The 72,089-nt window shown below is 45.8% G+C and overlaps 2 protein-coding genes across 2 annotated transcripts; both read left to right on the forward strand.

Annotated features, from left to right (window-relative positions):
- Window positions 1-14,846: 14,846 nt before the first annotated feature.
- Window positions 14,847-20,468, forward strand: LOC143350680 (uncharacterized). The gene is made up of 2 exons (XM_076782702.1): window positions 14,847-16,229; window positions 16,806-20,468. The coding sequence occupies exons 1-2, from the start codon at window positions 14,847-14,849 to the stop codon at window positions 20,466-20,468; spliced, it is 5,046 nt and encodes a 1,681-aa protein (XP_076638817.1).
- A 4,848-nt stretch (window positions 20,469-25,316) lies between these two features.
- Window positions 25,317-30,938, forward strand: LOC143350681 (uncharacterized). Its single transcript, XM_076782703.1, has 3 exons — window positions 25,317-25,971; window positions 26,311-26,699; window positions 27,276-30,938. The coding sequence occupies exons 1-3, from the start codon at window positions 25,317-25,319 to the stop codon at window positions 30,936-30,938; spliced, it is 4,707 nt and encodes a 1,568-aa protein (XP_076638818.1).
- The last annotated feature ends 41,151 nt before the right edge of the window (window positions 30,939-72,089 follow it).

The following is a 72,089-nucleotide window of genomic DNA, read 5'->3' on the forward strand; positions in this document are numbered from 1 at the left end:
TATTTCTCATACTTAATGGCTAGATCCTGGGCTATTTCTGGATTGGATCTCGTAGTAATGTGGTACCACACTGAAACAGTCGATAAAACCAGGTTTCTATCAATATTTTTGAGGATAACGCAAGTTAGGTCTGGGATAGGTCTGGGATTTGCCCACATCAGGCTCATACTTTCGCGTTTTTCACATACTTGTTGAACAGATCCTGGGTTTTTTCCGGTTTGGGTCACGTAGTACTGTGGTACCACACTGAAACAGTCGATTAAACCTGGTTTCGATCAATATTTTTGGGGATAACGCATGTTAGGTCTAGGTTAGGCCGGGGATTTTCACTCATCAGACTCATACTTTCGCATTCTTCACATACTTGTTGAACGTATCCTGGGTTTTCTCTGGTTTGGTTCACGTAGTAATGTGGTACCACACTGAAACATTCAATTAAACCTGGTCTTGATAAATATTTTAGAGGATAACGCATGTTAGGTTTGGTTTAGGTCTAGGATTTGCCCTCATCAGGCTCATACTTTCGCATATTTCTCATACTTCATGGCTAGATCCTGGGCTGTTTCTGGATTGTATCACGTAGTAATGTGGTACCACGCTGAAACAGTCAATTAAACCTGATTTCGATCATTATTTTAGAGGATAACGCACGTTAGGTCTGGGATATGTCTGGGATTCGCCCTCATCAGGCTCATACTTTCACATATTTCTCATACTTCATGGCTAGATCCTGGGCTTTTTCTGGATTGCATCACGTAGTAATGTGGTACCACACTGAAGCAGTCAATTAAACCTGGTTTCGATCAATATTTTAGAGGACAATGCAAGTTAGGTCTGGGATAGGTCTGGGATTTGCCCACATCAGGGTCATACTTTCGCATTTTTCACATACTTGTTGAACAGATCCTGGGTTTTTTCTGGTTTGGATCGCGCAGTAATGTGGTACCACACTGAAACAGCCCACTAAACCTGGTTTCGATCAATATTTTAGAGGATAACGAAAGTTATGTCTAGGTTAGGCCTGGGGTTTGCCCTCATCAGACTCATGCTTTCGCATTTTTCACATACTTGTTGAACAGATCCTGGGTTTATTCTGGTATGGATCACGTAGTAATGTGGGACCACACTGAAACATTCAGTTAAACCTGGTCTTGATAAATATTTTAGAGGATAACGCATGTTAGGTCTGGGTTAGGTCTACGATTTGCTCTCGTCAGGCTCATACTTTCGCATATATCTCATACCTCATGGCTAGATCCTGGGCTATTTCTGGATTGGATCACGTAGTAATGTGGTACCACACTGAAGCAGTCAATTAAACCTGGTTTCGATCAATATTTTAGAGGACAATGCAAGTTAGGTCTGGGATAGGTCTGGGATTTGCCCACATCAAGGTCATACTTTCGCATTTTTCACATACTTGTTGAACAGATCCTAGGTTTTTTTCTGGTACAGATCACGTAGTAGTGTGGTACCACACTGAAACAGCCCATTAAACCTGGTTTCGATCAATATTTTTGAGGATAACGCAAGTTAGGTCTGTGATAGATCTGGGATTCGCCCTCACCAGGCTCATACTTTCGCGTTATTCACATACTTGTTGAACTGATCCTGGGTTTTTTCTGGTTTGGATCACGTAGTAATGTTGTACCACACGGAAGCAGTCCATTATACCTGGTTTGGATCAATATTTTAGAGGATAACGCATGTTAGGTTTGGGTTAGGTCTAGGATTTGCCCTCGTCAGGCTCATACTTTCGCATATTTCTCATACTTCATGGCTAGATCCTGGGCTGTTTCAGGATTGTATCACGTAGTAATGTGGTACCACGCTGAAACAGTCTATTAAACCTGGTTTCGATCAATATTTTTGAGGATAACGCATGTTAGGTCTAGGTTAGGCCGAGGATTTTCACTCATCAGACTCATACTTTCGCATTCTTCAGATACTTGTTCAACGGATCCTGGGTTTTTTCTGGTATGGTTCACGTAGTAATGTGGTACCACACTGAAACAATCAATTAAACCTGGTTTCGATCAATATTTTAGAGGTCAATGCAAGTTAGGTCTGGGATAGGTCTGGGATTTGCCCACATCAGGGTCATACTTTCGCATTTTTCACATACTTGTTGAACAGATCCTGGGTTTTTTCTGGTTTGGATCGGGCAGTAATGTTGTACCACACGGAAGCAGTCCATTAAACCTGGTTTGGATAAATATTTTAGATGATGACGCATGTTAGGTCTGGGTTAGGTCTAGGATTTGCCCTCATCAGGCTCATACTTTCGCATATTTCTCATACTTCATGGCTAGATCCTGGGCTATTTCTGGATTGGATCACGTAGTAATGTGGTACCACACTGAAACAGTCAATTAAACCTGGTTTCGATCAATATTTTAGAGGTCAATGCAAGTTAGGTCTGGGATAGGTCTGGGATTTGCCCACATCAGGGTCATACTTTCGCATTTTTCACATACTTGTTGAACAGATCCTGGGTTTTTTCTGGTTTGGATCGGGCAGTAATGTGGTACCACACTGAAACAGCCCACTAAACCTGGTTTCGATCAATATTTTAGAGGATACCGAAAGTTATGTCTAGGTTACGCCTGGGATTTGCTCTCATCCGACTCGTGCTTTCGCATTTTTCACATACTTGTTGAACAGATCCTGGGTTTTTTCTGGTATGGATCACATAGTAATGTGGTGCCACACTGAAACATTCAGTTAAACCTTGTCTTGATAACTATTTTTGAGGATAACGCATGTTAGGTCTGGGTTAGGTCTAGGATTTGCCCTCGTCAGGCTCATACTTTCGCATATTTCTCATACTTCATGGCTAGATCCTGGGCTGTTTCTGGATTGTATCACGTAGTAATGTGGTACCACGCTGAAACAGTCAATTAAACCTGGTTTCGATCAATATTTTTGAGGATAACGCATGTTAGGTCTAGGTAAGGCCTGGGATTTTCACTCATCAGACTCATACTTTCGCATTCTTCACATACTTGTTGAACGGATCCTGTGTTTTTTCTGGTTTGGATCGCATAGTAATGTGGTACCACACTGAAACAGTCGATTAAACCAGGTTTCGATCAATATTTTTGAGGATAACGCATGTTAGGTCTGGGTTAGGCCTGGGATTTTCACTCATCAGACTCATTCTTTCGCATTCTTCACATACTTGTTGAACGGATCCTGGGTTTTTTCTGGTTTGTATCACGTAGTAAGGTGGTACCACGCTGAAACAGTCTACTAAACCTGGTTTCGATCAATATTTTTGAGGATAACGCATGCTAGGTCTAGGTTAGGCCGAGGATTTTCATTCATCAGACTCATACTTTCGCATACTTCAGATACTTGTTGAACGGATCCTGGGTTTTTTCTGGTATGGTTCACGTAGTAATGTGGTACCACACTGAAACAATCAATTAAACCAGGTCTTGATAAATATTTTAGATGATAACGCATGTTAGGTCTGGGATAGGTCTGGGATTTGCCCTCATCAGACTCATACTTTCGCACACTTCACATACTCGTTGAACAGATCCTGGGTTATTTTCTGGTTTGGATCACGTAGCAATGTGGTACCACACTGAAACAGTCGATTAAACCAGGTTTCGATCAATATTTTTGAGAATAACGCATGTTAGGTCTAGGTTAGGCCTGAGATTTTCACTCATCAGACTCATACTTTCGCATTCTTCATATACTTGTTGAACAGATCCTGGGTTTTTCTGGTTTGGATCACGTAGTAATGTGGGACCACACTGAAACAATCAATTAAACCTGGTATTGATAAATATTTTAGAGGATAACGCATGTTAGGTCTGGGTTAGGTCTAGGATTTGCCCTCATCAGGCTCATACTTTCGCATATTTCTCATACTTCATGGCTGGGTCCTGGGCTATTTCTGGATTGGATCACGTAGTAATGTGGTACCACACTGAAACAGTCAATTAAACCTGGTTTTGATCAATATTTTAGAGAACAATTCATGTTAGGTCTAGGTTAGGTCTGGGATTTGCTCTCATCAGGGTCATACTTCCGCAGTTTTAACATACATGTTGACCTGATCGAGGGTTTTTTCTGCTTTGGATCACGTAGTAAAGTGGTACCACACTGAAACAGTCCATTAAACCTGGTTTGGATCAATATTTTAGAGGATAACGCATGTTAGGTCTAGGTTAGCCCTGGGATTTTCACTCATCAGACTCATACTTTCGCATTCTTCACATACTTGTTGAACAGATCCTGGGTTTTTTATGGTTTGGTTGACGTAGTAATGTGGTACCACACTGAAACATTCAATTAAACCTGGTCTTGATAAATATTTTAGAGGATAACGAAAGTTATGTCTAGGTTACGCCTGGGATTTGCTCTCATCCGACTCGTGCTTTCGCATTTTTCACATACTTGTTGAACAGATCCAGGGTTTTTTCTGGTATGGATCACGTAGTAATGTGGTACCACACTGAAACATTCAGTTAAAACTGGTCTTGATAACTATTTTTGAGGATAACGCATGTTAGGCCTGGGTTAGGTCTAGGATTTGCCCTCATCGGGCTCATACTTTCGCATATTTCTTATACTTCATGGATAGATCCTGGGCTATTTTCTGGTTTGGATCACATAGTGATGTGGTACCACACTGAAACAGTCGATTAAACCAGGTTTCGATCAATATTCTTGAGGATAACGCATGTTAGGTCTAGGTAAGGCCTGGGATTTTCACTCATCAGACTCATTTTTTCGCATTCTTCACATACCTGTTGAACGGATCCTGGGTTTTTTCTGGTTTGGATCACGTAGTAATGTGGGACCACACTGAAACAATCAATTAAACCTGATCGTGATAAATATTTTAGAGGATAACGCATGTTAGGTCTGGGTTAGGTCTAGGATTTGCACTCGTCAGGTTCATACTTTCGCATATTTCTCAAACTTGATGGCTAAATCCTGGGCTTTTTCTGGATTGCATCACGTAGTAATGAAGTACAACACTGAGACAGTCAATTAAACCTGGTTTCCATCAATATCTTAGAGGACAACGCAAGTTAGGTCTGGGATAGGTCTGGGATTTGCCCTCATCAGACTCATACGTTTCGTTTTTCACATACTTGTTGAACGGATCCTGGGTTTTTTCTGGTTTGGATCACGTAGTAATGTGGTACCACACTGAAACATTCAAATAAACCTGGTCTTGATAAATATTTTAGAGGATAACGCATGTCAGGTTTGGGTTAGGTCTAGGATTTGCCCACATCAGGCTCATTCTTTCGCATATTTCTCATACTTCATGGCTAGATCCTGGGCTGTTTCTGGATTGTATCACGTAGTAATGTGGTACCTCGCTGAAGCAGTCAATTAAACCTTGTTTCGATCAATATTTTAGAGGATAACGCAAGTTAGGTCTGGGGTAGGTCTGGGATTTGCCCTCATCAGACACATGCTTTCGCATTTTTCACATACTTGTTGAACAGATCCTGGGTTTTTTCTGGTTTGGTTCACGTAGTAATGTGGTACCACACTGAAACATTCAACTAAACCTGGTCTTGATAAATATTTTAGAGGATAACGCATGTTAGGTTTGGGTTAGGTCTAGGATTTGCCCACATCAGGCTCATACTTTCGCATATTTCTCATACTACATGGCTAGATCCTGGGCTGTTTCTGGATTGTATCACGTAGTAATGTGGTACCACGCTGAAACAGTCAATTAAACCTGATTTCGATCAATGTTTTAGAGGATAACGCAAGTTAGGTCTGGGATAGGTCTGGGATTCGCCCTCATCAGGCTCATACTTTCGCAGTTTTAACATACTTCATGGCTAGATCCTGGGCTGTTTCTGGATTGTATCACGTATTAATGTGGTACCACGCTGAAACAGTCAATTACACCTTGTTTCGATCAATATTTTAGAGGATAACGCAAGGTAGGTCTGGGTTAGGTCTGGGATTTGCCCTCATCAGACTCATGCTTTCGAATTTTTCACATACTTGTTGAACAGATCCTGGGTTTTTTCTGGTATGGATCACGTAGTAATGTGGTACCATACTGAAACATTCAGTTAAACCTGGTCTTGATAAATATTTTTGAGGATAACGCATGTTAGGTCTGGGTTAGGTCTAGGATTTGCCCTCATCAGGCTCATACTTTCGCATATTTCTCATACCTCATGGCTAGATCCTGGGCTATTTCTGGATTGGATCACGTAGTAATGTGGTACCACACTGAAACAGTCAATTAAACCTGGTTTCGATCAATATTTTAGAGGATAACGTAAGTTAGGTCTGGTATAGGTCTGGGATTTGCCCTCATCAGGCTCATACTTTCGCGATTTTCACATACTTGTTGAACAGATCCTGGGTTTTTTCTGGTTTGGATCACGTAGTAGCGTGGTACCACACTGAAACAGTCCATTAAACCTGGTTTGGATCAATATTTTAGAGGATAACGCATGTTAGGTCCGGGATAGGTCTGGGATTTGCCCTCATCAGGCTCATACTTTCGCGTTTTTCACATACTTGTTGAACAGATCCTGGGTTTTTTCCGGTTTGGGTCACGTAGTAGTGTGGTACCGCACTGAAACAGTCGATTAAACCTGGTTTCGATCAATATTTTTGAGGATAACGCATGTTAGGTCTAGGTTAGGCCAGGGATTTTCACTCAGCAGACACATACTTTCGCATTCTTCACATACTTGTTGAACGGATCCTGGGTTTTTACTGGTTTGGATCACGTAGTAATGTGGTACCACACTGAAACATTCAATTAAACCTTGTCTTGATAAATATTTTAGAGGATAACGCATGTTAGGTCTGGGTTGGGTCTAGGATTTGCCCTCATCAGGCTCATACTTTCGCGTTTTTCACATACTTGTTAAACAGATCCTCGGTTTTTTCAGGTTTGGATCACGTAGTAGTGTGGTACCACACTGAAACAGTCCATTAAACCTGGTTTGGATCAATATTTTAGAGGATAACGCTTGTTAGGTCTGGGATAGGCCTGGGATTTGCCCTCATCAGGCTCATACTTTCGCGTTTTTCACATACCTGTTGAACAGATCCTGGGTTTTTTCTGGTTTGGATCACGTAGTAGTGTGGTACCACACTGAAACAGTCCATTAAGCCTGGTTTGGATCAATATTTTAGAGGATAACGCATGTTAGGTCTGGGTTAGGTCTAGGATTTGCCCTCGTCAGGCTCATACTTTCGCATATTTCTCATCCTTAATGGCTAGATGCTGGGCTATTTCTGGATTGGATCTCGTAGTAATGTTGTACCACACTGAAACAGTCGATTAAACCAGGTTTCTATCAATATTTTTGAGGATAACGCAAGTTAGGTCTGGGATAGGTCTGGGATTTGCCCTCATCAGGCTCATACTTTCGCGTTTTTCACATACTTGTTGAACAGATCCTGGGTTTTTTCCGGTTTGGGTCACGTAGTACTGTGGTACCACACTGAAACAGTCGATTAAACCTGGTTTCGATCAATATTTTTGAGGATAACGCATGTTAGGTCTAGGTTAGGCCGGGGATTTTCACTCATCAGACTCATACTTTCGCATTCTTCACATACTTGTTGAACGTATCCTGGGTTTTCTCTGGCTTGGTTCACGTAGTAATGTGGTACCACACTGAAACATTCAATTAAACCTGGTCTTGATAAATATTTTAGAGGATAACGCATGTTAGGTTTGGTTTAGGTCTAGGATTTGCCCTCATCAGGCTCATACTTTCGCATATTTCTCATACTTCATGGCTAGATCCTGGGCTGTTTCTGTATTGTATCACGTAGTAATGAAGTACAACACTGAAACAGTCAATTAAACCTGGTTTCCATCAATATCTTAGAGGACAACGCAAGTTAGGTCTGGGATAGGTCTGGGATTTGCCCTCATGAAACTCATGCTTTCGCATTTTTCACATACTTGTTGAACAGATCCTGGGTTTTTTCTGGTGTGGATCACGTAGTAATGTGGTACCATACTGAAACATTCAGTTAAACCAGGTCTTGATAAATATTTTTGAGGATAACGCATGTTAGGTCTGGGTTAGGTCTAGGATTTGCCCTCATCAGGCTCATACTTTCGCATATTTCTTATACTTCATGGATAGATCCTGGGCTATTTTCTGGTTTGGATCGCATAGTAATGTGGTACCACACTGAACCAGTCGATTAAACCAGGTTTCGATCAATATTTTTGAGGATAACGCATGTTAGGTCTAGGTTAGGCCTGGGATTTTCACTCATCAGACTCATTCTTTCGCATTCTTCACATACTTGTTGAACGGGTCTTGGGTTATTTCTGGTTTGGATCACGTAGTAATGTGGGACCACACGGAAACAATCAATTAAACCTGGTCTTGATAAATATTTTAGAGGATAACGCATGTTAGGTCTGGGTTCGGCCTGGGATTTGCCCTCATCAGGGTCATACTTTCGCAGTTCTAACATACATGTTGACCTGATCGAGGGTTTTTTCTGCTTTGGATCACGTAGTAAAGTGGTACCACACTGAAACTGTCCACTAAACCTGGTTTGGATCAATATTTTAGAGGATAATGCATGTTAGGTCTAGGTTAGCCCTGAGATTTTCACTCTTCAGACTCATACTTTCGCATTCTTCACATACTTGTTGAACGGATCCTGGGTTTTTTCTGGTTTGGATCAGGTAGTAATGTGGGACCACACTGAAACAGTCAATTAAACCTGGTTTCGATCAATATTTTAGAGGATAACGCAAGTTAGGTCTGGGATAGGTCTGGGATTCGCCCTCACCAGGCTCATACTTTCGCGTTATTCACATACTTGTTGAACTGATCCTGGGTTTTTTCTGGTTTGGATCACGTAGTAATGTTGTACCACACGGAAGCAGTCCATTAAACCTGGTTTGGATCAATATTTTAGAGGATAACGCATGTTAGGTTTGGGTTAGGTCTAGGATTTGCCCACATCAGGCTCATACTTTCGCATATTTCTCATACTTCATGGCTAGATCCTGGGCTGTTTCTGGATTGTATCACGTAGTAATGTGGTACCACACTGAAACAGTCGATTAAACCAGGTTTCGATCAATATTTTTGAGGATAACGCATGTTAGGTCTAGGTTAGGCCTGGGATTTTCACTCATCAGACTCATTCTTTCGCAATCTTCACATACTTGTTGAACGGATCCTGGGTTTTTCTGGTTTGTATCACGTAGTAATGTGGTACCACGCTGAAACAGTCTACTAAACCTGGTTTCGATCAATATTTTTGAGGATAACGCATGTTAGGACTAGGTTAGGCCGAGGATTTTCACTCATCAGACTCATACTTTCGCATTCTTCAGATACTTGTTGAACGGATCCTGGGTTTTTTCTGGTATGGATCACGTAGTAATGTGGGACCACACTGAAACATTCAGTTAAACCTGGTCTTGATAAATATTTTAGAGGATAACGCATGTTAGGTCTGGGTTAGGTCTAGGATTTGCCCTCATCAGGCTCATACTTTCGCATATTTCTTATACTTCATGGATAGATCCTGGGCTATTTTCTGGTTTGGATCACATAGTAATGTGGTACCACACTGAAACAGTCGATTAAACCAGGTTTCGATCAATATTCTTGAGGATAACGCATGTTAGGTCTAGGTAAGGCCTGGGATTTTCACTCATCAGACTCATTTTTTCGCATTCTTCACATACCTGTTGAACGGATCCTGGGTTTTTTCTGGTTTGGATCACGTAATAATGTGGGACCACACTGAAACATTCAGTTAAACCTGGTCTTGATAAATATTTTAGAGGTTAACGCATGTTAGGTTAGGGTTAGGTCTAGGATTTGCTCTCGTCAGGCTCATACTTTCGCATATTTCTCATACCTCATGGCTAGATCCTGGGCTATTTCTGGATTGGATCACGTAGTAATGTGGTACCACACTGAAACAGTCAATTAAACCTGGTTTCGATCAATATTTTAGAGGATAACGTAAGTTAGGTCTGGTATAGGTCTGGGATTTGCCTTCATCAGGCTCATACTTTCGCGATTTTCACATACTTGTTGAACAGATCCTGGGTTTTTTTCTGGTTTGGATCACGTAGTAGTGTGGTACCACACTGAAACTATCCATTAAACCTTGTTTCGATCAATATTTTTGAGGATAACGCATGTTAGGTCTAGGTTAGGCCGAGGATTTTCACTCATCAGACTCATACTTCCGCATTCTTCACATACTTCTTGAACGGATCCTGGGTTTTTTCTGGTTTCGATCACGTAGTAATGTGGTACCACTCTGAAACAGTCGATTAAACCTGGTTTCGATTAATATTTTAGAGGATAACACATATTAGGTCTAGGTTAGGTCTAGGATTTGCCCTTATCAGGGTCATACTTTCGTATTGTTCACATACTTCTTGAGCAGATCCTGGGTTTTTTCTGGTTTCGATAACGGAGTAATGTGGTACCACACTGAAACAGTCGATTAAACCTGGTTTCGATCAATATTATTGAGGATAACGCATGTTAGGTCTAGGATAGGCCTGGGATTTGCCCTCATCAGTCTCATACTTTCGCATTCTTCACATACTTGTTGGACAGATCCTGGGTTTTTTCTGGTTTGGATCAGGTAGTAATGTGGGACCACACTGAAACAGTCCACTAAACCTGGTTTCGATCAATATTTTAGAGGATAACGAAAGTTATGTCTAGGTTACGCCTGGGATTTGCTCTCATCCGACTCGTGCTTTCGCATTTTTCACATACTTGTTGAACAGATCCTGGGTTTTTTCTGGTATGGATCACGTCGTAATGTGGTACCACACTGGAACATTCAGTTAACCCTGGTCTTGATAAATATTTTTGAGGATAACGCAAGTTAGGTCTGGGATAGGTCTGGGATTTGGCCTCATCAGGCTCATACTTTCGCGTTTTTCACATACTTGTTGAACAGATCCTGGGTTTTTTCTGGTTTGGATAACGTAGTAGTGTGGTACCACACTGAAACAGTCCATTAAACCTGGTTTGGATCAATATTTTACAGGATAACGCATGTTAGGTCTGGGATAGGTCTGGGATTTGCCCTCATCAGACTCATACTTTCGCACACTTCACATACTCGTTGAACAGATCCTGGGTTATTTTCTGGTTTGGATCACGTAGCAATGTGGTACCTCACTGAAACAGTCGATTAAACCAGGTTTCGATCAATATTTTTGAGGATAACGCATGTTAGGTCTAGGTTAGGCCTGAGATTTTCACTCATCAGACTCATACTTTCGCATTCTTCACATACTTGTTGAACAGATCCTGGGTTTTTCTGGTTTGGATCGCGTAGTAATGTGGGACCACACTGAAACAATCATTTAAACCTGGTATTGATAAATATTTTACAGGATAACGCATGTAAGGTCTGGGTTGGGTCTAGGATTTGCCCTCATCAGGCTCATACTTTCGCATATTTCTCATACTTCATGGCTGGGTCCTGGGCTATTTCTGGATTGGATCACGTAGTAATGTGGTACCACACTGAAACAGTCAATTAAACCTGGTTTTGATCAATATTTTAGAGAACAATTCATGTTAAGTCTAGGTTAGGTCTGGGATTTGCTCTCATCAGGGTCATACTTCCGCAGTTTTAACATACATGTTGACCTGATCGAGGGTTTTTTCTGCTTTGGATCACGTAGTAAAGTGGTACCACACTGAAACAGTCCATTAAACCTGGTTTGGATCAATATTTTAGAGGATAACGCATGTTAGGTCTAGGTTAGCCCTGGGATTTTCACTCATCAGACTCATACTTTCGCATTCTTCACATACTTGTTGAACAGATCCTGGGTTTTTTATGGTTTGGTTCACGTAGTAATGTGGTACCACACTGAAATTGTCAATTAAACCTGGTTTTGATCAATATTTTAGAGAATAATTCATGTTTCGTCTAGGTTAGGTCTGCGATTTGCTCTCATCAGGCTCATTCTATCGTATATTTCTCATACTTGATGGCTAGATCTTGGGCTTTTTCTGGATTGCATCACGTAGTAATGAAGTACAACACTGAAACAGTCAATTAAACCTGGTTTCCATCAATATCTTAGAGGTCAATGCAAGTTAGGTCTGGGATAGGTCTGGGATTTGCCCACATCAGGGTCATACTTTCGCATTTTTCACATACTTGTTGAACAGATCCTGTGTTTTTTCTGGTATGGATCACGTAGTAATGTGGTACCACACTGAAACAGTCCACTAAACCTGGTTTCGATCAATATTTTAGAGGATAACGAAAGTTATGTCTAGGTTACGCCTGGGATTTGCTCTCATCCGACTCGTGCTTTCGCATTTTTCACATACTTGTTGAACAGATCCTGGGTTTTTTCTGGTATGGATCACGTCGTAATGTGGTACCACACTGGAACATTCAGTTAACCCTGGTCTTGATAATTATTTTTGAGGATAACGCAAGTTAGGTCTGGGATAGGTCTGGGATTTGGCCTCATCAGGCTCATACTTTCGCATTCTTCACATACTTGTTGAACAGATCCTGGGTTTTTCTGGTTTGGATCACGTAGTAATGTGGGACCACACTGAAACAATCATTTAAACCTGGTATTGATAAATATTTTAGAGGATAACGCATGTAAGGTCTGGGTTAGGTCTAGGATTTGCCCTCATCAGGCTCATACTTTCGCATATTTCTCATACTTCATGGCTGGGTCCTGGGCTATTTCTGGATTGGATCACGTAGTAATGTGGTACCACACTGAAACAGTCAATTAAACCTGGTTTTGATCAATATTTTAGAGAACAATTCATGTTAAGTCTAGGTTAGGTCTGGGATTTGCTCTCATCAGGGTCATACTTCCGCAGTTTTAACATACATGTTGACCTGATCGAGGGTTTTTTCTGCTTTGGATCACGTAGTAAAGTGGTACCACACTGAAACAGTCAATTAAACCTGGTTTCCATCAATATCTTAGAGGACAACGCAAGTTAGGTCTGGGATAGGTCTGGGATTTGCCCTCATCAGGCTCATACTTTCGCGTTTTTCACATACTTGTTGAACAGATCCTGGGTTTTTTCTGGTTTGGATCACGTAGTAGTGTGGTACCACACTGAAACAGTCCATTAAACCTGGTTTGGATCAATATTTTAGAGGATAGCGCAAGTTAGGTCTGGGATAGGTCTGGGATTTGCCCTCATCAGACTCATGCTTTCGCATTTTTCACATGCTTGTTGAACAGATCCTGGGTTTTTTCTGGTATGGATCACGTAGTAATGTGGTACCATACTGAAACATTCAGTTAAACCTGGTCTTGATAAATATTTTTGAGGATAACGAATGTTAGGTCTGGGTTAGGTCTAGGATTTGCCCTCATCAGGCTCATACCTTCGCATATTTCTTATACTTCATGGATAGATCCTGGGCTATTTTCTGGTTTGGATCGCATAGTAATGTGGTACCACACTGAAACAGTCGATTAAACCAGGTTTCGATAAATATTTTTGAGGATAACGCATGTTAGGTCTAGGTTAGGCCTGGGATTTTCACTCATCAGACTCATTCTTTCGCATTCTTCACATACTTGTTGGACGGATCTTGGGTTTTTTCTGGTTTGGATCACGTAGTAATGTGGGACCACACTGAAACAATCAATTAAACCTGGTCTTGATAAATGTTTTAGAGGATAACGCATGTTAGGTCTGGGTTAGGTCTAGGATTTGCCCTCATCAGGCTCATACTTTCGCATATTTCTCATACTTCATGGCTAGATCCTGGGCTATTTCTGGATTGGATCACGTAGTAATGTGGTACCACACTGAAGCAGTCAATTAAACCTGGTTTCGATCAATATTTTAGAGGACAATGCAAGTCAGGTCTGGGATAGGTCTGGGATTTGCCCACATCAGGGTCATACTTTCGCATTTTTCACATACTTTGTTGACAACACAATTAATAAGTTTTTAGGTTTAATTGTTTAACACGTCTGCTGGTTTGATCACTAATATAAGTACAAATTTCGTTTTCGTTTCATTTACAATTTTCGTGGTGGTTTGGAGTGGGGAAATAGGTAGATAAGCGCGGTGATTACGAGAAGGACGGGAACAGTCGCGATTCGGTCGGGAAGCGGCATAGCGATTTGTTTGTTGATTAATTTTGGCACGTTCCCTGGCTGTTCGGGCGTGTATCGGCATCTCTAATTTGGCATATTATAATTCCCAAAGCTCGTGCTCCGATGTCGACTACTGCGTCATTGTTCCCTGGCTGGACGGTACAATGTCGCGTAGACGATTGTTGAGCGTTCCTCGCAACTGGTGCCTTGCGAGGTCGAGTGCATGGGTGAACTCGATGGCAAGAGTTCCGGATTTGGTTTTGGCATTAATCGGTGGTCACTATGACAATATGGTAAAACTTTCAAATCGCTAATGGGACGGCATTCGGGGTCGGCACGCTGATCGACTTTCGAATACCTAAGAGATATAAGGAACAAGAAATTGTAAAATTCCTGAATAAATCTATGACATACAAAGTATTGCCTGTTTTGTCTGTACTCCCATCTGATCCCTGCTCCCTTTCGCCCGTGGGTCGATGGTAAACAATGGTCCTTCGAGCCGGATATGAGCCAGCGATCTGTGGGCGATGGGGGCCGGGACGTTTGGGGTAACTGCGGTGATAATTGGTGTATGTTTCGGAGAATGCTTGAAGGCTGTGGAAGATCCAATGTTCTAGCATTGTATCATTTATCGTGGTTTATTTCGTGTTTTCTGCAACACATATCGAGTGCTACTATGTCATCGACGAAACGCTCGAAATCGAGTCGACCAGGGGGAAGCAGAGGACGTCCACTTACAACCAGGACTGGAATGGCTATACGATCGGGACGGCCTGCCTGTCACCCACTGCGTGGGAAACGTGCTATTGTGGAGCAACCAGACGAGGAAGCAGGTCTACGAGATTCTGCCGTGCTAGCATCGCAGCCAAATCCAGCAGGTGGCACCGTGCACTCGGTGGCCTCGCAAGCCGCTTCAACTTCATCGTCGCTTCGAAAGAGGCGATTGGAAATTCAAGCGGCGGAACAGCGTGCGAAGGTTCGTCGAAAGTTGCTCGAAGAAAAGGAAAAGGTTGAACTGGAATTGATTGACGAGAGGTTAGAGTTAGAGATAGCTCAACTGGAGGAAGGGACAAATGGTGGAAGTAGTGATCGAAGTTCCTTAGTACCACGTCCAGACGCAAACCAGGGATGTAGTCAAGACAACAACACTAATCGCTCGATACGCGCCTGGCTCGAGAAGTCATCGGCTCACGTATCTAATTTCACCGATAACCATCGAGAGACGTCAGTTAACAATTACACGCGACAAATAGGCGGCCAAGCAGATCAAGCGGAACGAAATGCGACAGCCGCATCCAGCCATTATCAACGCGCGGTAGACAGTGTTCCGAACATGCAGAGGAATGAAACTTCTGGAATTTCAAAACTGACAGATGTTTTGAGCCGCACAATTGAGGCCATCCAGGGTAGATCAGCAACGGGAGATTCATCGCGACAATTATTAAACCGTTTAACATCTAAGGGGGAGCTACCGATATTTAATGGAGACACTGTGGAATGGGCAAGATTTAAACGTGTGTTCGATTTGACGACGCAGAAGGGAGGATATTCCGAAGAAGAAAACGTTTCGCGGTTGTATGCGTGTCTGCGTGGTCCGGCACGCGATGCAGTAGCGTCTCTTATGGTGACGGCAAGCGACGTACGTCAAATAATGGAGACCCTAGAACTAAGGTTCGGTAACCCCGACGTCGTAGCTACAAAGATTGTCGAAGACATAAAGAATCTTCCCCGTATTGGCGGTATAGGTGGAAACCTGGTGACGTTTGCTACCACAGTTAAGAACTGCGTAGCGGCTTTGCAAGCAGTTAATCACATTGGTTATCTGCAGAGTCCCGACTTGAATTCGGAGATACTGCGAAAATTACCAATGAACATGATTTACCAATATAATAGGTTCTTGAATGAGAATAATGAAGGAAATGAGCCTAAATTAGTTGTACTTGCAAAATTCCTATTTTTTGAAGCTGAGATTGCTTGCAAAGCTGGGACTAGTAACTTAATAACTCCTAACGTTCGGTACCCACGAGAAGGAAAACTGTACATACGCGATAAGACTAAACGCACTGCAGAATCTAAAGCAACCGTTTTAACAGCAACAACGGATAGTTCAAAGATACTTTCGCCCAACAGGAAAGTAATTAGTCGTTGCAATTACTGTTTAACGGAAAATCATATGGTTACCGGTTGCCGACGATTTAGTAGCTTAGCTGTACCCCAACGATGGGAATGGGCGCGACAGAAAGGAGTATGTTTCCGATGCCTGGTAGGAAGACATCGTAGTATTCGTTGCGGAGCTAAAGGGTGCGGATTTGCGACGTGTAAACGGGCCCATCATAAACTTCTACACGCAAATGGGCGTTCAACGAGTACCACAGTGGTGAGGAATAATTTACCGCTATCTCCGGTACCTGGAAGCTCGGAGTCGGTAGAAGTTACTGCAAATACTTGACAGACGAGCTGTAAGGGAATCCTCTTGAAAGTAGTGCCAGTAGTAATCACCGGAGCACGCGGGGATTTACAGACATATGCCCTCTTGGATGAAGGATCCACAATAACTTTAGTTGACGCATCGGCAGCGAATAAAATCGGGTCAGCAGGTAGACCAACTTTTTTACAGTTAAGAGGAGTAGGGGGAATGGGAACCGTTTCGATGAAAAGTAAAAGCGTCGATTTTGATATTAGAGGCAAAAACAGTGTAAAGACCTTTCAGATAGTAGCTAGAACAATACGGAGTTTATCACTGCCCTCTCAGACATTACACGTGAGCGAAGTAAAGAAGCATCGACACTTAAAAGATTTAAACATCGAAGGTTATTCTAACGTGACCCCGGAAATTTTGATAGGTCAAGATCATTGGGATTTGATTACATCACTTGAAGTAAGGGAGTCGGGGAGACAAGCACCAGTAGCATCATACACAAATCTTGGGTGGACGATACATGGGCATTTGCCATGCGGTGCAAACGAAGAAAACGAATTAACTATGCTGCAGTTAACTGAAATGAGAGAACGAAATAATAATCACTTCCGTGACAGTCGGCTAAACGAGCTGGTCAAACACCATTTTAATATAGAATCCCTAGGCGTTAGTGAAAAACCGAGGAATAACGTGTTAATCGTGCGAGCGGAGAAAATATTAAAGAAAACAACGCGAAGGGTAAATGATCGATGGGAAACAGGATTGTTATGGAGGTCTGATGCGATTGAGTTTCCGAATAATAAGCAATACGCAGTGACTCGACTTAAAAGCCTGGAGCGTAAGATGGATAAAGATCCTAAATTTGCGGCACAATATTGTGAACAAATTCAACATTTTCTAGATTGTGGTTACGCGTCTAAAGTAATTCTACCTGTAGTAAACGATACGCGAGTATGGTACCTACCGCATTTTGGAGTAAGAAATGTAAATAAACCAGAAAAATTACGCGTTGTGTTCGATGCCGCGGCAGTATACCATGGGACATGTTTGAACGATGCACTGCTGCCGGGACCAGACATGCTTAATTCGCTGTTAGGATCATTACTTCGATTTCGACAGAAACGTATTGCCTTTACCGCGGACATCAAGGAAATGTTCCTTCAAATAAAAATACGTCCGGAAGACCAGTTCGCACAACATTTTCTATGGCGTGGGATGGACAGAGCCAAGGAACCAGACGTATATGTAATGACTTTCCTGATATTCGGCGCGACATCTTCACCTTGCTCAGCTCAGTTTGTCAAGAACGTTAATGCAAAAGAATTGGAACTGGAATACCCTAAAGCAGCGGAAGCCATAATGAAATATCACTACATGGACGACTACATCGATGGTGCTGACACTATTGAAGAAGCCGTTAAACTTATTCGCGAAGTTACTGAAATTCATCGCAGAGGTGGTTTCGACATACGAAATTGGACATGCAATAGCCGAATGGTATTAGACAGTCTGCCCAGCGAGAAACGGTCACGTTTGAAAGTAAATCTCGCGTTTGATCAACATCCGACGGAAAGGGTGTTAGGCATTAAATGGAATCCTGACGAAGATAGGCTATCCTTCAACTTGAGTCTGAAACGAATTCAGCGGGAAATATTAACTGGAGAACAGAAACCCACCAAACGACAAATGTTAAGCGTGATTATGTCCGTGTTCGACCCCTACGGATTTCTTAGTCCCTTTACTATTAGAAGTAAAATTCTACTGCAGAACAGCTGGCGTAGCACTATCGCATGGGACGAAGTGTTGAAGGATACTGAATACGTAGAATGGAAGAGATGGATCCAAGATCTGCAACATATAAAACACTTCTCCATACCCCGTTGCTACTTGCAGCGAAATGCGACTATTTGTGCTACAGAGCTTCATGTATTTTGTGACGCCAGTGAAAAGGCGTATGCAGGAGTGGCCTACTGGCGCGACGTATACGAAGATGGAATAACAACCGTCACATTTATTTTGGGCAAATGTCGTGTTTCCCCATTGAAACCCATTTCTATCCCGCGTCTAGAACTACAAGCCGCATTGCTTGCCAGTCGCATAGCTCGTACCGTACAACAAGAACATAGCAGGAAAATAACCAAAAGAGTTTTTTGGACGGACTCGTGCACAGTGTTAAGTTGGTTGCGGTCGGATTACCGAACGTACAAAGCGTTTGTGGCTCATCGTTTGGGTGAAATAGATGACCTAACTAGTCAGAACGAATGGCAATGGATTCCCTCAAAGGAGAATCCAGCCGACGACGCAACGCGCGAAAACGGTCCAATGCCCTTAGAGAAATCCAGATGGATTTCGGGACCAGAATTTTTGCGCAATAATGAACGTTTTTGGCATGCCCAACCAAGAACCACCGTGCCAGGTCCTAGAGAAGAACTTAGGCCGGAGTTTGTAGGAGCAAATGTGGACTTTGGAAGATTGGAGCTACCTCAAATTGAGCGATTTTCTTCATGGTTTCGGTTAATCCGCAGCACAGCTTGGCTACTAGTTTTCAGTGAATGTTGCTTAGCTAAGAAGAAGGTCCCATTAACTAATGTACATGTACAGTGGGCAGTGAGAAAATGGTCGGCCCAGTGTCAGCGAGATAGTTTTTCAGAAGAATTGCATACATTAAACCATGGAGGAGTAATAAGCTGTAAAAGCCGACTACATCAATTAACACCATTTTTGGATGAAGTCGGACTCATTCGGCTCGGTGGGCGAATATCGGCAGCCGAAGGGGTACCGCACACTATGAAAGAACCAGTAATATTGGATGGAGGTCACCGATATACACGCCTTCTGATATTACACTATCATCAAAAGGCAAATCATGGCAGTACGGAGACGGTGGTCAACGAATTGAGGCAATCGTTTTGGATTTTAAGATTACGACCAACTGTAAAAACTGTTGCAAGTCGATGCCAAGTATGTCGTATGAATAAGAAAACACCGCAAATACCTCGGATGGCAGATCTGCCAAGCGTGCGAATAGATCATCATGTAAGACCATTCACCAATTGTGGAATTGATTATTTTGGTCCTATGGAAGTCACGGTAGGTAGGAGGCGCGAGAAACGATGGGGCGTATTATTTACTTGTTTGAATATCCGAGCTATCCATATTGAAATAGCATCCACTTTGACAACGGATGCTACGATTATGGCTCTTTCGCGTATGGCCGCTCGGCGTGGGTTCCCGACTATAATATATTCAGACAATGGTACCAACTTAAGAGGAGCTCACGCCGAATTGAAAAGGCTTGTAACGGACTTAGACTGCGATACGCTGAGGGATAGAGCTATGAGCAAGGGCGTGGAGTGGCGTTTTATTCCTCCGGGGGCTCCTCATATGGGTGGTTGTTGGGAAAGTTTAGTTAAGTCGGTCAAAATCACCCTGAGAATCATCCTGAAAGAAAGGGCACCTCGTGAGGAAACGCTGGCCACGATGTTAGCAGAGGCTGAACATACTGTAAATAGTAGGCCACTAACATCCGTATCCGTAGACCACAGAGATGGAGAAAGTTTAACACCAAACCATTTTTTGATTGGAACATCTTCTATTAACCCATTGGCAGTGGGACTAGGCGGCAGAGAAGGCCAAAATTTACGCAAGCAGTGGAGGATAGCACAGAACCTAGCTGATCATTTCTGGTCGCGTTGGGTCAAAGAATATCTTCCCACACTGATAAAAAGGCGTCGCTGGCATCAAGAGGTGCAACCCCTAGCAGTAGGAGACTTGGTCCTCATTGTTGATTCTCAGCTGCCTAGAAACATATGGCCACGCGGAATAGTCACAATCACGTTTCCTGGAAGGGACGGGCGAGTACGGGTGGCCGAAATTAAGACAACGAAAGGCAAAATTATTAGACCAGTTTCGAAATTAATTGTGCTGAAACCCATGGATATTAGTGCTGAGTAAGACATCTCAGACACGGGAGGGGGAATTTGTTGACAACACAATTAATAAGTTTTTAGGTTTAATTGTTTAACACGTCTGCTGGTTTGATCACTAATATAAGTACAAATTTCGTTTTCGTTTCATTTACAATTTTCGTGGTGGTGGATTCATTTGGAGTGGGGAAATAGGTAGATAAGCGCGGTGATTACGAGAAGGACGGGAACAGTCGCGATTCGGTCGGGAAACGGCATGTAAGTATCGAAGGATTGGAAGGTCGAGCGGCCTCGGCCCGGGTTGTCCCATAGCGATTTGTTTGTTGATTAATTTTGGCACATTCCCTGGCTGTTCGGGCGTGTATCGGCATCTCTAATTTGGCATATTATAATTCCCAAAGCTCGTGCTCCGATGTCGACTACTGCGTCATTGTTCCCTGGCTGGACGGTACAATGTCGCGTAGACGATTGTTGAGCGTTCCTCGCAACTGGTGCCTTGCGAGGTCGAGTGCATGGGTGAACTCGATGGCAAGAGTTCCGGATTTGGTTTTGGCATTAATCGGTGGTCACTATGACAATATGGTAAAACTTTCAAATCGCTAATGGGACGGCATTCGGGGTCGGCACGCTGATCGACTTTCGAATACCTAAGAGATATAAGGAACAAGAAATTGTAAAATTCCTGAATAAATCTATGACATACAAAGTATTGCCTGTTTTGTCTGTACTCCCATCTGATCCCTGCTCCCTTTCGCCCGTGGGTCGATGGTAAACATACTTGTTGAACAGATCCTGGGTTTTTTCTGGCTTGGATCGCGCAGTAATGTGGTACCACACTGAAACAGCCCACTAAACCTGGTTTCGATCAATATTTTAGAGGATAACGAAAGTTATGTCTAGGTTAGGCCTGGGCCTTGCCCTCATCAGACTCATGCTTTCGCACACTTCACATACTCGTTGAACAGATCCTGGGTTATTTTCTGGTTTGGATCACATAGTAATGTGGTACCACACTGAAACAATCAATTAAACCAGGTCTTGATAAATATTTTAGATGATAACGCATGTTAGGTCTGGGTTAGGTCTAGGATTTGCCCTCATCAGGCTCATACTTTCGCATATTTCTCATACTTCATGGCTAGATCCTGGGCTATTTCTGGATTGGATCACGTAGTAATGTGGTACCACACTGAAACAGTCAATTAAACCTGGTTTCCATCAATATCTTAGAGGACAACGCAAGTTAGGTCTGGGATAGGTCTGGGATTTGCCCTCATCAGACTCATACGTTCGCGTTTTTCACATACTTGTTGAACGGATCCTGGGTTTTTTCTGGATTGGATCACATAATAATGTGGTACCACACTGAAACAGTCAATTAAACCTGGTTTCGATCAATATTTTTGAGGGTAACGCATGTTAGGTCTAGGTTAGCCCTGGGATTTTCACTCATCAGACTCATACTTTCGCATTCTTCACATACTTGTTGAACGGATCCTGGGTTTTTTCTGGTTTCGTTCACGTAGTAATGTGGTACCACACTGAAACATTCAATTAAACCTGGTCTTGATAAATATTTTAGAGGATAACGCATGTTAGGTTTGGGTTAGGTCTAGGATTTGCCAACATCAGGCTCATACTTTCGCATATTTCTCATACTTCATGGCTAGATCCTGGGCTGTTTCTGGATTGTATCACGTAGTAATGTGGTACCACGCTGAAACAGTCAATTAAACCTTGTTTCGATCAACATTTTAGAGGATAACGCAAGTTAGGTCTGGGGTAGGTCTGGGATTTGCCCTCATCAGACTCATGCTTTCGCATTTTTCACATACTTGTTGAACAGATCCTGGGTTTTTTCTGGTATGGATCACGTAGTAATGTGGTACCATACTGAAACAATCAATTAAACCAGGTCTTGATAAATATTTTAGATGATAACGCATGTTAGGTCTGGGATAGGTCTAGGATTTGCCCTCATCAGGCTCATACTTTCGCATATTTCTCATACTTCATGGCTAGATCCTTGGCTATTTCTGGATTGGATCACGTAGTAATGTGGTACCACACTGAAACAGTCAATTAAACCTGGTTTCCATCAATATCTTAGAGGACAACGCAAGTTAGGTCTGGGATAGGTCTGGGATTTGCCCTCATCAGACTCATACGTTCGCGTTTTTCACATACTTGTTGAACGGATCCTGGGTTTTTTCTGGATTGGATCACATAGTAATGTGGTACCACACTGAAACAGTCAATTAAACCTGGTTTCGATCAATATTTTTGAGGGTAACGCATGTTAGGTCTAGGTTAGCCCTGGGATTTTCACTCATCAGACTCATACTTTCGCATTCTTCAGATACCTGTTGAACGGATCCTGGGTTTTTTCTGGTATGGTTCACGTAGTAATGCGGTACCACACTGAAACAATCAATTAAACCAGGTCTTGATAAATATTTTAGATGATAACGCATGTTAGGTCTGAGTTAGGTCTAGGATTTGCCCTCATCAGGCTCATACTTTCGCATATTTCTCATACTTCATGGCTATATCCTGGGCTGTTTCCGGATTGTATCACGTAGTAATGTGGTACCACGCTGAAACAGTCAATTAAGCCTGGTTTCGATCAATATTTTAGAGGATAACGCAAGTTAGGACTGGGATAGGTCTGGGATTAGCCCTCATCAGGCTCATACTTTCGCGTTTTTCACATACTTGTTGAACTGATCCTGGGTTTTTTCTGGTTTGGATCACGTAGTAATGTGGTACCACACTGAAACAGTCGATTAAACCCGGTTTCGATCAATATTTTAGAGGATAACGCAAGTTAAGTCTGGGATAGATCTGGGATTTGACTTCATCAGACTCATACTTTCGCACACTTCACATACTCGTTGAACAGATCCTGGGTTATTTTCTGGTTTGGATCACATAGTAATGTGGTACCACACTGAAACAATCAATTAAACCAGGTCTTGATAAATATTTTAGATGATAACGCATGTTAGGTCTGGGTTAGGTCTAGGATTTGCCCTCATCAGGCTCATACTTTCGCATATTTCTCATACTTCATGGCTAGATCCTGGGCTATTTCTGGATTGGATCACGTAGTAATGTGGTACCACGCTGAAACAGTCAATTAAACCTTGTTTCGATCAATATTTTAGAGGATAACGCAAGTTAGGTCTGGGATAGGTCTGGGATTTGCCCTCATCAGACTCATGCTTTCGCATTTTTCACATACTTGTTGAACAGATCCTGGGTTTTTTCTGGTATGGATCACGTAGTAATGTGGTACCATACTGAAACATTCAGTTAAACCTGGTCTTGATAAATATTTTTGAGGATAACGAATGTTAGGTCTGGGTTAGGTCTAGGATTTGCCCTCATCAGGCTCATACCTTCGCATATTTCTTATACTTCATGGATAGATCCTGGGCTATTTTCTGGTTTGGATCGCATAGTAATGTGGTACCACACTGAAACAGTCGATTAAACCAGGTTTCGATAAATATTTTTGAGGATAACGCATGTTAGGTCTAGGTTAGGCCTGGGATTTTCACTCATCAGACTCATTCTTTCGCATTCTTCACATACTTGTTGGACGGATCTTGGGTTTTTTCTGGTTTGGATCACGTAGTAATGTGGGACCACACTGAAACAATCAATTAAACCTGGTCTTGATAAATGTTTTAGAGGATAACGCATGTTAGGTCTGGGTTAGGTCTAGGATTTGCCCTCATCAGGCTCATACTTTCGCATATTTCTCATACTTCATGGCTAGATCCTGGGCTATTTCTGGATTGGATCACGTAGTAATGTGGTACCACACTGAAGCAGTCAATTAAACCTGGTTTCGATCAATATTTTAGAGGACAATGCAAGTCAGGTCTGGGATAGGTCTGGGATTTGCCCACATCAGGGTCATACTTTCGCATTTTTCACATACTTTGTTGACAACACAATTAATAAGTTTTTAGGTTTAATTGTTTAACACGTCTGCTGGTTTGATCACTAATATAAGTACAAATTTCGTTTTCGTTTCATTTACAATTTTCGTGGTGGTTTGGAGTGGGGAAATAGGTAGATAAGCGCGGTGATTACGAGAAGGACGGGAACAGTCGCGATTCGGTCGGGAAGCGGCATAGCGATTTGTTTGTTGATTAATTTTGGCACGTTCCCTGGCTGTTCGGGCGTGTATCGGCATCTCTAATTTGGCATATTATAATTCCCAAAGCTCGTGCTCCGATGTCGACTACTGCGTCATTGTTCCCTGGCTGGACGGTACAATGTCGCGTAGACGATTGTTGAGCGTTCCTCGCAACTGGTGCCTTGCGAGGTCGAGTGCATGGGTGAACTCGATGGCAAGAGTTCCGGATTTGGTTTTGGCATTAATCGGTGGTCACTATGACAATATGGTAAAACTTTCAAATCGCTAATGGGACGGCATTCGGGGTCGGCACGCTGATCGACTTTCGAATACCTAAGAGATATAAGGAACAAGAAATTGTAAAATTCCTGAATAAATCTATGACATACAAAGTATTGCCTGTTTTGTCTGTACTCCCATCTGATCCCTGCTCCCTTTCGCCCGTGGGTCGATGGTAAACAATGGTCCTTCGAGCCGGATATGAGCCAGCGATCTGTGGGCGATGGGGGCCGGGACGTTTGGGGTAACTGCGGTGATAATTGGTGTATGTTTCGGAGAATGCTTGAAGGCTGTGGAAGATCCAATGTTCTAGCATTGTATCATTTATCGTGGTTTATTTCGTGTTTTCTGCAACACATATCGAGTGCTACTATGTCATCGACGAAACGCTCGAAATCGAGTCGACCAGGGGGAAGCAGAGGACGTCCACTTACAACCAGGACTGGAATGGCTATACGATCGGGACGGCCTGCCTGTCACCCACTGCGTGGGAAACGTGCTATTGTGGAGCAACCAGACGAGGAAGCAGGTCTACGAGATTCTGCCGTGCTAGCATCGCAGCCAAATCCAGCAGGTGGCACCGTGCACTCGGTGGCCTCGCAAGCCGCTTCAACTTCATCGTCGCTTCGAAAGAGGCGATTGGAAATTCAAGCGGCGGAACAGCGTGCGAAGGTTCGTCGAAAGTTGCTCGAAGAAAAGGAAAAGGTTGAACTGGAATTGATTGACGAGAGGTTAGAGTTAGAGATAGCTCAACTGGAGGAAGGGACAAATGGTGGAAGTAGTGATCGAAGTTCCTTAGTACCACGTCCAGACGCAAACCAGGGATGTAGTCAAGACAACAACACTAATCGCTCGATACGCGCCTGGCTCGAGAAGTCATCGGCTCACGTATCTAATTTCACCGATAACCATCGAGAGACGTCAGTTAACAATTACACGCGACAAATAGGCGGCCAAGCAGATCAAGCGGAACGAAATGCGACAGCCGCATCCAGCCATTATCAACGCGCGGTAGACAGTGTTCCGAACATGCAGAGGAATGAAACTTCTGGAATTTCAAAACTGACAGATGTTTTGAGCCGCACAATTGAGGCCATCCAGGGTAGATCAGCAACGGGAGATTCATCGCGACAATTATTAAACCGTTTAACATCTAAGGGGGAGCTACCGATATTTAATGGAGACACTGTGGAATGGGCAAGATTTAAACGTGTGTTCGATTTGACGACGTAGAAGGGAGGATATTCCGAAGAAGAAAACGTTTCGCGGTTGTATGCGTGTCTGCGTGGTCCGGCACGCGATGCAGTAGCGTCTCTTATGGTGACGGCAAGCGACGTACGTCAAATAATGGAGACCCTAGAACTAAGGTTCGGTAACCCCGACGTCGTAGCTACAAAGATTGTCGAAGACATAAAGAATCTTCCCCGTATTGGCGGTATAGGTGGAAACCTGGTGACGTTTGCTACCACAGTTAAGAACTGCGTAGCGGCTTTGCAAGCAGTTAATCACATTGGTTATCTGCAGAGTCCCGACTTGAATTCGGAGATACTGCGAAAATTACCAATGAACATGATTTACCAATATAATAGGTTCTTGAATGAGAATAATGAAGGAAATGAGCCTAAATTAGTTGTACTTGCAAAATTCCTATTTTTTGAAGCTGAGATTGCTTGCAAAGCTGGGACTAGTAACTTAATAACTCCTAACGTTCGGTACCCACGAGAAGGAAAACTGTACATACGCGATAAGACTAAACGCACTGCAGAATCTAAAGCAACCGTTTTAACAGCAACAACGGATAGTTCAAAGATACTTTCGCCCAACAGGAAAGTAATTAGTCGTTGCAATTACTGTTTAACGGAAAATCATATGGTTACCGGTTGCCGACGATTTAGTAGCTTAGCTGTACCCCAACGATGGGAATGGGCGCGACAGAAAGGAGTATGTTTCCGATGCCTGGTAGGAAGACATCGTAGTATTCGTTGCGGAGCTAAAGGGTGCGGATTTGCGACGTGTAAACGGGCCCATCATAAACTTCTACACGCAAATGGGCGTTCAACGAGTACCACAGTGGTGAGGAATAATTTACCGCTATCTCCGGTACCTGGAAGCTCGGAGTCGGTAGAAGTTACTGCAAATACTTGACAGACGAGCTGTAAGGGAATCCTCTTGAAAGTAGTGCCAGTAGTAATCACCGGAGCACGCGGGGATTTACAGACATATGCCCTCTTGGATGAAGGATCCACAATAACTTTAGTTGACGCATCGGCAGCGAATAAAATCGGGTCAGCAGGTAGACCAACTTTTTTACAGTTAAGAGGAGTAGGGGGAATGGGAACCGTTTCGATGAAAAGTAAAAGCGTCGATTTTGATATTAGAGGCAAAAACAGTGTAAAGACCTTTCAGATAGTAGCTAGAACAATACGGAGTTTATCACTGCCCTCTCAGACATTACACGTGAGCGAAGTAAAGAAGCATCGACACTTAAAAGATTTAAACATCGAAGGTTATTCTAACGTGACCCCGGAAATTTTGATAGGTCAAGATCATTGGGATTTGATTACATCACTTGAAGTAAGGGAGTCGGGGAGACAAGCACCAGTAGCATCATACACAAATCTTGGGTGGACGATACATGGGCATTTGCCATGCGGTGCAAACGAAGAAAACGAATTAACTATGCTGCAGTTAACTGAAATGAGAGAACGAAATAATAATCACTTCCGTGACAGTCGGCTAAACGAGGTGGTCAAACACCATTTTAATATAGAATCCCTAGGCGTTAGTGAAAAACCGAGGAATAACGTGTTAATCGTGCGAGCGGAGAAAATATTAAAGAAAACAACGCGAAGGGTAAATGATCGATGGGAAACAGGATTGTTATGGAGGTCTGATGCGATTGAGTTTCCGAATAATAAGCAATACGCAGTGACTCGACTTAAAAGCCTGGAGCGTAAGATGGATAAAGATCCTAAATTTGCGGCACAATATTGTGAACAAATTCAACATTTTCTAGATTGTGGTTACGCGTCTAAAGTAATTCTACCTGTAGTAAACGATACGCGAGTATGGTACCTACCGCATTTTGGAGTAAGAAATGTAAATAAACCAGAAAAATTACGCGTTGTGTTCGATGCCGCGGCAGTATACCATGGGACATGTTTGAACGATGCACTGCTGCCGGGACCAGACATGCTTAATTCGCTGTTAGGATCATTACTTCGATTTCGACAGAAACGTATTGCCTTTACCGCGGACATCAAGGAAATGTTCCTTCAAATAAAAATACGTCCGGAAGACCAGTTCGCACAACATTTTCTATGGCGTGGGATGGACAGAGCCAAGGAACCAGACGTATATGTAATGACTTTCCTGATATTCGGCGCGACATCTTCACCTTGCTCAGCTCAGTTTGTCAAGAACGTTAATGCAAAAGAATTGGAACTGGAATACCCTAAAGCAGCGGAAGCCATAATGAAATATCACTACATGGACGACTACATCGATGGTGCTGACACTATTGAAGAAGCCGTTAAACTTATTCGCGAAGTTACTGAAATTCATCGCAGAGGTGGTTTCGACATACGAAATTGGACATGCAATAGCCGAATGGTATTAGACAGTCTGCCCAGCGAGAAACGGTCACGTTTGAAAGTAAATCTCGCGTTTGATCAACATCCGACGGAAAGGGTGTTAGGCATTAAATGGAATCCTGACGAAGATAGGCTATCCTTCAACTTGAGTCTGAAACGAATTCAGCGGGAAATATTAACTGGAGAACAGAAACCCACCAAACGACAAATGTTAAGCGTGATTATGTCCGTGTTCGACCCCTACGGATTTCTTAGTCCCTTTACTATTAGAAGTAAAATTCTACTGCAGAACAGCTGGCGTAGCACTATCGCATGGGACGAAGTGTTGAAGGATACTGAATACGTAGAATGGAAGAGATGGATCCAAGATCTGCAACATATAAAACACTTCTCCATACCCCGTTGCTACTTGCAGCGAAATGCGACTATTTGTGCTACAGAGCTTCATGTATTTTGTGACGCCAGTGAAAAGGCGTATGCAGGAGTGGCCTACTGGCGCGACGTATACGAAGATGGAATAACAACCGTCACATTTATTTTGGGCAAATGTCGTGTTTCCCCATTGAAACCCATTTCTATCCCGCGTCTAGAACTACAAGCCGCATTGCTTGCCAGTCGCATAGCTCGTACCGTACAACAAGAACATAGCAGGAAAATAACCAAAAGAGTTTTTTGGACGGACTCGTGCACAGTGTTAAGTTGGTTGCGGTCGGATTACCGAACGTACAAAGCGTTTGTGGCTCATCGTTTGGGTGAAATAGATGACCTAACTAGTCAGAACGAATGGCAATGGATTCCCTCAAAGGAGAATCCAGCCGACGACGCAACGCGCGAAAACGGTCCAATGCCCTTAGAGAAATCCAGATGGATTTCGGGACCAGAATTTTTGCGCAATAATGAACGTTTTTGGCATGCCCAACCAAGAACCACCGTGCCAGGTCCTAGAGAAGAACTTAGGCCGGAGTTTGTAGGAGCAAATGTGGACTTTGGAAGATTGGAGCTACCTCAAATTGAGCGATTTTCTTCATGGTTTCGGTTAATCCGCAGCACAGCTTGGCTACTAGTTTTCAGTGAATGTTGCTTAGCTAAGAAGAAGGTCCCATTAACTAATGTACATGTACAGTGGGCAGTGAGAAAATGGTCGGCCCAGTGTCAGCGAGATAGTTTTTCAGAAGAATTGCATACATTAAACCATGGAGGAGTAATAAGCTGTAAAAGCCGACTACATCAATTAACACCATTTTTGGATGAAGTCGGACTCATTCGGCTCGGTGGGCGAATATCGGCAGCCGAAGGGGTACCGCACACTATGAAAGAACCAGTAATATTGGATGGAGGTCACCGATATACACGCCTTCTGATATTACACTATCATCAAAAGGCAAATCATGGCAGTACGGAGACGGTGGTCAACGAATTGAGGCAATCGTTTTGGATTTTAAGATTACGACCAACTGTAAAAACTGTTGCAAGTCGATGCCAAGTATGTCGTATGAATAAGAAAACACCGCAAATACCTCGGATGGCAGATCTGCCAAGCGTGCGAATAGATCATCATGTAAGACCATTCACCAATTGTGGAATTGATTATTTTGGTCCTATGGAAGTCACGGTAGGTAGGAGGCGCGAGAAACGATGGGGCGTATTATTTACTTGTTTGAATATCCGAGCTATCCATATTGAAATAGCATCCACTTTGACAACGGATGCTACGATTATGGCTCTTTCGCGTATGGCCGCTCGGCGTGGGTTCCCGACTATAATATATTCAGACAATGGTACCAACTTAAGAGGAGCTCACGCCGAATTGAAAAGGCTTGTAACGGACTTAGACTGCGATACGCTGAGGGATAGAGCTATGAGCAAGGGCGTGGAGTGGCGTTTTATTCCTCCGGGGGCTCCTCATATGGGTGGTTGTTGGGAAAGTTTAGTTAAGTCGGTCAAAATCACCCTGAGAATCATCCTGAAAGAAAGGGCACCTCGTGAGGAAACGCTGGCCACGATGTTAGCAGAGGCTGAACATACTGTAAATAGTAGGCCACTAACATCCGTATCCGTAGACCACAGAGATGGAGAAAGTTTAACACCAAACCATTTTTTGATTGGAACATCTTCTATTAACCCATTGGCAGTGGGACTAGGCGGCAGAGAAGGCCAAAATTTACGCAAGCAGTGGAGGATAGCACAGAACCTAGCTGATCATTTCTGGTCGCGTTGGGTCAAAGAATATCTTCCCACACTGATAAAAAGGCGTCGCTGGCATCAAGAGGTGCAACCCCTAGCAGTAGGAGACTTGGTCCTCATTGTTGATTCTCAGCTGCCTAGAAACATATGGCCACGCGGAATAGTCACAATCACGTTTCCTGGAAGGGACGGGCGAGTACGGGTGGCCGAAATTAAGACAACGAAAGGCAAAATTATTAGACCAGTTTCGAAATTAATTGTGCTGAAACCCATGGATATTAGTGCTGAGTAAGACATCTCAGACACGGGAGGGGGAATTTGTTGACAACACAATTAATAAGTTTTTAGGTTTAATTGTTTAACACGTCTGCTGGTTTGATCACTAATATAAGTACAAATTTCGTTTTCGTTTCATTTACAATTTTCGTGGTGGTGGATTCATTTGGAGTGGGGAAATAGGTAGATAAGCGCGGTGATTACGAGAAGGACGGGAACAGTCGCGATTCGGTCGGGAAACGGCATGTAAGTATCGAAGGATTGGAAGGTCGAGCGGCCTCGGCCCGGGTTGTCCCATAGCGATTTGTTTGTTGATTAATTTTGGCACATTCCCTGGCTGTTCGGGCGTGTATCGGCATCTCTAATTTGGCATATTATAATTCCCAAAGCTCGTGCTCCGATGTCGACTACTGCGTCATTGTTCCCTGGCTGGACGGTACAATGTCGCGTAGACGATTGTTGAGCGTTCCTCGCAACTGGTGCCTTGCGAGGTCGAGTGCATGGGTGAACTCGATGGCAAGAGTTCCGGATTTGGTTTTGGCATTAATCGGTGGTCACTATGACAATATGGTAAAACTTTCAAATCGCTAATGGGACGGCATTCGGGGTCGGCACGCTGATCGACTTTCGAATACCTAAGAGATATAAGGAACAAGAAATTGTAAAATTCCTGAATAAATCTATGACATACAAAGTATTGCCTGTTTTGTCTGTACTCCCATCTGATCCCTGCTCCCTTTCGCCCGTGGGTCGATGGTAAACATACTTGTTGAACAGATCCTGGGTTTTTTCTGGCTTGGATCGCGCAGTAATGTGGTACCACACTGAAACAGCCCACTAAACCTGGTTTCGATCAATATTTTAGAGGATAACGAAAGTTATGTCTAGGTTAGGCCTGGGCCTTGCCCTCATCAGACTCATGCTTTCGCATTTTTCACATACTTGTTGAACAGATCCTGGGTTTTTTCTGGTATGGATCACGTAGTAATGTGGGACCACACTGAAACATTCAGTTAAACCTGGTCTTGATAAATATTTTAGAGGATAACGCATGTTAGGTCTGGGTTAGGTCTAGGATTTGCTCTCGTCAGGCTCATACTTTCGCATATATCTCATACCTCATGGCTAGATCCTGGGATATTTCTGGATTGGATCACGTAGTAATGTGGTACCACACTGAAACAGTCAATTAAACCTGGTTTCGATCAATATTTTAGAGGATAACGTAAGTTAGGTCTGGTATAGGTCTGGGATTTGCCCTCATCAGGCTCATACTTTCGCGTTTTTCACATACTTGTTGAACAGATCCTGGGTTTTTTCCGGTTTGGGTCACGTAGTAGTGTGGTACCACACTGAAACAGTCGATTAAACCTGGTTTCGATCAATATTTTTGAGGATAACGCATGTTAGGTCTAGGTTAGGCCGGGGATTTTCACTCATCAGACTCATACTTTTTTTTTTTTTTTTTTTTTTTGTCGTGGGGAAAATCTTCGAAAGACTCCCTCCCACCTCCTTGGGGAGAGGTGGGAGGGGTGTGTGGGATTCCCCGCGCCCGTACAACGACAGGCGCGGGACCTACCCACTAAAAACCCCACGGTGACCCTTCGGCACGCTTTGGGAGGATACCGGGAATCGCTCGAAGCATTCTTCCGGTATCGTCCCCGTGCCCGCGCTTTCGCGCCCATCCCCCGGGGGGACAATCGGTCCCCCCAGTAGACACACTGCCTCATAGCGGCGGGACGGGGCCACTCCATCCCGCCGCTATCCGTCCCGGGGCCGCGTTTAGTGGCGGCTGCGAGCCCCAACTCGCAACCGCCCGCGACCCCGTTTCCACCGCTCGACGGCCGGGCGTTCGTGGCCGCACCAGACCGCCGAGGGTGCCTCCCCTTGCGTCGGACCGGTAGGGGGAGGCACTCCTACCCCCAACCGGTCCGACCCGGCGCCGCCTGGCGGGAGGAGGGTCCCCTCAGGACCCCCCTCCCAGCCTAGGTCATCCGCCACGCCGAGGCGGCCGCCCGCGACGCCTCGCGACCGGGCGACGATCTCGGGCCACCGCACGAGCGCGAGCTTCAGCGCGCCGCTGAAGCTCGCGCTCCCTCCCCGCGGCCTCCTTCTGCAACATTACGTTCTCGCAGAAGGAGGCCACGGCCCTCCACTTCTCCTCGCTGCCGAGCATGGCGCGCACCACGCCCGGCAGCGAGACATCCCGCCCGATGACGCCGACCAGGACACGGCGCTCCCCCTCCCACGCGGGGCATACCTCCAGGGTATGATCCGCCGTGTCCTGCTCAGCGTCGCAGTGGCAGCAACGCGCCGTCGGCTCCTTCCCTATCCGGCACAGGTATCTTCCGAAACTGCCATGCCCGGAAAATAGCTGTGCCAGCCGGTAGGTGAGGCTGCCATGGCCTCTGTCCAGCCACTCCTTCAGGAGTGGCCGAACAGCCCCGACAGTCCGGTGCCCCGCGGTTGGCAGAGCCAGCCGCTCCTGCCACGCGAGCAACACGGACTGCCGGGCCTGGCGCTTCAAATCGCCCCAAGCAGGTTCCTGCCCGCCCGGGACCGCCCCCACCCCCGCGCGACGGTCGACGCGGTGCCGGTACATCACCGCGTGCGACCGCGCGAGCAGGTCCATGGGCGGCATCCCCGCTAGAACCGTCGCCGCCTCATGTGACATGGTCCGATACCCGCGGACGACCCTGAGCGCCATGCGCCTCTGCACCCGACGCAGCATAGGCAGAGACCTCCATCCGGATGTACCGGTGATCGGAGAGTGTCTCTGCCCCCGCGACCACGTGCCAACCCGACACCATGCGCACGGCGTTGGGGGTCGCGAATCCAACATCCACGATGGACCCCCATATCGCCGCACGCATGTGTGCTCCGACCCCCGGTTCAATACCCGGAGGTCGAGCCCCGCCGCCCAATCGCCCAGGATCCCGCCGCGAACGGAGGTCCTGGGGGATCCCCAAGCCACCGACTTGGCATTAAAATCCCCCAGGACCAGCACCGGCCGGGCCGCGTAGCGCTGCACGCATGCCGCGACCTCGGCCAAGTACAGCTCGAACGCAGCGTGACCGCTACGGGGCGAAATGTAGCACCCCACCACAGCGACTCCCCCCCAGTCCACGGTGACGAATCCCCGACCGCGCTCCAACAAGGAGAACGGTGGGGACCCGTCGCCCCCTACCCATACAGTCGCCACCAAGCCGTCCGCGTCGCCCACCCAATGAGGGTGATCAGGGACGTGGTACGGCTCGGCGGCGACCGCCAGGCCAACCCCCCACTCCGCGAGGACTTGGGACATCAAGTCCTGTGCCGCGCGGCAGTGGTTGAGGTTGGCCTGGAGGAGGAGGCGGGGCGGCATTAATTAATGGCCGCGCCAGCCTCCTCCCGGCCGTCCGTCCCCGTAGCACCGTCCACTTCCATGGAGGACGATGCCACCGCCCTCGGCACCAGAGCCGGTGCAGCCCGCCTCTTCCTCTCCTTCCGGGAGGGGGGGGAGCACTTCTTGCTCCCCACCCTGTGATCGGCTGGCCTCCCCATGTCCGCACACAGCGGGCAGTGGGGGCCCGCCGAGCACTGGCTCGCACGGTGCTCTTTGGTACCGCAGCGGTAACACTGACCGCTGCGGTCCACCGGCGAGGTGCACCACTGCCTCACGTGCCCCAATTCGAGGCAGCGGTGACACTGGAGCGGGCGCGGCGCGAGGATTTCCACTCGCGCCGAAACCCACCCCACCAACACCCTCCCGGATTCCTCCACCTTACGGGCGGCGGAGAGGGGGCACCGGGCCCACACCGACCCGAGGCCGGAGGGCGACCTGCGGATCTCTCCGATCCGCAGGTCCTCCACAGGACAGTCCCCCGCCCTCGCAAGGGCACGGGACACATCCTGTGCGCTGACCGAGTCGTCCAGCCCACAAACGCGCATCTCCGTGCGCTTCGTGGGCCGGGCGACCCGGACACCTCGCTCGCCCAGCTGCTCTCGGAGCCTCTGGGCGAGACGATCCGCCTTCGCGCCGCCTTCTGCACCGGGGATCTCCAGCAAGAGACCCCCGGTCACGGCCCTCTTCGCCCTCACGGAGGCGATGCCCAGCTCTTCCAGGGAGATATTCTCCCTGGCGAGCCGCATCGCCTCCGCGAGGGTCAGGTCGCCCCCCTGCGCAACGGTCAGCGTCACCGCTGCCGTTTTTGGGGGACGACCTGGTCGTGCCTTCCCGACCTTCGCGGCCTTTACCTTGGCCGCCGGCGGCGGAGGCGGAGGCTGCGGTTGCGAGGCCTTCCTCGCCGCCCGCTTCGCCTTCCGCCCTACCACCTCACTCCACGCCACCCCCCCTTGGGAGGGTGCCGTGGAGGACGCGACCACCGCGACCACGGGTACACCACCCCCCTTGGGGGTCGCGACCCGGGGCCCTGGTGCCGCAACGCTGGGCGGAGCCTTCACTCCGCCCTTTTTTGCCTTCCCCGACTGCACCGGAACAGGTCGGGGAGGCACCGCCTTCCTGCTGACCGCTCTTCCGGCGAGGAGCTCCTCCCGGAAGGCGGCCAGCTTGCCATCAATCATGTCCCCAATCCTCCTCAGAAGATCGTCTTCTGAGGAGGACGGGGACTTCTTCACGGGCGGAGTGCGGGTGGAGGGGCCCGCGGTGCCCCGCACCACTGCCGCCGCACTCCGCTTATTTACCTCCGCCGAGGGACGCGGCGGTGGAGGAGGAGGGAGGATGGGAGGGAGGGCCGCGCTGTTCCACAGCGCCTCTGCCCTCCTCCTCCCCTGTCGCTCCTCCTCCAACAGGAGCTGCAGACGGGCGCTCCGCCCTCTGAGCTCCCGCGCCGCCTCCCTCATTTCCTCCGCCGCGGCCTTCAGGGCCTCCGCGCCACCGCTTTTCTGCCCCTTAAAGGCGCAGGCAGCGGCGACTTTCTCCACCCGCCTCAGGGACGAGGAGATCCTCTCCGATATCTCCTCGGTCACCTCGTCCCTGAGGCAACTCAGCCTCACCGACGGGCTCATCGCCTCGCCCACCTCGACGACGGCCTGCCCCGTCCTCTTCCTCTTAGAGCCTATGTGGCTCGTGCTGGAGGAGAAGGACGAGACCGACGCCGTCTCGTCGTCCTCCTCCACCCTCCACGAAGCCGGACCTGGCGCTGAGTGGGGCGCGAGCGCCGCCACCCTAACCCCAACCCCGCCTCCGTCCTCCCCAACCGACAAAACCCGCCCCATCCCCATTTTATTTTCTGTGTCCATAATAATCCCACGAGATGGTCGGAAATAAAGGTCCACCCGGGCAGAGCCGCCCTACCCGGGTAAGCCTAATACTCCGGGGGTTCGGCAGGTTCCCCGGAGGTGGTCGATTGGGATTGGGCCTTCTCGCCCAACCATGCATCCCATCGCCGCGCACCATAGCTTAGGATTGGAGGGCGATTTTATAGAGTCGCCATACTCGTGGCCCAGGCGGTTAAGCCAAGACCCCCGTTCCTCCTGCCGTCACGTACCATTCACAAAACCAATAGGGAATTGTGAATGGGTCGTTGTGACGACCAACAGGAGGCTTACGGTGTGTGTATGACTCGGGTACCCCGGGTTCGTTAGGCCCGTACTGCAGCTGAAAGGCTGGCAGCCCCTGAGGGGATCAGACTCATACTTTCGCATTCTTCACATACTTGTTGAACGTATCCTGGGTTTTCTCTGGTTTGGTTCACGTAGTAATGTGGTACCACACTGAAACATTCAATTAAACCTGGTCTGGATAAATATTTTAGAGGATAACGCATGTTAGGTTTGGGTTAGGTCTAGGATTTGCCCACATCAGGCTCATACTTTCGCTTAGTTCTCATACTTCATGGCTAGATCCTGGGCTGTTTCTGGATTGTATCACGTAGTAATGTGGTACTACGCTGAAACAGTCAATTAAACCTTGTTTCGATCAATATTTTAGAGGATAACGCAAGTTAGGTCTGGGATAGGTCTGGGATTTGCCCTCATCAGACTCATGCTTTCGCATTTTTCACATACTTGTTGAACAGATCCTGGGTTTTTTCTGGTATGGATCACGTAGTAATGTGGGACCACACTGAAACATTCAGTTAAACCTGGTCTTGATAAATATTTTAGAGGATAACGCATGTTAGGTCTGGGTTAGGTCTAGGATTTGCTCTCGTCAGGCTCATACTTTCGCATATTTCTCATACTTCATGGCTAGATCCTGGGCTATTTCTGGATTGGATCACGTAGTAATGTGGTACCACACTGAAGCAGTCAATTAAACCTGGTTTCGATCAATATTTTAGAGGACAATGCAAGTCAGGTCTGGGATAGGTCTGGGATTTGCCCACATCAGGGTCATACTTTCGCATTTTTCACATACTTGTTGAACAGATCCTGGGTTTTTTCTGGTTTGGATCGCGCAGTAATGTGGTACCACACTGAAACAGCCCACTAAACCTGGTTTCGATCAATATTTTAGAGGATAACGAAAGTTATGTCTAGGTTAGGCCTGGGCCTTGCCCTCATCAGACTCATGCTTTCGCATTTTTCACATACTTGTTGAACAGATCCTGGGTTTTTTCTGGTATGGATCACGTAGTAATGTGGGACCACACAGAAACATTCAGTTAAACCTGGTCTTGATAAATATTTTAGAGGATAACGCATGTTAGGTCTGGGTTAGGTCTAGGATTTGCTCTCGTCAGGCTCATACTTTCGCATATATCTCATACCTCATGGCTAGATCCTGGGCTATTTATGGATTGGACCACGTAGTAATGTGGTACCACACTGAAACAGTCAATTAAACCTGGTTTCGATCAATATTTTAGAGGATAACGTAAGTTAGGTCTGGTATAGGTCTGGGATTTGCCCTCATCAGGCTCATACTTTCGCGGTTTTCACATACTTGTTGAACAGATCCTGGGTTTTTTTCTGGTTTGGATCACGTAGTAGTGTGGTACCACACTGTAACTGTCCATAAAACCTGGTTTCGATCAATATTTTTGAGGATAACGCATGTTAGGTCTAGGTTAGGCCGAGGATTTTCACTCAACAGACACATACTTTCGCATTCTTCACATACTTGTTGAACGGATCCTGGTTTTTTTCTGGTTTGGATCAGGTAGTAATGTGGGACCACACTGATGCAGTCCATTAAACCTGGTTTGGATCAATATTTTAGGGGATAACGCATGTTAGGTTTGGGTTAGGTCTAGGATTTGCCCTCGTCAGGCTCATACTTTCGCATATTTCTCATACTTCATGGCTAGATCCTGGGCTATTTCTGGATTGGATCACGTAGTAATGTGGTACCACACTGAAACAGTCAATTAAACCTGGTTTCGATCAATATTTTAGAGGTCAATGCAAGTTAGGTCTGGGATAGGTCCTGGATTTGCCCACATCAGGGTCATACTTTCGCATTTTTCACATACTTGTTGAACAGATCCTGGGTTTTTTCTGGTATGGATCACGTAGTAATGTGGTACCACACTGAAACATTCAGTTAAACCTGGTTTCCATCAATATCTTAGAGGACAACGCAAGTTAGGTCTGGGATAGGTCTGGGATTTGCCCTCATCAGACTCATACGTTCGCATTCTTCACATACTTGTTGAACGGATCCTGGGTTTTTTCTGGTTTGGATCACGTAGTAATGTTGTACCACACTGAAGCAGTCCATTAAACCTGGTTTGGATCAATATTTTAGAGGATAACGCATGTTAGGTTTGGGTTAGGTCTAGGATTTGCCCTCGTCAGGCTCATACTTTCGCATATTTCTCATACTTCATGGCTAGATCCTGGGCTGTTTCAGGATTGTATCACGTAGTAATGTGGTACCACACTGAAACAGTCTATTAAACCTGGTTTCGATCAATATTTTTGAGGATAACGCATGTTAGGTCTAGGTTAGGCCGAGGATTTTCACTCATCAGACTCATACTTTCGCATTCTTCAGATACTTGTTCAACGGATCCTGGGTTTTTTCTGGTACGGTTCACGTAGTAATGTGGTACCACACTGAAACAATCAATTAAACCAGGTCTTGATAAATATTTTAGATGATAACGCATGTTAGGTCAGGGTTAGGTCTAGGATTTGCCCTCATCAGGCTCATACTTTCGCATATTTCTCATACTTCATGGCTAGATCCTGGGCTATTTCTGGATTGGATCACGTAGTAATGTGGTACCACACTGAAACAGTCAATTAAACCTGGTTTCGATCAATATTTTAGAGGTCAATGCAAGTTAGGTCTGGGATAGGTCTGGGATTTGCCCACATCAGGGTCATACTTTCGCATTTTTCACATACTTGTTGAACAGATCCTGGGTTTTTTCCGGTATGGATCACGTAGTAATGTGGTACCATACTGAAACATTCAGTTAAACCGGGTCTTGATAAATATTTTTGAGGATAACGCATGTTAGGTCAGGGTTAGGCCTGGGATTTGCCCTCATCAGGGTCATACTTTCGCAGTTCTAACAAACATGATGACCCGGTCGAGGGTTTTTTCTGCTTTGGATCACGTAGTAAAGTGGTACCACACTGAAACAGTCCACTAAACCTGGTTTGGATCAATATTTTAGAGGATAACGCAAGTTAAGTCTGGGATAGATCTGGGATTTGACTTCATCAGACTCATACTTTCGCACACTTCACATACTCGTTGAACAGATCCTGGGTTATTTTCTGGTTTGGATCACATAGTAATGTGGTACCACACTGAAACAATCAATTAAACCAGGTCTTGATAAATATTTTAGATGATAACGCATGTTAGGTCTGGGTTAGGTCTAGGATTTGCCCTCATCAGGCTCATACTTTCGCATATTTCTCATACTTCATGGCTAGATCCTGGGCTATTTCTGGATTGGATCACGTAGTAATGTGGTACCACACTGAAACAGTCAATTAAACCTGGTTTCCATCAATATCTTAGAGGACAACGCAAGTTAGGTCTGGGATAGGTCTGGGATTTGCCCTCATCAGACTCATACGTTCGCGTTTTTCACATACTTGTTGAACGGATCCTGGGTTTTTTCTGGATTGGATCACATAATAATGTGGTACCACACTGAAACAGTCAATTAAACCTGGTTTCGATCAATATTTTTGAGGGTAACGCATGTTAGGTCTAGGTTAGCCCTGGGATTTTCACTCATCAGACTCATACTTTCGCATTCTTCACATACTTGTTGAACGGATCCTGGGTTTTTTCTGGTTTCGTTCACGTAGTAATGTGGTACCACACTGAAACATTCAATTAAACCTGGTCTTGATAAATATTTTAGAGGATAACGCATGTTAGGTTTGGGTTAGGTCTAGGATTTGCCAACATCAGGCTCATACTTTCGCATATTTCTCATACTTCATGGCTAGATCCTGGGCTGTTTCTGGATTGTATCACGTAGTAATGTGGTACCACGCTGAAACAGTCAATTAAACCTTGTTTCGATCAACATTTTAGAGGATAACGCAAGTTAGGTCTGGGGTAGGTCTGGGATTTGCCCTCATCAGACTCATGCTTTCGCATTTTTCACATACTTGTTGAACAGATCCTGGGTTTTTTCTGGTATGGATCACGTAGTAATGTGGTACCATACTGAAACAATCAATTAAACCAGGTCTTGATAAATATTTTAGATGATAACGCATGTTAGGTCTGGGATAGGTCTAGGATTTGCCCTCATCAGGCTCATACTTTCGCATATTTCTCATACTTCATGGCTAGATCCTTGGCTATTTCTGGATTGGATCACGTAGTAATGTGGTACCACACTGAAACAGTCAATTAAACCTGGTTTCCATCAATATCTTAGAGGACAACGCAAGTTAGGTCTGGGATAGGTCTGGGATTTGCCCTCATCAGACTCATACGTTCGCGTTTTTCACATACTTGTTGAACGGATCCTGGGTTTTTTCTGGATTGGATCACATAGTAATGTGGTACCACACTGAAACAGTCAATTAAACCTGGTTTCGATCAATATTTTTGAGGGTAACGCATGTTAGGTCTAGGTTAGCCCTGGGATTTTCACTCATCAGACTCATACTTTCGCATTCTTCAGATACCTGTTGAACGGATCCTGGGTTTTTTCTGGTATGGTTCACGTAGTAATGCGGTACCACACTGAAACAATCAATTAAACCAGGTCTTGATAAATATTTTAGATGATAACGCATGTTAGGTCTGAGTTAGGTCTAGGATTTGCCCTCATCAGGCTCATACTTTCGCATATTTCTCATACTTCATGGCTATATCCTGGGCTGTTTCCGGATTGTATCACGTAGTAATGTGGTACCACGCTGAAACAGTCAATTAAGCCTGGTTTCGATCAATATTTTAGAGGATAACGCAAGTTAGGACTGGGATAGGTCTGGGATTAGCCCTCATCAGGCTCATACTTTCGCGTTTTTCACATACTTGTTGAACTGATCCTGGGTTTTTTCTGGTTTGGATCACGTAGTAATGTGGTACCACACTGAAACAGTCGATTAAACCCGGTTTCGATCAATATTTTAGAGGATAACGGAAGTTAAGTCTGGGATAGATCTGGGATTTGACTTCATCAGACTCATACTTTCGCACACTTCACATACTCGTTGAACAGATCCTGGGTTATTTTCTGGTTTGGATCACATAGTAATGTGGTACCACACTGAAACAATCAATTAAACCAGGTCTTGATAAATATTTTAGATGATAACGCATGTTAGGTCTGGGTTAGGTCTAGGATTTGCCCTCATCAGGCTCATACTTTCGCATATTTCTCATACTTCATGGCTAGATCCTGGGCTATTTCTGGATTGGATCACGTAGTAATGTGGTACCACGCTGAAACAGTCAATTAAACCTTGTTTCGATCAATATTTTAGAGGATAACGCAAGTTAGGTCTGGGATAGGTCTGGGATTTGCCCTCATCAGACTCATGCTTTCGCATTTTTCACATACTTGTTGAACAGATCCTGGGTTTTTTCTGGTATGGATCACGTAGTAATGTGGTACCATACTGAAACATTCAGTTAAACCTGGTCTTGATAAATATTTTTGAGGATATCGCATGTTAGGTTTGGGTTAGGTCTAGGATTTGCCCACATCAGGCTCATACTTTCGCATATTTCTCATACTTCATGGCTAGATCCTGGGCTGTTTCTGGATTGTATCACGTAGTAATGTGGTACCACGCTGAAACAGTCAATTAAACCTTGTTTCGATCAATATTTTAGAGGATAACGCAAGTTAGGTCTGGGATAGGTCTGGGATTTGCCCTCATCAGACTCATGCTTTCGCATTTTTCACATACTTGTTGAACAGATCCTGGGTTTTTTCTGGTATGGATCACGTAGTAATGTGGTACCATACTGAAACATTCAGTTAAACCTGGTCTTGATAAATATTTTTGAGGATATCGCATGTTAGGTCTGGGTTAGGCCTGGGATTTGCCCTCATCAGGGTCATACTTTCGCAGTTCTAACAAACATGTTGACCCGATCGAGGGTTTTTTCTGCTTTGGATCACGTAGTAAAGTGGTACCACACTAAAACAGTCCACTAAACCTGGTTTGGATCAATATTTTAGAGGATAATGCATGTTAGGTCTAGGTTAGCCCTGAGATTTTCACTCATCAGACTCATACTTTCGCATTCTTCAGATACCTGTTGAACGGATCCTGGGTTTTTTCTGGTATGGTTCACGTAGTAATGTGGTACCACACTGAAACAATCAATTAAACCAGGTCTTGATAAATATTTTAGATGATAACGCATGTTAGGTCTGAGTTAGGTCTAGGATTTGCCCTCATCAGGCTCATACTTTCGCATATTTCTCATACTTCATGGCTAGATCCTGGGCTATTGCTGGATTGGATCACGTAGTAATGTGGTACCACACTGAAGCAGTCAATTAAACCTGGTTTCGATGAATATTTTAGAGGACAATGCAAGTCAGGTCTGGGATAGGTCTGGGATTTGCCCTCATCAGGCTCATACTTTCGCGGTTTTCACATACTTGTTGAACAGATCCTGGGTTTTTTTCTGGTTTGGATCACGTAGTAGTGTGGTACCACACTGTAACTGTCCATAAAACCTGGTTTCGATCAATATTTTTGAGGATAACGCATGTTAGGTCTAGGTTAGGCCGTGGATTTTCACTCATCAGACTCATACTTTCGCATTCTTCACATACTTGTTGAACGGATCCTGGGTTTTTTCTGGTTTGGATCAGGTAGTAATGTGGGACCACACTGAAGCAGTCCATTAAACCTGGTTTGGATCAATATTTTAGGGGATAACGCATGTTAGGTTTGGGTTAGGTCTAGGATTTGCCCTCGTCAGGCTCATACTTTCGCATATTTCTCATACTTCATGGCTAGATCCTGGGCTATTTCTGGATTGGATCACGTAGTAATGTGGTACCACACTGAAACAGTCAATTAAACCTGGTTTCGATCAATATTTTAGAGGTCAATGCAAGTTAGGTCTGGGATAGGTCTGGGATTTGCCCACATCAGGGTCATACTCTCGCATTTTTGACATACTTGTTGAACAGATCCTGGGTTTTTTCTGGTTTGGATCACGTAGTAATGTTGTACCACACAGAAGCAGTCCATTAAACCTGGTTTGGATCAATATTTTAGAGGATAACGCATGTTAGGTTTGGGTTAGGTCTAGGATTTGCCCTCGTCAGGCTCATACTTTCGCATATTTCTCATACTTCATGGCTAGATCCTGGGCTGTTTCAGGATTGTATCACGTAGTAATGTGGTACCACACTGAAACAGTCTATTAAACCTGGTTTCGATCAATATTTTTGAGGATAACGCATGTTAGGTCTAGGTTAGGCCGAGGATTTTCACTCATCAGACTCATACTTTCGCATTCTTCACATACTTGTTGAACGGATCCTGGGTTTTTTCTGGTTTGGATCAGGTAGTAATGTGGGACCACACTGAAGCAGTCCATTAAACCTGGTTTGGATCAATATTTTAGATGATAACGCATGTTAGGTCTGGGTTAGGTCTAGGATTTGCCCTCATCAGGCTCATACTTTCGCATATTTCTCATACCTCATTGCTAGATCCTGGACTATTTCTGGATTGGATCACGTAGTAATGTGGTACCACACTGAAACAGTCAATTAAACCTGGTTTCGATCAATATTTTAGAGGTCAATGCAAGTTAGGTCTGGGATAGGTCTGGGATTTGCCCACATCAGGGTCATACTTTCGCATTTTTCACATACTTGTTGAACAGATCCTGGGTTTTTTCTGGTTTGGATCGGGCAGTAATGTGGTACCACACTGAAACAGCCCACTAAACCTGGTTTCGATCAATATTTTAGAGGAAAACGAAAGTTATGTCTACGTTACGCCTGGGATTTGCTCTCATCCGACTCGTGCTTTCGCATTTTTCACATACTTGTTGAACAGATCCTGGGTTTTTTCTGGTATGGATCACGTAGTAATGTGGTACCACACTGAAACATTCAGTTAAACCTGGTCTTGATAAATATTTTTGAGGATAACGCATGTTAGGTCTGGGTTAGGTCTAGGATTTGCCCTCATCAGGCTCATACTTTCGCATATTTCTTATACTTCATGGATAGATCCTGGGCTATTTTCTGGTTTGGATCACATAGTGATGTGGTACCACACTGAAACGGTCGATTAAACCAGGTTTCGATCAATATTCTTGAGGATAACGCATGTTAGGTCTAGGTAAGGCCTGGGATTTTCACTCATCAGACTCATACTTTCGCATTCTTCACATACTTGTTGAACAGATCCTGGGTTTTTTCTGGTTTGGATCACGTAGTAATGTTGTACCACACAGAAGCAGTCCATTAAACCTGGTTTGGATCAATATTTTAGAGGATAACGCATGTTAGGTTTGGGTTAGGTCTAGGAGTTGCCCTCGTCAGGCTCATACTTTCGCATATTTCTCATACTTCATGGCTAGATCCTGGGCTGTTTCAGGATTGTATCACGTAGTAATGTGGTACCACACTGAAACAGTCTATTAAACCTGGTTTCGATCAATATTTTTGAGGATAACGCATGTTAGGTCTAGGTTAGGCCGAGGATTTTCACTCATCAGACTCATACTTTCGCATTCTTCACATACTTGTTGAACGGATCCTGGGTTTTTTCTGGTTTGGATCAGGTAGTAATGTGGGACCACACTGAAGCAGTCCATTAAACCTGGTTTGGATCAATATTTTAGATGATAACGCATGTTAGGTCTGGGTTAGGTCTAGGATTTGCCCTCATCAGGCTCATACTTTCGCATATTTCTCATACCTCATTGCTAGATCCTGGACTATTTCTGGATTGGATCACGTAGTAATGTGGTACCACACTGAAACAGTCAATTAAACCTGGTTTCGATCAATATTTTAGAGGTCAATGCAAGTTAGGTCTGGGATAGGTCTGGGATTTGCCCACATCAGGGTCATACTTTCGCATTTTTCACATACTTGTTGAACAGATCCTGGGTTTTTTCTGGTTTGGATCGGGCAGTAATGTGGTACCACACTGAAACAGCCCACTAAACCTGGTTTCGATCAATATTTTAGAGGAAAACGAAAGTTATGTCTACGTTACGCCTGGGATTTGCTCTCATCCGACTCGTGCTTTCGCATTTTTCACATACTTGTTGAACAGATCCTGGGTTTTTTCTGGTATGGATCACGTAGTAATGTGGTACCACACTGAAACATTCAGTTAAACCTGGTCTTGATAAATATTTTTGAGGATAACGCATGTTAGGTCTGGGTTAGGTCTAGGATTTGCCCTCATCAGGCTCATACTTTCGCATATTTCTTATACTTCATGGATAGATCCTGGGCTATTTTCTGGTTTGGATCACATAGTGATGTGGTACCACACTGAAACGGTCGATTAAACCAGGTTTCGATCAATATTCTTGAGGATAACGCATGTTAGGTCTAGGTAAGGCCTGGGATTTTCACTCATCAGACTCATTTTTTCGCATTCTTCACATACCTGTTGAACGGATCCTGGGTTTTTTCTGGTTTGGATCACGTAGTAATGTGGGACCACACTGAAACAATCAATTAAACCTGGTCTTGATAAATATTTTAGAGGATAACGCATGTTAGGTCTGGGTTAGGTCTAGGATTTGCTCTCGTCAGGCTCATACTTTCGCATATTTCTCAAACTTGATGGCTAGATCCTGGGCTTTTTCTGGATTGCATCACGTAGTAATGAAGTACAACACTGAAACAGTCAATTAAACCTCGTTTCCATCAATATCTTAGAGGACAACGCAAGTTAGGTCTGGGATAGGTCTGGGATTTGCTCTCATCAGACTCATACGTTTCGTTTTTCACATACTTGTTGAACGGATCCTGGGTTTTTTCTGGATTGGATCACGTAGTAATGTGGTGCCACACTGAAACATTCAAATAAACCTGGACTTGATAAATATTTTAGAGGATAACGCATGTTAGGTTTGGGTTACGTCTAAGATTTGCCCACATCAGGCTCATTCTTTCGCATATTTCTCATACTTTATGGCTAGATCCTGGGCTGTTTCTGGATTGTATCACGTAGTAATGTGGTACCACGCTGAAACAGTCAATTAAACCTTGATTCGATCAATATTTTAGATGATAACGCATGTTAGGTTTGGGTTAGGTCTAGGATTTGCCCACATCAGGCTCATACTTTCGCATATTTCTCATACTTCATGGCTGGATCCTGGGCTGTTTCTGGATTGTATCACGTAGTAATGTGGTACCACGCTGAAACAGTCAATTAAACCTGGTTTCGATCAATATTTTAGAGGATAACGCAAGTTAGGTCTGGGATAGGTCTGGGATTAGCCCTCATCAGGCTCATACTTTCGCGTTTTTCACATACTTGTTGAACTGATCCTGAGTTTTTTCTGGTTTGGATCACGTAGTAATGTGGTACCACACTGAAACAGAAAGATTAAACCCGGTTTCGATCAATATTTTAGAGGATAACGCAAGTTAAGTCTGGGATAGATCTGGGATTTGACTTCATCAGACTCATACTTTCGCACACTTCACATACTCGTTGAACAGATCCTGGGTTATTTTCTGGTTTGGATCACATAGTAATGTGGTACCACACTGAAACAATCAATTAAACCAGGTCTTGATAAATATTTTAGATGATAACGCATGTTAGGTTTGGGTTAGGTCTAGGATTTGCCCACATCAGGCTCATACTTTCGCATATTTCTCATACTTCATGGCTGGATCCTGGGCTGTTTCTGGATTGTATCACGTAGTAATGTGGTACCACGCTGAAACAGTCAATTAAACCTTGTTTCGATCAATATTTTAGAGGATAACGCAAGTTAGGTCTGGGATAGGTCTGGGATTTGCCCTCATCAGACTCATGCTTTCGCACTTTTCACATACTTGTTGAACAGATCCTGGGTTTTTTCTGGTATGGATCACGTAGTAATGTGGTACCATACTGAAACATTCAGTTAAACCTGGTCTTGATAAATATTTTTGAGGATAACGCATGTTAGGTCTGGGTTAGGTCTAGGATTTGCTCTCGTCAGGCTCATACTTTCGCATATTTCTCATACCTCATGGCTAGATCCTGGGCTATTTCTGGATTGGATCGCATAGTAATGTGGTACCACACTGAAACAGTCAATTAAACCTGGTTTCGATCAATATTTTAGAGGATAACGTAAGTTAGGTCTGGTATAGGTCTGGGATTTGCCCTCATCAGGCTCATACATTCGCGATTTTCACATACTTGTTGAACAGATCCTGGGTTTTTTTCTGGTTTGGATCACGTAGTAGTGTGGTACCACACTGAAACTGTCCATTAAACCTTGTTTCGATCAATATTTTTGAGGATAACGCATGTTAGGTCTAGGTTAGGCCGAGGATTTTCACTCATCAGACTCATACTTTCGCATTCTTCACATACTTGTTGAACAGATCCTGGGTTTTTTCTGGTTTGGATCAGGTAGTAATGTGGTACCACACTGAAGCAGTCAATTAAACCTGGTTTCGATCAATATTTTAGAGGATAACGAAAGTTATTTCTAGGTTACGCCTGGGATTTGCTCTCATCCGACTCGTGCTTTCGCATTTTTCACATACTTGTTGAACAGATCCTGGGTTTTTTCTGGTATGGATCACGTAGTAATGTGGTACCACACTGAAACATTCAGTTAAACCTGGTCTTGATAAATATTTTTGAGGATAACGCATGTTAGGTCTGGGTTAGGTCTAGGATTTGCCCTCATCAGGCTCATACTTTCGCATATTTCTTATACTTCATGGATAGATCCTGGGCTATTTTCTGGTTTGGATCACATAGTGATGTGGTACCACACTGAAACGGTCGATTAAACCAGGTTTCGATCAATATTCTTGAGGATAACGCATGTTAGGTCTAGGTAAGGCCTGGGATTTTCACTCATCAGACTCATACTTTCGCATTCTTCACATACTTGTTGAACAGATCCTGGGTTTTTTCTGGTTTGGATCACGTAGTAATGTTGTACCACACAGAAGCAGTCCATTAAACCTGGTTTGGATCAATATTTTAGAGGATAACGCATGTTAGGTTTGGGTTAGGTCTAGGAGTTGCCCTCGTCAGGCTCATACTTTCGCATATTTCTCATACTTCATGGCTAGATCCTGGGCTGTTTCAGGATTGTATCACGTAGTAATGTGGTACCACACTGAAACAGTCTATTAAACCTGGTTTCGATCAATATTTTTGAGGATAACGCATGTTAGGTCTAGGTTAGGCCGAGGATTTTCACTCATCAGACTCATACTTTCGCATTCTTCACATACTTGTTGAACGGATCCTGGGTTTTTTCTGGTTTGGATCAGGTAGTAATGTGGGACCACACTGAAGCAGTCCATTAAACCTGGTTTGGATCAATATTTTAGATGATAACGCATGTTAGGTCTGGGTTAGGTCTAGGATTTGCCCTCATCAGGCTCATACTTTCGCATATTTCTCATACCTCATTGCTAGATCCTGGACTATTTCTGGATTGGATCACGTAGTAATGTGGTACCACACTGAAACAGTCAATTAAACCTGGTTTCGATCAATATTTTAGAGGTCAATGCAAGTTAGGTCTGGGATAGGTCTGGGATTTGCCCACATCAGGGTCATACTTTCGCATTTTTCACATACTTGTTGAACAGATCCTGGGTTTTTTCTGGTTTGGATCGGGCAGTAATGTGGTACCACACTGAAACAGCCCACTAAACCTGGTTTCGATCAATATTTTAGAGGAAAACGAAAGTTATGTCTACGTTACGCCTGGGATTTGCCCTCATCAGGCTCATACTTTCGCATATTTCTCATACTTCATGGCTAGATCCTGGGCTGTTTCCGGATTGTATCACGTAGTAATGTGGTACCACGCTGAAACAGTCAATTAAACCTGGTTTCGATCAATATTTTAGAGGATAACGCAAGTTAGGACTGGGATAGGTCTGGGATTTGCCCTCATCAGACTCATGCTTTCGCATTTTTCACATACTTGTTGATCAGATCCTGGGTTTTTTCTGGTATGGATCACGTAGTAATGTGGTACCATACTGAAACATTCAGTTAAACCTGGTCTTGATAAATATTTTTGAGGGTAACGCATGTTAGGTCTGGGTTAGGCCTGGGATTTGCCCTCATCAGGGTCATACTTTCGCAGTTCTAACAAACATGTTGACCCGATCGAGGGTTTTTTCTGCTTTGGATCACGTAGTAAAGTGGTACCACACTGAAACAGTCCACTAAACCTGGTTTGGATCAATATTTTAGAGGATAATGCATGTTAGGTCTAGGTTAGCCCTGAGATTTTCACTCATCAGACTCATACTTTCGCATTCTTCAGATACCTGTTGAACGGATCCTGGGTTTTTTCTGGTATGGTTCACGTAGTAATGTGGTACCACACTGAAACAATCACTTAAACCAGGTCTTGATAAATATTTTAGATGATAACGCATGTTAGGTCTGAGTTAGGTCTAGGATTTGCCCTCATCAGGCTCATACTTTCGCATATTTCTCATACTTCATGGCTAGATCCTGGGCTATTTCTGGATTGGATCACGTAGTAATGTGGTACCACACTGAAGCAGTCAATGAAACCTGGTTTCGATCAATATTTTAGAGGACAATGCAAGTCAGGTCTGGGATAGGTCTGGGATTTGCCCACATCAGGGTCATACTTTCGCATTTTTCACATACTTGTTGAACAGATCCTGGGTTTTTTCTGGTTTGGATCGCGCAGTAATGTGGTACCACACTGAAACAGCCCACTAAACCTGGTTTCGATCAATATTTTAGAGGATAACGAAAGTTATGTCTAGGTTAGGCCTGGGCCTTGCCCTCATCAGACTCATGCTTTCGCATTTTTCACATACTTGTTGAACAGATCCTGGGTTTTTTCTGGTATGGATCACGTAGTAATGTGGGACCACACTGAAACATTCAGTTAAACCTGGTCTTGATAAATATTTTAGAGGATAACGCATGTTAGGTCTGGGTTAGGTCTAGGATTTGCTCTCGTCAGGCTCATACTTTCGCATATATCTCATACCTCATGGCTAGATCCTGGGCTATTTCTGGATTGGATCACGTAGTAATGTGGTACCACACTGAAACAGTCAATTAAACCTGGTTTCGATCAATATTTTAGAGGATAACGTAAGTTAGGTCTGGTATAGGTCTGGGATTTGCCCTCATCAGGCTCATACTTTCGCGGTTTTCACATACTTGTTGAACAGATCCTGGGATTTTTTCTGGTTTGGATCACGTAGTAGTGTGGTACCACACTGTAACTGTCCATAAAACCTGGTTTCGATCAATATTTTTGAGGATAACGCATGTTAGGTCTAGGTTAGGCCGAGGATTTTCACTCATCAGACTCATACTTTCGCATTCTTCACATACTTGTTGAACGGATCCTGGGTTTTTTCTGGTTTGGATCAGGTAGTAATGTGGTACCACACTGAAACAGTCAATTAAACCTGGTTTCGATCAATATTTTAGAGGTCAATGCTAGTTAGGTCTGGGATAGGTCTGGGATTTGCCCACATCAGGGTCATACTCTCGCATTTTTCACATACTTGTTGAACAGATCCTGGGTTTTTTCTGGTTTGGATCACGTAGTAATGTTGTACCACACAGAAGCAGTCCATTAAACCTGGTTTGGATCAATATTTTAGAGGATAACGCATGTTAGGTTTGGGTTAGGTCTAGGATTTGCCCTCGTCAGGCTCATACTTTCGCATATTTCTCATACTTCATGGCTAGATCCTGGGCTGTTTCAGGATTGTATCACGTAGTAATGTGGTACCACACTGAAACAGTCTATTAAACCTGGTTTCGATCAATATTTTTGAGGATAACGCATGTTAGGTCTAGGTTAGGCCGAGGATTTTCACTCATCAGACTCATACTTTCGCATTCTTCAGATACTTGTTCAACGGATCCTGGGTTTTTTCTGGTATGGTTCACGTAGTAATGTGGTACCCCACTGAAACAATCAATTAAACCAGGTCTTGATAAATATTTTAGATGATAACGCATGTTAGGTCTGGGTTAGGTCTAGGATTTGCCCTCATCAGGCTCATACTTTCGCATATTTCTCATACCTCATGGCTAGATCCTGGACTATTTCTGGATTGGATCACGTAGTAATGTGGTACCACACTGAAACAGTCAATTAAACCTGGTTTCGATCAATATTTTAGAGGTCAATGCAAGTTAGGTCTGGGATAGGTCTGGGATTTGCCCACATCAGGGTCATACTTTCGCATTTTTCACATACTTGTTGAACAGATCCTGGGTTTTTTCTGGTTTGGATCGGGCAGTAATGTGGTACCACACTGAAACAGCCCACTAAACCTGGTTTCGATCAATATTTTAGAGGATAACGAAAGTTATGTCTACGTTACGCCCGGGATTTGCTCTCATCCGACTCGTGCTTTCGCATTTTTCACATACTTGTTGAACAGATCCTGGGTTTTTTCTGGTATGGATCACGTAGTAATGTGGTACCACACTGAAACATTCAGTTAAACCTGGTCTTGATAAATATTTTTGAGGATAACGCAATGTTAGGTCTGGGTTAGGTCTAGGATTTGCCCTCATCAGGCTCATACTTTCGCATATTTCTTATACTTCATGGATAGATCCTGGGCTATTTTCTGGTTTGGATCACATAGTGATGTGGCACCACACTGAAACAGTCGATTAAACCAGGTTTCGATCAATATTCTTGAGGATAACGCATGTTAGGTCTAGGTAAGGCCTGGGATTTTCACTCATCAGACTCATTTTTTCGCATTCTTCACATACCTGTTGAACGGATCCTGGGTTTTTTCTGGTTTGGATCACGTAGTAATGTGGGACCACACTGAAGCAATCAATTAAACCTGGTCTTGATAAATATTTTAGAGGATAACGCATGTTAGGTCTGGGTTAGGTCTAGGATTTGCTCTCGTCAGGCTCATACTTTCGCATATTTCTCAAACTTGATGGCTAGATCCTGGGCTTTTTCTGGATTGCATCACGTAGTAATGAAGTACAACACTGAAACAGTCAATTAAACCTGGTTTCCATCAATATCTTAGAGGACAACGCAAGTTAGGTCTGGGATAGGTCTGGGATTTGCTCTCATCAGACTCATACGTTTCGTTTTTCACATACTTGTTGAACGGATCCTGGGTTTTTTCTGGATTGGATCACGTAGTAATGTGGTGCCACACTGAAACATTCAAATAAACCTGGTCTTGATAAATATTTTAGAGGATAACGCATGTTAGGTTTGGGTTACGTCTAAGATTTGCCCACATCAGGCTCATTCTTTCGCATATTTCTCATACTTCATGGCTAGATCCTGGGCTGTTTCTGGATTGTATCACGTAGTAATGTGGTACCACGCTGAAACAGTCAATTAAACCTGGATTCGATCAATATTTTAGAGGATAACGCAAGTTAGGTCTGGGGTAGGTCTGGGATTTGCCCTCATCAGGGTCATACTTTCGCAGTTTTAACATACATGTTGACGTGATCGAGGGTTTTTTCTGTTTTGGATCACGTAGTAAAGTAGTACCACACTGAAACAGTCCATTAAACCTGGTTTGGATCAATATTTTAGAGGATAACGCATGTTAGGTCTAGGTTAGCCCTGGGATTTTCACTCATCAGACTCATACTTTCGCATTCTTCACATACTTGTTGAACGGATCCTGGGTTTTTTCTGGTTTGGTTCACGTAGTAATGTGGTACCACACTGAAACATTCAATTAAACCTGGTCTTGATAAATATTTTAGAGGATAACGCATGTTAGGTTTGGGTTAGGTCTAGGATTTGCCCACATCAGGCTCATACTTTCGCATATTTCTCATACTTCATGGCTGGATCCTGGGCTGTTTCTGGATTGTATCACGTAGTAATGTGGTACCACGCTGAAACAGTCAATTAAACCTGGTTTCGATCAATATTTTAGAGGATAACGCAAGTTAGGTCTGGGATAGGTCTGGGATTTGCCCTCATCAGGCTCATACATTCGCGATTTTCACATACTTGTTGAACAGATCCTGGGATTTTTTCTGGTTTGGATCACGTAGTAGTGTGGTACCACACTGAAACTGTCCATTAAACCTTGTTTCGATCAATATTTTTGAGGATAACGCATGTTAGGTCTAGGTTAGGCCGAGGATTTTCACTCATCAGACTCATACTTTCGCATTCTTCACATACTTGTTGAACGGATCCTGGGTTTTTTCTGGTTTGGATCAGGTAGTAATGTGGGACCACACTGAAACAGTCAATTAAACCTGGTTTCGATCAATATTTTAGAGGATAACGAAAGTTATGTCTAGGTTACGCCTGGGATTTGCTCTCATCCGACTCGTGCTTTCGCATTTTTCACATACTTGTTGAACAGATCCTGGGTTTTTTCTGGTATGGATCACGTAGTAATGTGGTACCACACTGAAACATTCAGTTAACCATGGTCTTGATAAATATTTTTGAGGATAACGCATGTTAGGTCTGGGTTAGGTCTAGGATTTGCCCTCGTCGGGCTCATACTTTCGCATGTTTCTTATACTTCATGGATAGATCCTGGGCTATTTTCTGGTCTGGATCACATAGTAATGTGGGACCACACTGAAACAGACGATTAAACCAGGTTTCGATCAATATTCCTGAGGATAACGCATGTTAGGTCTAGGTAAGGCCTGGGATTTTCACTCATCAGACTCATTTTTTCGCATTCTTCACATACCTGTTGAACGGATCCTGGGTTTTTTCTGGTTTGGATCACGTAGTAATGTGGGACCACACTGAAACAATCAATTAAACCTGGTCTTGATAAATATTTTAGAGGATAACGCAAGTTAGGTCTGGGGTAGGTCTGGGATTTGCCCTCATCAGACTCATGCTTTCGCATTTTTCACATACTTGTTGAACAGATCCTGGGTTTTTTCTGGTATGTATCACGTAGTAATGTGGTACCATACTGAAACATTCAGTTAAACCTGGTCTTGATAAATATTTTTGAGGATAACGCATGTTAGGTCTGGGTTAGGTCTAGGATTTGCCCTCGTCGGGCTCATACTTTCGCATATTTCTTATACTTCATGGATAGATCCTGGGCTATTTTCTGGTTTGGATCACATAGTAATGTGGGCCCACACTGAAACAGTCGATTAAACCAGGTTTCGATCAATATTTTTGAGGATAACGCATGTTAGGTCTAGGTTAGGCCTGGGATTTTCACTCATCAGACTCATTCTTTCGCGTTTTTCACATACTTGTTGAACTGATCCTGGGTTTTTTCTGGTTTGGATCACGTAGTAAAGTGGTACGACACTGAAACAGTCCACTAAACCTGGTTTGGATCTATATTTTAGAGGAAAATGCATGTTAGGTCTGGGGTAGGTCTGGGATTTGCCCTCATCAGACTCATGCTTTCGCATTTTTCACATACTTGTTGAACAGATCCTGGGTTTTTTCTGGTATGTATCACGTAGTAATGTGGTACCGTACTGAAACATTCAGTTAAACCTGGTCTTGATAAATATTTTTGAGGTTAACGCATGTTAGGTCTGGGTTAGGCCTGGGATTTGCCCTCATCAGGCTCATACTTTCGCATATTTCTCATACTTCATGTCTAGATCCTGGGCTATTTCTGGATTGGATCACGTGGTAATGTGGTACCACACTGAAACAGTCAATTAAACCTGGTTTCGATCAATATTTTAGAGGACAATGCATGTTAGGTCTGGGATAGGTCTGGGATTTGCCCACATCAGGGTCATACTTTCGCATTTTTCACATACTTGTTGAACAGATCCTGGGTTTTTTCTGGTTTGGATCGCGCAGTAATGTGGGACCACACTGAAACATTCAGTTAAACCTGGTCTTGATAAATATTTTAGAGGATAACGCATGTTAGGTCTGGGATAGGTCTGGGATTTGCCCTCATCAGACTCATACTTTCGCACACTTCACATACTCGTTGAACAGATCCTGGGTTATTTTCTGGTTTGGATCACATAGTAATGAGGTACCACACTGAAACAGTCGATTAAACCAGGTTTCGATCAATATTTTTGAGGATAACGCATGTTAGGTCTAGGTTAGGCCTGGGATTTGCTCTCCTCAGGCTCATTCTTTCGCATATTTCACATACTTGACGGCTAGATCCTGTGTCTTTTCTGGAGTGGATCACGTAGTAATGTGGTACCACACTGAAACAATCAATTAAACCTGATCTTGATAAATATTTTAGAGGATAAAGCATGTTAGGTCTGGGTTAGGTCTAGGATTTGCTCTCATCAGGCTCATTCTTTCGCATATTTCTCATACTTGATGGCTAGATCCTGGGCTTTCTCTGGATTGCATCACGCAGTAATGAAGTACAACACTGAAACACTCAATTAAACCTGGTTTCGATCAATATTATTGAGGCTAACGCATGTTAGGTCTAGGTTAGGCCTGGGATTTACTCTCATCAGGGTCATACTTTAGCAGTTTTAACATACATGTTGACCTGATCGAGGGTTTTTTCTGCTTTGGATCACGTAGTAATGTGGTACCACACTGAAACATTCAATTAAACCTGGTCTTGATAAATATTTTAGAGGATAACGCATGTTAGGTCTGGGTTAGGTCTAGGATTTGCCCTCATCAGGCTCCTACTTTCGCACATTTCTCATACTTCATGGCTGGATCCTGGGCTATTTCTGGATTGGATCACATAGTAATGTGGTACCACACTGAAACAGTCAATTAAACTTGGTTTTGATCAATATTTTAGAGAATGATTCATGTTAGGTCTAGGTTAGGCCAAGGATTTGCTCTCATCAGGCTCATTCTTTCGCATATTTCTCATACTTGATGGCTAGATCCTGGGTTTTTTCTGGTTTGGGTCACGTAGTAGTGTGATACCACACTGAAACAGTGGATTAAACCTGGTTTCGATCAATATTTTAGAGGATAACGCATGTGAGGTCTAGGTTAGCCCTGGGATTTTCACTCATCAGACTCATACTTTCGCATTCTTCACATACTTGTTGACTGATCCTGGGATTTTTCTGGTTTGGATCATGTAGTAATGTGGTACCACACTGAAACAGTCGATTAAACCTGGTATCGATCAATATTTTTGAGGATAACGCATGTTAGGTCTAGGTTAGGTATGGGATTTTCACTCATCAGACTCATACTTTCGCATTCTTCACATACTTGTTGAACGGATCCTGGGTTTTTTCTGGTTTGGATCACGTAGTAATGTGGTACCACACTGAAACAGTCGATTAAACCAGGTTTCGATCAATATTTTTGAGGACAACGCATGTTAGGTCTAGGTTAGGTCTGGGATTTTCACTCATCAGACTCATACTTTCGTGTTTTTCACATACTTGTTGAACAGATCCTGGGTTTTTTCTGGTTTGTATCACGTAGTAGTGTGGTACCACACTGAAACAGTCCATTAAACCTGGTTTGGATCAATATTTTAGAGGATAACGCATGTTAGGTCTAGGTTAGCCCCTGGGATTTTCACTCATCAGACTCATACTTTCGCATTCTTCACATACTTGTTGAACTGATCCTGGGTTTTTTCTGGTTTGGATCACGTAGTAATGTGGTACCACACTGAAACAGTCGATTAATCCTGGTTTCGATCAATATTTTACAGGATAACGCAAGTTAGGTCTGGGATAGGTCTGGGATTTGACCTCATCAGACTCATACTTTCGCACACTTCACATACTCGTTGAACAGATCCTGGGTTATTTTCTGGTTTGGATCACATAGTAATGTGGTACCACACTGAAACAGTCGATTAAACCAGGTTTCGATAAATATTTTAGAGAATAATTCATGTGATGTCTAGGTTAGGTCTGGGATTTGCTCTCATCAGGCTCATTCTTTCGCATATTTCTGATACATGTTGAACAGATCCTGGGTTATTTCTGGTTTGGATCACGTAGTAATGTGGGACCACACTGAAACAATCAATTAAACCTGGTCTTGATAAATATTTTAGAGGATAACGCATGTTAGGTCTGGGTTAGGTCTAGGATTTGCCCCCATCAGGCTCATACTTTCGCATATTTCTCATACTTCATGGCTAGATCCTAGGCTGTTTCTGGATTGTATCACGTAGTAATGTGGTACCACGCTGAAACAGTCAATTAAACCTGGTTTCAATCAATATTTTAGAGGATAACGCATGTTAGGTCTGGGATAGGTCTGAGATTTGCCCTTATCAGACTCATACTTTCGCACACTTCACATACTCGTTGAACGGATCCTGGGATATTTTCTGGTTTGGATCACATAGTAATGTGGTACCACACTGTAACAGTCGATTAAACCAGGTTTCGATCAATACTTTTGAGGATAACGCATGTTAGGTCTGGGTTACGTCTGGGATTTGCCCTCATCAGGCTCATACTTTCGCGTTTTTCACATACTTGTTGTACAGATCATGGGTTTTTTCTGGTTTGGGTCACGTAGTAGTGTGATACCACACTGAAACAGTCGATTAAACCTGGTTTCGATCAATATTTTAGAGGATAACGCATGTGAGGTCTAGGTTAGCCCTGGGATTTTCACTCATCAGACTCATACTTTCGCATTCTTCACATACTTGTTGAACTGTTCCTGGGTTTTTTCTTGTTTGGATCACGTAGTAATGTGGTACCACACTGAAACAGTCGATTAAACCTGGTTTCGATCAATATTTAAGAGGATAACGCAAGTTAAGTCTGGGATTGGTCTGGGATTTGACCTCATCAGACTCATATTTTCGCACACTTCACATACTCGTTGAACAGATCCTGGGTTATTTTCTGGTTTGGATCACATAGTAATGTGGTACCACACTGAAACAGTCGATTAAACCAGGTTTCGATCAATATTTTAGAGGATAACGCATGTTAGGTCTAGGTTAGGCCTGGGATTTTCACTCATCAGACTCATACTTTCGCATTCTTCACATACTTGTTGAACGGATCCTGGGTTTTTTCTGGTTTGGATCACGTAGAAATGTGGGACCACACAGAAACAGTCAATTAAACCTGGTTTCGATCAATATTTTAGAGAATAATTCATGTTATGTCTAGGTTAGGTCTGGGATTTGCTCTCATCAGGCTCATTCTTTCGCATATTTCTCATACTTGATGGCTAGATGCTGGGCTTTTTCTGGATTGCATCACGTAGTAATGAAGTACAACACTGAAACAGTCAATTAAACCTGGTTCCCATCATTATCTTAGAGGACAACGCAAGTTAGGTCTGTGATAGGTCTGGGATTTGCCCTCATCAGGCTCATACTTTCCGCGTTTTTCACATACTTGTTGAACGGATCCTGGGTTTTTTCTGGTTTGGGTCACGTAGTAGTGTGATACCACACTGTAACAGTCGATTAAACCTGGTTTCGATCAATATTTTAGAGGATAACGCATGTGAGGTCTAGGTTAGCCCTGGGATTTTCACTCATCAGACTCATACTTTCGCATTCTTCACATACTTGTTGAACGGATCCTGGGTTTTTTCTGGTTTGGAACACGTAGTAATGTGGGACCACATTGAAACAATCAATTAAACCTGCTCTTGATAAATATTTTAGAGGATAACGCATGTTAGGTCTGGGATAGGGCTTGGATTTGCCCACATCAGACTCACACTTTCGCACACTTCATATACTCGTTGAACAGATCCTGGGTTATTTTCTGGTTTGGATCAGATAGTAATGTGGTACCACACTGAAACAGTCGATTAAACCAGGTTTCGATCAATATTTTTGAGGATAACGCATGTTAGGTCTAGGTTAGGCCCGGGGTTTTCACTCATCAGACTCATACTTTCGCATTCTTCTCATACTTGTTGAACGGATCCTGGGGTTTTTCTGGTTTGGATCACGTAGTAATGGGGGACCACACAGAAACAATCAATTAAACCTGGTCTTGATGAATATTTTAGAGGATAACGCATGTTAGGTCTGGCATTGGTCTGGGATTCGACCTCATCAGACTCATACTTTCGCATTCTTCACATACTTGTTAAACTGATCCTGGGTTTTTTCTGGTTTGGATCACGTAGTAATGTGGTACCACACAGAAGCAGTCAATTAAACCTGGTTTCGATCAATATTTTAGAGGACAACGCAAGTTAGGTCTGGGATAGGTCTGGGATTTGCCCTCATCAGGCTCATACTTTCGCGTTTTTCACATACTTGTTGAACAGATCATGGGTTTTTTCTGGTTTGGGTCACGTAGTAGTGTGATACCACACTGAAACAGTGGATTAAACCTGGTTTCGATCAATATTTTAGAGGATAACGCATGTGAGGTCTAGGTTAGCCCTGGGATTTTCACTCATCAGACTCATACTTTCGCATTCTTCACCTACTTGTTGAACTGATCCTGGGTTTTTTCTGGTTTGGATCATGTAGTAATGTGGTACCACACTGAAACAGTCGATTAAACCTGGTTTCGATCAATATTTTAGAGGATAACGCATGTTAGGTCTAGGTTAGGTCTGGGATTTTCACTCATCAGACTCATACTTTCGCATTCTTCACATACTTGTTGAACGGAACCTGGGTTTTTTCTCGTTTGGATCACGTAGTAATGTGTGTCCACACTGAAACAATCAATTAAACCTGGTCTTGATAAATATTTTAGAGGATAACGCATTTTAGGTCTGGGATAGGTCTGGGATTTGCCCTCATCTGACTCATACTTTCGCACAGTTCACATACTCGTTGAACAGATCCTGGGTTTTTTCTGGTTTGGATCACGTAGTGATGTGGTACCACACTGAAACAGTCAATTAAACTTGGTTTTGATCAATATTTTAGAGAATGATTCATGTTAGGTCTAGGTTAGGTCAAGGATTTGCTCTCATCAGGCTCATTCTTTCGCATATTTCTCATACTTGATGGCTAGATCCTGGGCTTTTTCTGGATTGCATCACGTAGTAATGTGGTACCACACTGAAACAGTCAATTAAACCTGGTTTGGATCAATATTTTAGAGGATAACGCAAGTTAAGTCTGGGATAGGTCTGGGATTTGACCTCATCAGGCTCATACTTTCGCGTTTTTCACACACTTGTTGAACAGATCCTGGGTTTTTTCTGGTATGGATCACGTAGTAGTGTGGTACCACACATAAACAGTACATTAAACCTGGTTGCGATCAATATTTTAGAGGATAACGCATCTTAGGTCTGTGTTAGGTCTAAGATTTGCCCACATCAGGGTCATACTTTCGCATTTTTCACATACTTGTTGAACAGATCCTGGGTTTTTTCTGGTTTGGATCGCGCAGTAATGTGGTACCACACTGAAGCAGCCCACTAAACCTGGTTTCGATCAATATTTTAGAGGATAACGCATCTTAGGTCTGTGTTAGGTCTAAGATTTGCCCTCCTCAGGCTCATACTTTCGCGTTTTTCACATACTTGTTGAACTGATCCTGGGTTTTTTCTGGTTTGGATCACGTAGTAGTGTGGTACCACACAGAAACAGTCCATTAAACCCGGTTGCGATCAATATTTTAGAGGATAACGCATGTTAGGTCTAGGTTAGGCCTGGGACCTTCACTCATCAGACTCATACTTTCGCATTCTTCACATACTTGTTGAACGGATCCTGGGTTTTTTCTGGTTTGGATCAGGTACTAATGTGGGACCAAACTGAAACAGTCAATTAAACCTGGTTTCGATCAATATTTTAGAGGATAACGCAAGTTAGGTCTGGGATAAGTCTGGGATTCGCCCTCATCAGGCTCATACTTTCGCGTTTTTCACATACTTGTTGAACTGATCCTGGGTTTTTTCTGGTTTGGATCACGTAGTAGTGTGGTACCACACAGAAACAGTCCATTAAACCCGGTTGCGATCAATATTTTAGAGGATAACGCATGTTAGGTCTAGGTTAGCCCTGGGATTTTCACTCATCAGACTCATACTTTCGCATTCTTCACATAGTTGTTGAACGGATCCTGGGTTTTTTCTGGATTGGTTCACGTAGTAATGTGGTACCACACTGAAACATTCAATTAAGCCTGATCTTGATAAATATCTTAGAGGATAACGCATGTTAGGTTTGGGTTAAGTCTAGGATTTGCCCTCATCAGGCTCATACTTTCGCATATTTCTCATACTTCATGGCTAGATCCAGGGCTGTTTCTGGATTGTATCACGTAGTAATGTGGTACCACGCTGAAACCGTCAATTAAACCTGGTTTCGATCAATATTTTAGAGGATAACGCAAGTTAGGTCTGGGATGGGTCTGGGATTTGCCCACATCAGGGTCATACTTTCGCATTTTTCACATACTTGTTGAACTGATCCTGGGCTTTTTCTGGTTTGGATCACGTAGTAGTGTGGTACCACACTGAAAGTGTCCATTAAACCTGGTTTGGATCAATATTTTAGAGGATAACGCATGTTAGGTCTAGGTTAGGTCTGGGATTTTCACTCATCAGACTCATACTTTCGCATTCTTCACATACTTGTTGAACGGATCCTGGGTTTTTTCTGGTTTGGATCACGTAGTAATGTGGGACCACACTGAAACAGTCAATTAAACCAGGTTTCGATCAATATATTAGAGAATAATTCATGTTAGGTCTAGGTTACGTCTGGGATTTGCTCTCAACAGGCTCATTCTTTCGCATATTTCTCATACTTGATGGCTAGATCCTGGGCTTTTTCTGGATTGCATCACGTAGTAATGAAGTACAACACTGAAACAGTCAATTAAACCTGGTTTCCATCAATATCTTAGAGGACAACGCAAGTTAGGTCTGGGATTTGCCCACATCAGGCTCATACTTTCGCGTTTTTCACATACTTGTTGAACAGATCCTGGGTTTTTTCTGGTTCGGATCACGTAGTAGTGTGGTACCACACTGAAACAGTCCATTAAACCTGGTTTGGATCAATATTTTAGAGGATAACGCATGTTAGGTCTAGGTTAGGTCTGGGATTTTCACTCATCAGACTCATACTTTCGCATTCTTCACATACTTGTTGAACGGATCCTGGGTTTTTTCTGGTTTGGAACACGTAGTAATGTGGGACCACATTGAAACAATCAATTAAACCTGGTCTTGATAAATATTTTAGAGGATAACGCATGTTAGGTCTGGGATAGGTCTTGGATTTGCCCTTATCAGACTCACACTTTCGCACACTTCATATGCTCGCTGAACAGATCCTGGGTTATTTTCTGGTTTGGATCACATAGTAATGTGGTACCACACTGAAACAGTCGATTAAACCAGGTTTCGATCAATATTTTTGAGGATAACGCATGTTAGGTCTAGGTTAGGCCTGGGACCTTCACTCATCAGACTCATACTTTCGCATTCTTCACATACTTGTTGAACGGATCCTGGGTTTTTTCTGGTTTGGATCAGGTACTAATGTGGGACCAAACTGAAACAGTCAATTAAACCTGGTTTCGATCAATATTTTAGAGGATAACGCAAGTTAGGTCTGGGATAGGTCTGGGATTTGCTCTCATCAGGCTCATTCTTTCGCATATTTCTCATACTTGATGGCTAAATCCTGGGCTTTTTCTGGATTGCATCAGGTTGTAATGAAGTACAACACTGAAACAGTCAATTAAACCTGGTTTCGATCAATATTTTAGAGAATAATTCATGTTAGGTCTAGGTTATGCCTGGGATTTGCCCTCATCAGGGTCATACTTTCGCAGTTCTAACATACATGTTGACCTGATCGAGGGTTTTTTCTGCTTTGGATCACGTAGTAAAGTGGTACCACACTGAAACAGTCCACTAACTATGGTTTGGATCAATATTTTAGAGGATAATGCATGTTAGGTCTGGGTTAGCCCTGAGATTTTCACTCATCAGACTCATACTTTCGCATTCTTCAGATACCTGTTGAACGGATCCTGGGTTTTTTCTGGTATGGTTCACGTAGTAATGTGGTGCCACACGGACACAATCTATTAAAGCAGGTCTTGATAAATATTTTAGATGATAACGCATGTTAGGTCTGGGTTAGGTCTAGGATTTGCCCTCATCAGCCTCATACTTTCGCATATTTCTCATACTTCATGGCTAGATCCTGGGCTATTTCTGGATTGGATCACGTATTAATGTGGTACCACACTGAAACAGTCAATTAAACCTGGTTTCGATCAATATTTTAGAGGACAATGCAAGTTAGGTCTGGGATAGGTCTGGGATTTGCCCACATCAGGGTCATACTTTCGCATTTTTCACATACTTGTTGAACAGATCCTGGGTTTTTTCTGGTTTGGATCGCGCAGTAATATGGTACCACACTGAAACAGCCCACTAAACCTGGTTTCGATCAATATTTTAGAGGATAACGAAAGTTATGTCTAGGTTAGGCCTGGGATTTGCCCTCATCAGACTCATGCTTTCGCATTTTTCACATACTTGTTGAACAGATCCTGGGTTTTTTCTTGTATGGATCACGTAGTAATGTGGTACCACACTGAAACATTCAGTTAAACCTGGTCTTGATAAATATTTTTGAGGATAACGCATGTTAGGTCTGGGTTAAGTCTAGGATTTGCCCTCATCACGCTCATACTTTCGCATATTTCTCATACTTCATGGCTAGATCCTGGGCTGTTTCTGGATTGTATCACGTAGTAATGTGGTACCACGCTGAAACAGTCAATTAAACCTGGTTTCGATCAATATTTTAGAGGATAACGCAAGTTAGGTCTGGCATTGGTCTGGGATTCGACCTCATCAGGCTCATACTTTCGCGTTTTTCACATACTTGTTGAACTGATCCTGGGCTTTTTCTGGTTTGGATCACGTAGTAATGTGGTACCACACTGAAACAGTCAATTAAACCTGGTTTCGATCAATATTTTAGAGAATAATACATGTTAGGTCTAGGTTAGGTCTGGGATATGCCCTCATCAGACTCAAACTTTCGCACAATTCACATACTCGTTGAACAGATACTGGGTTATTTTCTGGTTTGGATCACATAGTAATGTGGTACCACACTGAAACAGTCGATTAAACCAGCTTTCGATCAATATTTTAGAGGATAACGCAAGTTAAGTCTGGGATTCCCTCAGGGGCTGCCAGCCTTTCAGCTGCAGTACGGGCTTAACGAACCCGGGGTACCCGAGTCATACACACACCGTAAGCCTCCTGTTGGTCGTCACAACGACCCATTCGCAATTCCCTATTGGTTTTGTGAATGGTACGTGACGGCAGGAGGAACGGGGGTCTTGGCTTAACCGCCTGGGCCACGAGTATGGCGACTCTATAAAATCGCCCTCCAATCCTAAGCTATGGTGCGCGGCGATGGGATGCATGGTTGGGGGAGAAGGCCCAATCCCAAGCGACCACCTCCGGGGAACCTGCCGATCCCCCGGAGTATATAGGCTTACCCGGGTAAGGCGGCTCTGCCCGGGCGGACCTTTTCTTCCGACCTGCTCGTGGGAATATTATGGAGTTCAATATTAAAACGGGGATGGGACGGGGTAAGTCAGAGGGGGAGGACGAAGGCGGTGTTGGGACTGGAGTGACGGCGCTCGCGCCGCCTCCAGCGCCTGGCCCGGCTTCGTGGAGGGTGGAGGAGGACGACGAGACGGCGTCGGTCTCGTCCTTCTCCTCCAGCACGAGCCACATAGGCTCTAAGAGGAAGAGGACGGGGCAGGCCGTCGTCGAGGTGGGCGGGGCGATGAGCCCGTCGGTGAGGCTGAGTTGCCTCAGGGACGAGGTGACCGAGGAGATATCGGAGAGGATCTCCTCGTCCCTGAGGCGGGTGGAGAAAGTCGCCGCTGCCTGCGCCTTTAAGGGGCAGAAAAGCGGTGGCGCGGAGGCCCTGAAGGCCGCGGCGGAGGAAATGAGGGAGGCGGCGCGGGAGCTCAGAGGGCGGAACGCCCGTCTGCAGCTCCTGTTGGAGGAGGAGCGACAGGGGAGGAGGAGGGCAGAGGCGCTGTGGAACAGCGCGGCCCTCCCTCCCATCCTCCCTCCTCCTCCACCGCCGCGTCCCTCGGCGGAGGTAAATAAGCGGAGTGCGGCGGCAGTGGTGCGGGGCACCGCGGGCCCCTACACCCGCACTCCGCCCGTGAAGAAGTCCCCGTCCTCCTCAGAAGACGATCTTCTGAGGAGGATTGGGGACATGATTGATGGCAAGCTGGCCGCCTTCCGGGAGGAGCTCCTCGCCGGAAGAGCGGTCAGCAGGAAGGCGGTGCCTCCCCGACCTGTTCCGGTACAGTCGGGGAAGGCAAAGAAGGGCGGAGTGAAGGCTCCGCCCAGCGTTGCGGCACCAGGGCCCCGGGTCGCGACCCCCAAGGGGGGTGGTGTACCCGTGGTCGCGGTGGTCGCGTCCTCCACAGCACCCTCCCAAGGGGGGGTGGCGTGGAGTGAGGTGGTGGGGCGGAAGGCGAAGCGGGCGGCGAGGAAGGCCTCGCAACCGCAGCCTCCGCCTCCGCCGCCGGCGGCCAAGGTAAAGGCCGCGAAGGTCGGGAAGGCACGACCAGGTCGTCCCCCAAAAACGGCAGCGGTGACGCTGACCGTTGCGCTGGGGGGCGACCTGACCCTCGCGGAGGCGATATGGCTCGCCAGGGAGAATATCTCCCTGGAAGAGCTGGGCATCGCCTCCGTGAGGGCGAAGAGGGCCGTGACCGGGGGTCTCTTGCTGGAGATCCCCGGTGCAGAAGGCGGCGCGAAGGCGGATCGTCTCGCCCAGAGGCTCCGGGAGCAGTTGGGCGAGCGAGGTGTCCGGGTCGCCCGGCCCACGAAGCGCACGGAGATGCGCGTTTGTGGGCTGGACGACTCGGTCAGCGCACAGGATGTGTCCCGTGCCCTTGCGAGGGCGGGGGACTGTCCTGTGGAGGACCTGCGGATCGGAGAGATCCGCAGGTCGCCCTCCGGCCTCGGGTCGGTGTGGGCCCGGTGCCCCCTCTCCGCCGCCCGTAAGGTGGCGGAATCCGGGAGGGTGTTGGTGGGGTGGGTTTCGGCGCGAGTGGAAATCCTCGCGCCGCGCCCGCTCCAGTGTCACCGCTGCCTTGAATTGGGGCACGTGAGGCAGTGGTGCACCTCGCCGGTGGACCGCAGCGGTCAGTGTTACCGCTGCGGTGCCAAAGGGCACCGTGCGAGCCAGTGCTCGGCGGCCCCCCACTGCCCGCTGTGTGCGGACATGGGGAGGCCAGCCGATCACAGGGTGGGGAGCAAGAAGTGCTCCCCCCCCCTCCCGGAAGGAGAGGAAGAGGCGGGCTGCACCGGCTCCGGTGCCGAGGGCGGTGGCATCGTCCTCCATGGAGGTGGACGGTGCTACGGGGACGGACGGCCGGGAGGAGGCTGGCGCGGCCATTAATTAATGCCGCCCCGCCTCCTCCTCCAGGCCAACCTCAACCACTGCCGCGCGGCACAGGACTTGATGTCCCAAGTCCTCGCGGAGTGGGGGGTTGGCCTGGCGGTCGCCGCCGAGCCGTACCGCGTCCCTGATCACCCTCATTGGGTGGGCGACGCGGACGGCTTGGTGGCGACGGTATGGGGAGGGAGCGACGGGTCCCCACCGTTCTCCTTGTTGGAGCGCGGTCGGGGATTCGTCGCCGTGGACTGGGGGGGAGTCGCTGTGGTGGGGTGCTACATTTCGCCCCGTAGCGGTCACGCTGCGTTCGAGCTGTACTTGGCCGAGGTCGCGGCATGCGTGCAGCGCTACGCGGCCCGGCCGGTGCTGGTCCTGGGGGATTTTAATGCCAAGTCGGTGGCTTGGGGATCCCCCAGGACCTCCGTTCGCGGCGGGATCCTGGGCGATTGGGCGGCGGGGCTCGACCTCCGGGTATTGAACCGGGGGTCGGAGCACACATGCGTGCGGCGATATGGGGGGTCCATCGTGGATGTTGGATTCGCGACCCCCAACGCCGTGCGCATGGTGTCGGGTTGGCACGTGGTCGCGGGGGCAGAGACACTCTCCGATCACCGGTACATCCGGATGGAGGTCTCTGCCGCCGCGAGTGCATCCCGACACGGCCGCCTGCGTGGCACCCCACCACGCCGCTGGGCGCTTCGGCGCCTGGACAAGGACGCCCTGATGGCAGCTGCCCTCGCTGCAACTTGGCCGCAGGGAGCGGCCGAGTTGCCGAGCATAGAGGAGGAGGTCGCCCGGCTCGGAGCATTGGTCGCGGGTATTTGCGACGCAGCGATGCCTCGGGTCGGGCGGGCTTCTCCTCGCCGGGCGGTGTACTGGTGGTCGGACGCGATCGCGGAGTTGCGAGTCGCGACTGTCCGCGCCCGACGCCAGTACACCCGCGCGCGCCGTCGTCAACGTACAGGCGACGGCGTGGCGCGAGCGAGGGCAGCTGATGACCTGTATGGAGCATACCGCGTGGCGCGGGTTGCTCTGCAGGTCGCCATCAAACGGGCCAAGACCCAGGCATGGAAGGAGCTCCTCCAGACCCTTGATGACGATCCATGGGGGCGCCCATATAAGGTGGTGCTGAATAAGCTCCGCCCGTGGGCGCCCCCCGTCACCGAGGGTCTTGACCCCCGGCTGCTGGAGGACGTGGTGAATACACTCTTCCCAATTGGGGAGAGGGGACCGCGTCCTCCGGCGGCGGCGGCTGTCCCAGTGGAGTGGACGGCCGAGCTGGGGGTCACGCAGGAGGAGCTGGCAGCGGCCATCAGACGGCTCGGGGTTCGTAACACGGCCCCGGGTCCGGATGGTGTGCCCGGCCGGGTTTGGGTCTTGACCCAGGGCGTCCTTGGGGCCGACCTCAGGCGGTTGTTCGACCGCTGCCTGAGGGACGGGCGATTCCCCCCCAGTTGGAAGGTGGCGAGGATGGTCCTCCTCCGGAAGGAGGGTCGGCCCGCGGAGTCTCCCTCCGCATACCGGCCCATTTGTCTCCTCGACGAGGTGGGCAAGCTCTTCGAGCGTGTGATTGCTGCCCGCCTCGTCGAGCACCTGTCGCGGGGTGATCCCGGTCTGGCCGACTGCCAGTTCGGTTTCCGGGGGGGCCGATCGACTATCGACGCGATAGGTCGTGTGAGGGCCCTCTCGGAGGCGGCCGTCTCCCGGGGAGGGGTGGCATTGGCAATATCCTTGGATATTGCCAATGCCTTTAACACCCTCCCCTGGGAAGAGATAAGGAGGGGACTCGAATATCATCGAGTCCCCCCTTGTCTCAGGGCGGTCGTCGGGGATTATCTCCGCGGCAGGTGGATCGAGTATCCGGGCCGGGACGGTGATATGCGGAGGGAGGTGTACTGCGGTGTTCCGCAGGGGTCGGTCCTCGGGCCACTCCTGTGGAACATCGCGTATGACTCGGTGTTGCGGGCCGGCCTCCCCGACGGCGTCAGCACGGTGTGTTATGCGGATGACACACTGGTGCTGGCCGTCGGGGCGCACTGGGGGAGGGCCATGCGTCGCGCGGAGGAGGGGTCGCAACGCGTCGTCGACCGGATCAGGGGAATGGGGATGACGGTGGCGGTCCATAAGACCGAGGTGATTGCGTTTCATTCACCTCGGCAGGATCCGCCACCCCCTCTGATCCGGGTGGGTGGGGCTGACATCGAGGTGAAGCCCCAGATCAGGTATCTGGGGCTGATCCTCGATAGCCACTGGCGTTTCGTGGAGCATTTCCGCTGCCTGGTCCCCCGGTTGGAAAGGATGGTTGCGGCTCTGGGCCGGATCCTGCCCAACCTGGGGGGCCCGGCGGGCCGAGTTCGTCGCCTCTATGTGGCAATGGTCCAGTCGGTGGCCCTATACGGGGCCCCCGTCTGGGCGGACGACCTGGCTGCCTCCCGGCGCAGCATGACTATGCTGCGTCGGGTGCAGAGGCGCATGGCGCTCAGGGTCGTCCGCGGGTATCGGACCATGTCACATGAGGCGGCGACGGTTCTAGCGGGGATGCCGCCCATGGACCTGCTCGCGCGGTCGCACGCGGTGATGTACCGGCACCGCGTCGACCGTCGCGCGGGGGTGGGGGCGGTCCCGGGCGGGCAGGAACCTGCTTGGGGCGATTTGAAGCGCCAGGCCCGGCAGTCCGTGTTGCTCGCGTGGCAGGAGCGGCTGGCTCTGCCAACCGCGGGGCACCGGACTGTCGGGGCTGTTCGGCCACTCCTGAAGGAGTGGCTGGACAGAGGCCATGGCAGCCTCACCTACCGGCTGGCACAGGTATTTTCCGGGCATGGCAGCTTCGGAAGATACCTGTGCCGGATAGGGAAGGAGCCGACGGCGCGTTGCTGCCACTGCGACGCTGAGCAGGACACGGCGGATCATACCCTGGAGGTATGCCCCGCGTGGGAGGGGGAGCGCCGTGTCCTGGTCGGCGTCGTCGGGCGGGATGTCTCGCTGCCGGGCGTGGTGCGCGCCATGCTCGGCAGCGAGGAGAAGTGGAGGGCCGTGGCCTCCTTCTGCGAGAACGTAATGTTGCAGAAGGAGGCCGCGGGGAGGGAGCGCGAGCTTCAGCGGCGTGCTGAAGCACGCGCTCGTGCGGTGGCCCGAGGTCGTCGCCCGGTCGCGAGGCGTCGCGGGCGGCCGCCTCGGCGTGGCGGATGACCTAGGCTGGGAGGGGGGTCCTGAGGGGACCCTCCTCCCGCCAGGCGGCGCCGGGTCGGACCGGTTGGGGGTAGGAGTGCCTTCCCCTACCGGTCCGACGCAAGGGGAGGCACCCTCGGCGGTCTGGTGCGGCCATGAACGCCCGGCCGCCGAGGGATGGAAACGGGGTCGCGGGCGGTTGCGAGTTGGGGCTCGCAGCCGCCACTAAACGCGGCCCCGGGACGGATAGCGGCGGGATGGAGTGGCCCCGTCCCGCCGCTATGAGGCAGTGTGTCTACTGGGGGGACCGATTGTCCCCCCGGGGGATGGGCGCGAAAGCGCGGGCACGGGGAGGATACCGGAAGAATGCTTCGAGCGATTCCCGGTATCCTCCCAAAGCGTGCCGAAGGGTCACCGTGGGGTTTTTAGTGGGTAGGTCCCGCGCCTGTCGTTGTACGGGCGCGGGGAATCCCACACACGCCTCCCACCTCTCCCCAAGGAGGTGGGAGGGAGTCTTTCGAAGATTTTCCCCACGACAAAAAAAAAAAAAAAAAAAAAAAAAAAAAAATACTTGTCGGCCAGATCCTGGGCTTTTTCTTGTTTGGATCCCGCAGTAATGTGGTACCACACTGTCAATAAAAGCTGGTTCCGCTTAGTATTTTAGAGGATAACGCTGGTTATGCGTGGGTTAGTTCTGGTATTTGCAATCATCTGGCTCATACTTTCGCGTTTCTCCCATACTCGTTGGCCAGATCCTGGGTTTTTTCCGTTTTGGATCCCGTAGTAATGAGAGTCCACACCGAAAAAGTCAACTAAACTGGTTGCGATTAATATTTTAGAGGATAACGCCGGTTATGTCTAGGTTAGGTCTGGTATTTGCCCTCATCTGGCACGTACTTTCGCATTATTCGCATACTTGCTGGCCAGATCCTGGCCTTTTTCATGTTTGGCTCACGCAGTAACACGGCACCACACCGAAACAGTGAATTAAACCTGGTTGCGAATAATATTTTAGAGGATAACGCTGGTTAAGTCTGGGATAGTTCTGGTATTTGCAATCATCTGGCTCGTACTTTCGCATTTTTCGCTTACTTGTTGGCCTGATCCTAGCCTTTTTCTGGATTGGATCACGTAGTAACGCGGTACCACACCGAAACAGTCAATTAAACTGGTTGCGATTAATATTTTAGAGGATAACACCGGTTATGTCTCGGTTAGGTCTGGCATTTGCCCTCATCTGCCTCGTACTATCGCACTTTTCGCATACTTGTTGGCCAGATCCTGGGTTTCTTCTGATTTGGATCCCGTAGTAATGAGGTTCCACACCGGAACAGTCAATTAAACTGGTTGCGATTAATATTTTAGAGGAAAATGCCGGTTATGTCTGGGTTAGGTCTGGCATTTGCCCTCATCTGGCACGTACTTTCGCATTTTTCGCTTACTTGTTGGCCTGATCCTAGCCTTTTTCTGGATTGGATCACGTAGTAACGCGGTACCACGCCGAAACAGTCAATTAAACCTGGTTCGGATTAATATTTTAGAGGATAACGCCGGTTATGTCTCGGGTAGGTTTGGCATTTGTCCTCATCTAGCTCGTACTTTCGCGTTTATCGCATACTTGTTGGCCAGATCCCGGCCTTTTTCTGCTTTGGATCCCGTAGTAATGAGAGTCCACACCGAAGCAGTCAATTAAACTGGTTGCGATTAATATTTTAGAGGATAACGACGGTTATGTCTGGGTTAGGTCTGGTATTTGCCCTCATCTGGCACGTACTTTCACATTATTCGCATACTTGTTGGCCAGATCCTGGCCTTTTTCTGGTTTGGATCACGTAGTAACGTGGTACCACACCGAAACAGTCAATTAAACGTGGTTGCGATTACTACTTTGGAGGATAACGTCGGTTATGTCTGGGTTTGGTCTGGTATTTGCAATCATCTGGCTCATACTTTCGCGTTTTTCGCATACTTGTTGGCCAGATCCTGGGTTTTTTCTGATTTGGATCCCGTAGTAATGAGGTTCCACACCGGAACAGTCAATTAAACTGGTTGCGATTAATATTTGAGAGGAAAATGCCGGTTATGTCTGGGTTAGGTCTGGTATTTGCCCTCATCTGGCACGTACTTTCGCATTATTCGCA

This window comes from Colletes latitarsis, unplaced genomic scaffold (assembly GCF_051014445.1).
Source record: "Colletes latitarsis isolate SP2378_abdomen unplaced genomic scaffold, iyColLati1 scaffold0013, whole genome shotgun sequence".
NCBI lineage: Eukaryota > Metazoa > Arthropoda > Insecta > Hymenoptera > Colletidae > Colletes > Colletes latitarsis.

What these genes read in the sequence shown, in the direction of transcription:
- LOC143350681 (XM_076782703.1), top strand. Translation starts at nt 25,317, where the DNA reads ATGGCTATACGATCGGGACGGCCTGCCTGTCACCCACTGCGTGGGAAA. An exon ending in CACAATTGAGGCCATCCAGG is followed by an intron (nt 25,972 to 26,310) that starts GTAGATCAGCAA and finishes TTGGCGGTATAG; the next exon opens with GTGGAAACCTGGTGACGTTT. An exon ending in TACTTTCGCCCAACAGGAAA is followed by an intron (nt 26,700 to 27,275) that starts GTAATTAGTCGT and finishes AAGACCTTTCAG; the next exon opens with ATAGTAGCTAGAACAATACG.
- LOC143350680 (XM_076782702.1), top strand. Translation starts at nt 14,847, where the DNA reads ATGGCTATACGATCGGGACGGCCTGCCTGTCACCCACTGCGTGGGAAA. An exon ending in TACTTTCGCCCAACAGGAAA is followed by an intron (nt 16,230 to 16,805) that starts GTAATTAGTCGT and finishes AAGACCTTTCAG; the next exon opens with ATAGTAGCTAGAACAATACG.